General features: G+C 41.4%; 1 protein-coding gene and 1 long non-coding RNA gene across 2 annotated transcripts; one reads left to right on the top strand and one right to left on the bottom strand.

Moving 5' to 3' along the window:
- Positions 1–1,379: 1,379 nt before the first annotated feature.
- On the top strand, positions 1,380–55,424 carry LOC309385555 (oncostatin-M-specific receptor subunit beta-like). Its single transcript, XM_081940100.1, has 19 exons — positions 1,380–1,636; positions 15,167–15,286; positions 17,236–17,314; positions 21,060–21,229; positions 21,983–22,142; positions 24,107–24,364; positions 27,130–27,268; positions 27,702–27,853; positions 29,687–29,817; positions 33,239–33,407; positions 37,436–37,512; positions 38,707–38,932; positions 42,503–42,688; positions 44,200–44,301; positions 45,937–46,113; positions 48,171–48,338; positions 48,722–48,803; positions 51,242–51,299; positions 53,713–55,424. Exons 3-19 carry the CDS (start codon positions 17,245–17,247, stop codon positions 54,118–54,120), a joined length of 2,733 nt encoding a protein of 910 aa, XP_081796226.1. The 5' UTR covers positions 1,380–1,636; positions 15,167–15,286; positions 17,236–17,244; the 3' UTR covers positions 54,121–55,424.
- LOC309385556 lies at positions 2,084–4,188 on the bottom strand. Its single transcript, XR_014174247.1, has 3 exons — positions 4,109–4,188; positions 2,943–3,135; positions 2,084–2,870 (listed from the first exon to the last, which is right to left on the bottom strand). It is a non-coding gene; the product is annotated as an uncharacterized lncRNA (long non-coding RNA).
- Positions 55,425–71,037: the final 15,613 nt, after the last annotated feature.

Here is a 71,037-nt window from a genome sequence, read left to right on the forward strand (position 1 = left end):
ATGCTTCACTGTTCATTTGGCTCATCCAACCATCTGCCAGGAAACCATTTCAGGAGCTCCCTTAAAATTTTAGACCGGCAAAGACTCTTGAATTACACAATACACTTGAATCATTGGCTGTGACACCCATTTCTGGAGTTTGTGGTTCGGGCTTTGAAATTAGTCAGATGGTTCCAATGAGTTAAGTTGTTAGATAGCACAATCATTTAAGTTCAGAGTTTAGCTTTTCCCCCAGCAGCCGACTGGCAGTTCGGTGCACTATCGAGTTCAGGGACAGAGAAAACACCAGGAGAGGGAGGGAGAGAGAGAAATGGCATTGGGAAACCCAACCATTTATCTATTTATTCAATTTACGGAGCTGCCTAATCCTAAAGCCTATTTATTAGGATCCCGGATGGTTTTGTCGGAGGATTTAAGACAGGGGTGTCCAAACTTGGGAACTTTAAGACTTGTGGACTTCAACTCCCAGAATTCCCCAGCCAGCCATGCTGGCTGGGGAATTCTGGGAGTTGAAGTCCACAAGTCTTAAAGTTCCCAAGTTTGGACACCCCTGCATTAGCAGGATCCCACATTGCTCTCCTCTGCTGGAGAGAACAGGATTATTTTAACTAGAACCCCTTTGAATCTTAATCTTAAAATCTATCTTTGTGATTTTGCTAATTCTTTTCTGCAATACTGAAAGAATTCATGCCCTAAAATATTGGGGGACCAAAGACCATGGATAGCTGGCTGGGGAATTCTGGGAGTTGAAGTCCACAAGTCTTAAAGTTCCCAAGTTTGGACACCCCTGATTTAAGAGATCAGCCCCCACAAAATCAAATAAAATGGCTTGATTTCAAACATTTGGAAGAAACGGAGCAAAACCGAAAGGCTGAGACGCGCCTGAGAGAGAAAACCCGGGCTCTTCACTTAGAAGCGAGAAACAAATCGCTCCGTGGTGTAAAAAATAAAAATAAAAAAACCTGGCCGCCAAGAAGAGTCCTTTTCAAACCTGCGGGGCTTCCCAGGCCAGCCTTTCGGCAGGCTCCCGGGCGCCGCGGAAGCTTTTCCGGGGCCCGGGACGAACCTTCCAAGCCGGCCTCGGGGGCTTCCAGGAAAGGGCTGGAAGGCGAACTTCCGCAATTGCAGTTCCTCCGCGGTTTCTGCAGAAGTTGGGAGGGTTCAAACCCACAAGCTGTGACGGCGGGGGGAGAGACCTACGACCGCGAAGGCCCGCGTGACTCCTCCCCACAATATTCACAGGCAGCCGGGAGAACGAATTAGTAAAAGTTTTGTCCCCACCGGGTGGACTCCGCGCAAGCATCGCGCCTTCCTTCCTTTCCTTCCCACTCTTCCTCCTCCTCTTACCCCCCATTTGTTCTCGGAAATTTGTTCCCCATTAAGGGTGGGGAACCCGAGAGGTTGCCAGACGGAAGTTGGGATTCTCTGCGATTTGCCCGTTTTCCCCGGCGCGTGTTCAACTCGGGTAACGTAAGAACGGAGCCAAGCGGACCCGTGGCAAAAGTCTCCGACCTCTCCCCTTCTCCACGGGAGCATCTTTTTACGCCCCCCTCCTCCCGCCGACTGAAGATGTGATTATCTGAGATCCTCGCCTGAATCCGCCTCGTTTTCTTCCCGGATCTTTTCCTTTGGACAGGTGAGCCGGTTTCGGTGTTTTGACGGGGCTGCCCCGTGTCTTTAGCGGCGGGGTCGAACTGTAAAAACCCTCCGCTCTTTTGGTGCGAGAGATGCGGCTAAGGAGAGCTAGGAGCTTTGTCCGTCCGATCGAAGACTGCTGAGATTGGCTAAACGTCGCTAGGTTTTAATTTTAGGGGCAAGCTTATTTATGGGTCAGAATCTAAGCCCCAGCTCTTTTCCTAAGTTTGGTTTGGCTCTTTGAAATTGGGAGGGGGGGATCATGTCCTGCCTTGGTTTGGGAGAGAGGCTACTATAGACTTTTTTATTTGATTTTATTTAGTTTGTCAAACATGTACAAGATAACAGAAATAAGTATAAATATGGACAGGAACAAGGGAAATGAGTACAAATCAATGGGGACAGTAGGACAGGGATGGAAGGCAGACTGGTGTGCTTAGAGAATGGAGTGGAATGGAATGGAATTCTTTATTGGCCAAGGACACACAAGGAATTTGTCTTTGGTGCATAAGCTCTCAGCGTACATAAAAAGACAAGACACGTTCTTTAAGAATCATAAGGCACAATACTTAATGATAGTCATAGGGTACAAATAAGCAATCAGGAAACAATCAATATAAACCATAAGTTTTATATTCAGTTACAGTCAAGCAGTCATAAGTGAGTGATAGGAACAGTGAGAAGACTAATAGTAATAGTAATGCGGCTTTAGTGAATGGTTTGACAGTGCTAAGGGGATTATTTGTTTAGCAGAGTGATGGCGTTCGGGAAAATACTGTTCTTGTGTCCAGTTATCTTGGTGTGCAATGCTCTATGCACGCCCCCTCTTCGGACGAATTAAAAATGGGGTGAGGTCCACGGTGGACAGTTTAAGGTTGAAGCTGTGGGGGTTTGAGGATGTAACAACGGAGTTGGGTAGAGCATTCCAGGCGTTGACCACTCTGTTGCTGAAGTTGTATTTTCTGCAATCAAGTTTGGAGAGATTTACCTTGAGTTTGTATCTATTGTTTGCCCGAGTATTATTGAGGTTGAAGCTGAAGAAGCCGTCGACAGGTAGGACGTTGTAGAAGTCTAACTCTTTAAAACGGTTGGTGAAGTTCAGAAGCTCTGATCAAGGGGAGCCAAAGAATTGCTTTGGGGCTGCAATTCTGTAAAGCTGGTTTCCCCCAATTTGTTGATGCTTTGCACACCTATAGTGCTCTTCATCTTCCTCCAGCCTAACAGGAGCTTACAACCTTAAAAACAGAGAAATGAAGCTGTAAACACATTCAGTAGCGAAGTAATGGAAAAATAGAACAGGCACTTACTTGCCACAGGCGTCTTTACAAGATTGCACTCTTCACTTGCTAATGCTTCGAGACTTGAAAGCAGGAAATGCCCCTGTGTGTTTCTTCCCTGAATTGTTCATCCTCTCCAGATTGAGAGGGGAAGTCTGCCGTCCGCCCCCGGGGAAGACTTGGCTTTTGGAGATTTTGCTTACTTCCAGTTTTTATGTGTTTCCTGTATCCAAAGGAAAGAAATTGCTGCATCAAGTCCAGGGATTGTGGTTACAGGAGATTTTAGAAAAACATTTATTTATGTATTTGTTTTCAGATGTGAACAGATTTTTAACAACTGCCAAAAAAGCCAACATAGTTCTAGGCGGCATAAACAGAGGGTTAGAATCAAGATCACGTGAAGTGTTAATACCACTTTACAATGCCTTGGTAAAGCCACACTTCTACTACTACATCCAGTTTTGGTCGCTACGATGCAAAAAAAGATGTGGATACTCTAGAAAGAGTGCAGAGAATAGCAACAAAGATGATTAGGGAACTGGAGGCTAAAATATAAGAAGAACAGTTACTGGAACTGGGAATGTCTAGTTTAATGGAAAGAAGGACTATGGGTGACATGATAGCAGTGTTCCAATATCTCAGGGGCTGCCACAAAGAAGAGGAAGTCAAGCTATTCTTATCAAGGACAAAAAGCATTGGGTGGAAACTAATCAAGGAGAGAAGCAACCTAGAATTGAAGAGAAGTTTCTTGACAGTTAGAACAATTAATCAGTGGAACAACTTGCCACCAGAAGTTGTGAATGCTCCAACATTGGAAGTTTTTAAGAAGAGATTAGATAACCATTTGTCTGGAAGGTATAGAATTTCCTGCCTAAGCAGGGGGTTGGACTAGAAGACCTCCAAAGTCCCTTCCAACTCTGTTTTCTGTATTCTGTATTCTAATAGAAGTGTTAATAGTTTTTTTAATCAATTAGCAAAATGGAAAGTAAATCCAAATCAACTCAGTATTTGTTGTGATCATCCTCTGCCTTCAAAACAGCATCCACTCTTACCCTTGTACAAAGTCAGAGGTTTTGTAGGAATAGAGTCAGGTGTATGACTTTATTCCGGTTCCGGATCCTCTTGCATCCAGTACGGTTGCAATGGGGCCCGGCGTCCACCACATGAACGTGTGCAGCCCACGCATGCGTCCTTACCTCTTCCAACGCCTCCACAAGCCCCCGCGATGCCCCAGCTGCTCGGTGGAGCATCACGCAGGTGCCATGTTCTCCGTGTGCGGAAGCGTCGAAGAGCTCAAATACAGGTAAGAAACTCGGGTGGGCGGGTGGGCCCTCTGGAGCACTGTACCGGAACGGTACCCGGTGTTCCAGGCGGCACCGGTACGCCCGTACCGGGGCGTACCACCTGCAACCCACCACTGGTGTATGATTAACCAATTATATCAAGCAGGTGCTAATGATCGTCAATTTCATATGTACAGTAGGTCGAAAGACAATTATTAACTGAAACAGAAACAATTGTGTTGGAAGCTTAAAACTGGGTGAGGAACAGCCGAACTCTGCTAAGGTGAAGCTGTAGAAGACAGTTTCATGCTACAGTCATACACATGGTAAAACTGAGCACAGGAACAAGGCAAAAAGCTAGTTATAATCTTTATCTCTCCCAGGCAAAGATTTCAAAGCAGACTGGGGTTTCTAGATGTGTCGTTCAAGTACTTTTGTAGAAGCACAGGCAACGTTGAAGACTGTAGACAGAGTGGTCAGCTGAAGAAAAGTGCATCAGATGAAAGACACATCATGCTTACTTCCTTTTGACATCGGTGGTTGTCCAGCAGTGCCATCAGCACAGAACTGGCAAAACCCAGTGGGACTCGGGCATACCCATCTCTTGCCTGGAGAAGTCTGGCCAGAAGTGGTCTTCATGGAAGAATTGCAGTCAAAAAGCCATACCTCTAACATGGAAACAAGGCTAAGCAACTCAACTATGCATGAAAACGTGGGAACCTGGGTGCACAGAAAAAGAGCAGCAGGGGCTCTGGACTGATGAGTCAAAATATTTGTCTGTAGCAGGAGGCAATTTGTTCACTGAAGGGCTGGAGAGTGGTACAATAATGAGTGTCTGCAGGTAATAGTGAAGCGTGATAGACATTCTTTGCAAGTTTGGGGCTGCATTTCTACAAATGGCCTTGGAGATTTGATCAGGATCAATGGGTGTCCTCAATGCTGAGAAATATAGGCAGATATTTTATCCATCAGGCCATAACATAACAAGAAGGTGTGTGATTGGTCCCAAATTTATTCTGCAGCTATACAATGGCCACAAACATACAGCCAATGTCATTAAGAACTACTTTCAGTGTAAAGAAGAACAAGAGGTCCTGGAAATGATGGTTTGCCTCCCCCAGAGCCCTGATCTCAGCACCGTCCAATCTGCTTGGGATCACATGAAGACACAGAAGGATTTGAGGCAGCCTACATCTACAGAGGATCTGTGATTACTCCTCTAAGATGTCTGGAACAATCTTGAAGGAATCTTGCCAAGTTCTTTCAAAAACCTCTAGGTGCAATTGTACCTAGATGAATTGATGCTGTTTTGAAAGCAAAGGGTAGTCAAAATAAACGATTAGGAATTCTTTCAGAAATAGAAGTGTTAATGTACAGCACTTTTGCACAACTGCTTAAAATGTTTGCACAGTAATATATAGTTTTAGCCTCACTAGTGCAAAATTATAGCGGAAACGAAAAAAGAAAGAAAAAGAAAAAACTATCATCTATCTATCTATCTATCTATCTATCTATCTATCTATCTATCTATCTATCTATCTATCTATCTATTTATCTATCTATCTATACTGACAGAGAAGGGAAAATTATTAAATACAAACATATTAATTCATTAAAATTAAAGTAAAACTAAACCAAACTTTTTTTGCTCTGGTTTTATCTACATCTTAGTCCTGACTTCCTTTCCTTTGCAAATCTAGCAAGCCAGCTGAAGTCTATATGCAGCCCTCCCCAGCTTAAAAAGAATCTAGTTGTGTGTTCCATAAGCTACATTGTACAAGACCATGCTAAATTGCAGGGTTTGCATGATCCTTTTTTTTAGACTTAGATGCAATATGCTAATAATACTAGCATTATTTGTAATCCAAGCCTCAAAGGTTGGTTTTGGCAAGCCACAATAAAAATAATTTTGGCTTAGCACTATACTACATGAGCCAAGTCTGGGCATATCCATGAGTTCTGTGCCTCTGCTCTTTCTAAGATGAAAATCTATGATAATTTGGGCTTGCATTTTACTCCCAAAGAATTGATTCTTCCTGACTTCCTGGCAATTAGAACAATTAATCAGTGGAACAGCTTTGCCTCCAGAGGTTGTGAATGCCCCAACACTGGAAGTCTTTAAGAAGATGTTCGATAGCCATTTGTCTGAAACGGTATAAGGTTTCCTACCTAGGCAGTGGGTTGGACTAGAAGACCTCCAAGGTCCCTTCCAACTCTGCTATTATATTGTATTGATTTTGGGGGAGGGGGGTCCATTAGTAGCAAAACTACATTTGCACTGCTATTTTGCAACCCTTGTTTTATTATTGTACATTAGTACTTACAAAGTGTGTCTAGATGTCCATAAGGAAAGAGTACAAAAACTTGGGTTGATGCAAGTTTACATGGATGTAAAATAAAGCAGGAATGTCATTACATGATTGTGGTGACATTTTGATCCCTCTGTATCTATTTCCTGTTAGTATGAACTATGAGAAAGCAGTTTCTTAGATGCTTTTTCTCCGAATAGAGGGAAGTGTTACTTTACCACCTCTCAAATATGAGAACTGTAATTAGTACAGTCCCCTTTCCCTCCCTGTATTAATTTACGGTATTTTATGTCTTTACGCCTCTTGCCAACCCATTTGTTCAACTTCCTCTTTCCTGACTGCATACCTTTTTTCCCCCTCCTATGCGACCAACTTATGAGAAAGACAATCATGTACACAGAAACTTTAAGCTAGGTGGATTTACAAGTCCCAGAATTCCCCAGGCACCACGCATAGTCCAGAGGTGGGTTGCCAATTTTTTTACTACTGGTTTGGGCATGCGCACGAGGCGCTTCTGCTCATTTACAATACAATACAATACAATGCAATACAATAGCAGAGTTGAAAGGGACCTTGGAGGTCTTCTAGTCCAACCCCCTGCCTAGGCAGGAAACCCTATACCGTTTCAGACAAATAGCTATCCAACATCTTCTTAAAGACTTCCAATGTTGGGGCATTCACAACTTCTGGAGGCAAGCTGTTCCACTGATTAATTGTTCTCACTGTCAGGAAATTTCTCCTCAGTTCTAAGTTGCTTCTCTCCTTGATTAGTTTCCACCCATTGCTTCTTGTTCTACCCTCAGGTGCCTTGGAGAATAGTTTGCCTCCCTCTTCTTTGTGGCAACCTCTGAGATATTGGAACAATGCTATCATGTCTCCCCTAGTCCTTCTTTCTCTTAAGCTAAACATACCCAGTTCCTGCACTGGGTAGAAGCATCCGGGTGGGTGGGCGGAGCCTCCCGATGCCGCTACTACAGGTTTGACCAATCGGGCAGCAACCCACCTCTGGCATAGTCCACCTGCCTTAAAGTTGCTGAGGTGAAGGAACACTGAAATAGAGGGATATTTGCACAAACTTACTACACGCACAAATGACACGGAAATGCATGCTGCAATTTGATTTTTTTTTTCTTTGCAAATTTATTCGAGCTGCCATGTACTGTTTGAATTTTAAACTTCTGTTCTGTTGTATTTTTGGAGGAAAATGGGAAAAAATGGGGAAATGGGAAAAAATGGGTGTTAGCTGGGTTGCTGTTTACATTTTGAACGTTTTCCGGAACCCGTTTCTTCCCTTGGCAAGGGGGGTTTATAATTTTTCTAGCCTGCTGACCTTTCCCACAGCTGCTATTCAACCTTCTCAGGCTGGTAGAAACGTAGCTAAGCATTGCCAAAGAAGCCGGTGGCCTATTTGGAGAAGTGGGCTGAGAGGGACAGAAAATGCTAGGAAATCAATTCAAAGCAGGTAGTTGCAACAGCAACTGAGACACAGATTTCCATGGTTTACGCAAGGCAGTTGTTAAATGAATGGCACCCAATTTTACAGCCTTTTTTTTGCCACAGTTGTTAAGCAAATCACTGCAGTTGTTAAGTGAATCTTTCTTTCATTATGCAAGTACAGCTCTTGCCTATTGACTTTGCTTGCGGGATGCTAACTGGGAAGATTGCAAATGGTGATCACACGACCTCAGGATGCTGCATTTTTTTTTTAGCATCAACATTAGATCAGGGATGTCAAACTGGCAGCCTGCAGGCCGGATGCATCACACTCGGGCCACGCCCACCCCAGCTCCGCGAAGGGGGAAAACATTGTGATACGTCACGTGAGGCCGTGATTTTGACACCCATGCATTAGATCCTCTCATGCTTTGTACCTAGCAAGAGATCTCCAGCGTTTTCAATCTTGGACAAGTAGTTCAACATCTTTTCATGTGATGTTTAGCCTCTTAAAATCTTCCAGGAATGTCCTTTGTCATGTCATTTGGCATCAACGCCACTCCACTTGTAAAAAAATATTATAACTACCGTGTTTTCCTGACCCCTGAAATAAGCACTTGGCCTTATTTTCAGGGAGGTCTTGTTATTTTTGAGGTTCAGGAGGCGTCGAGCATGGTCACCTCATGGCTGGGGATACTGTATTGGTTGTTAGTGTGAAGACTCGCTCTAAATCAGGAGTGTCAAACTCCCGGCCTGTGGGGTGCTTTGATCTGGGTCACCCTAGTAATAGCGAAGGATCGGCCCGCTGTGCCTCTGTCAGCAAAAACGGAGCTCGTGAAGGCCACACGTGGCCCTCCTGAGCTCCGTTTTCACTGGCAGAGGATTGCAGGCCGTCGCAGCCGAAAACGGTGTTTGGGAGCCCGATTTCACTGGCAAAGTGCTTGGGCCACCACAGGCGCCCCTCAACACAAGTGATGGCCATGCCCATCCTGGCCACACGCCCCGCCCCCTGAGGTCAAACAAAACCCTGATGAAATCGATTTTGATACTCTGGCTCTAAATCATATATTTCAGCAGTGACCTGCGGTGAGATTTATGGCTGGTGAGGCACTGACGTCATCACAATCTTTTTTATTAAAATGCCTTTGTAATACAGGGGGTTTTAATAAAAGGATCCATGCCGTTTTGTCCCGTCCTTGTGCGTTTCGAAGGGGTGGCGGGCAAGAGCGTATCACCAAGGACCATATGCGGTGACCACCAGTGGCCAACAACAACAACAAAAGAGATTTGGGGGAGAGCAAGGAGCCCAGGAGTTCCTTGTGTTTTCCACAATGGAGGACAGTCCCTCTGACTGTGGGGGGAGGAGAGAGAGAGAGAGAGAGAGAGAGATGATGATGATGACAATTAAGTATCAAAAACCTTTTGAGTTTGACAATATAATACGTTATCCAAAATTATAAATAATCTTATTTTCAGATGCATTTTTTGCCATCTGTTATTTTCTTTTTTAAAAAATCAGACTTGCTTCCAATTTGTGCCTTCTGGTAAAGTGCAGTTTTCTTGGCAAGATATCTAGCTGGCCATTGCTTTCATCATAGGTCTGAGAAAGTTAGTTTCTTTCTTTTTTTCTTTTCTCTTCCTTTCTTTCCCCCTGATTTGTTTCCCTCTCTTTTCTCTCTCTCTCATTGCTCCCTTAATCTTTCTTTCATTTCTCTCTCCCTCTCCCCCTTCTCTCTCTCATTTGTTTCCCTGAGGGTCCCCTTCATGTTGGCACAGCAAGGAGGGGAATGGGACTGCGTCTCGCGCTGACCTGAGTCTAGCGCTGAGTAGTCTTCTGCACAGCATGGCTCTTCTCCACAGCGCAGCGGAATGAGTTGCTGTCCCCGCCACCGTGATCCTGGGGTAGTTTGCTTGCACGCGCAAGAAAGAGATGAAAGAGAAAAGGGGAGAAAGAGAGAGAGATAGAAAGAAATGAAAGAGAGCTGGAAGGAGAGAATGGGAGAGAGGGAAAAGAGAGGGAAACAAATTAGAGAGAAAAGGGGGAGAGAGAGAGAAAAATGAAAGGGAGCTGAAGGGAGAGAATGAGAGAGAGAGAGAAAAGAGAGAGAAACAAATCAGCGCTAAAAGCCACCCCCGTCCTCCCTCCCTTCCTCTCCACAACCTTCCCCCCCGAAAGCTTTTTCCCAAATAATACCAGCAGCCATTTCATCTCCACCAAAGTAGATACATACACACACGCGTGTGCGCCACACACACACGCACGCACACCAAACCACAAAATAAAATAAAATAAAAAATGGCAGAAATGGAGAAAGGAGTGAGACCTCCAGAAAATAAAAGAAGCAGAAAGCTGGCTCATCCTGTAAAAAGGGAAATCAATGAAGAGATGAAGGTACATCTCTGCGCTCCCCCTTTATTGTCACTGTATCGCAAGCGAGAAGGGAAGAAAAAGGGAAGAGTTGAATCACAGGAAGAACGAGCGCCCTCTTCTATGAGGCAGGAGAACTGCGTGCCTCACCTACCTCAGGATTTTTTAGGCTTTTAACCCTCGCTTAACTCTGCTTGAGCGATCATAAAATGCCTAAAAAGTCAGACTAAATGAGGCATGCAGTTCTCCTGCCTCATAGAAGAGGGCACTTTTTTAGAGGCTTTTTTAAACAGTTAGGCGGTTATTCACGGTGAGGCAGCAGCTAGCTAGCCTCACCTCAGCACTCGCCTTTTCTCTTTTCCCTTTTTTTTCTTTTCATGATGAGAGCGGTGAGGCTGTGCCTCCCCTGCCTCCCCTGACTGCACATCACTGTATTTCAGTGCTGCTGTCACTAAATGAACGGTTGTTAGTTGAGGACTTCCCTGTATTCATGAATAAAATGCATGAATAAAGTGCAGTTTATTCAACTTTAGTTTCTTAAGTTTCACTATAAGACAAAAAGATAGAAGAAACAAAAGATAGAAACACAAGAAAAAGAAAGAGAAAATAGCAACATGAGAATAATAAAGTAATGACTTCTATTTTTCTTTATAATGTAGATTATAAAATTAATACAACCTCGACCTTTTGCTTTACATTTCACATTTCAAGCAATTTCTATGATTCTAAGATCATTCTAATCATCAAAGGCTAAAATCAAGAGTTTCATTTTCTCAGTCCAGAAGCTGTTTCCAAATAGAAATAGAACTTAGATAAATTATTTTCTTTAATTAAATCAGTCAAGAAACTAATAAACTTGTAAAACTTTATATTTGTGTTATTTGAATTTATTTTCTTATATATAAAAAGTACAGTGTATATAAGGCAATTGAACCTTAAGCAATTTTAGTTTGGCAAAACCCTTGATTCATGTTTAGATTTTTTAGATAGAGATTAGAAAAGGGCATGCAGTAATACACTGGTGAATATGTGTGAGTGTGTTGCAGATCAGTGATGAAGAATCTTGCTTTAGTTAGCTTCTCTCTGTGGCATTTGGATGCATCCTTATATATTAGTGATGACCTTATTCGTGTTTGCTGATTCAATTTCACATGGTGCTTAAGTATGTAGACACTGACTGTTGTGTAGACATATGGACTATGGGTGTACTGACTCCTCAAATTTCTTAGCCTCATTTCTGGATCCCAGTTAGCTTAGAATGTGTCTAAATGATTGTGTGTTTGTCATAATAGACAGAAAATGTGTAATATTGGGAAATCACAATGTTTTTGACATTGGTAGAAATAAAAATTACCGGATGTGGGGGTTGATAGATAAATGCTTGTGCTAGGTTTATCTTTTCATCTGTCGCCTCCAAAGATTGAAATAATAAAATGAAAGAAAAATCTTACACGCACACACACACACACACCCCTATTTGGTAATTTTTCATCCCCCCCAAACCATGAAAAGTGAAGCTACTGAAGTTTGGCAGTGTCGTCTAGTGGTATTCCTAGGACTTTAATTATTATTGTTACTTAGATTTATATCTTGTCTTTCTTCAGGGCTCAGTGTGGTTTATGTGGAGATTCTCCTTTATTTCTTCCTTACAAGCTCTGCCTTGTGAGGTAAAGTTTGGACTAAGAGGGAGCGATTGCCTCAAATTACTCAACGCATTTCCACGGCTGGGATGTTCTGGGTCTCCCTCCTCCTTATTTACCAGGGCCAGCAAAGGCCAGTCTTATTTTGGAAGACTCTTCTTTTTTCCTTGCATTATTCCCACACTATGGCAGGGTCCACTCCTTATGTCAAAAGACTGAAGTGCTTTAAAAAGTCTTTTTCAGTTCAGTGTAAATTGACTAGCGTTCCTCTGTGCTCGCTACATGACTCTCATCAGATTATAATGATGATACAATATTATATAATTATAATAATAAGTTAAGAATGAAAAAGACTTTCATTCTTACTATTACTACTAACATGTGTTGGAAGAAATATCCATGTGGTTCAGTTCCAAGCCGGGAGAAAGGCACTGGAGACAAAATGGAGACTGGAGGTTGATTGGGAAGACGGTCCAATAATTGATGAACAGGACCACATTTTGTGGTCCTAGTGCAGCTGAGCACATGGAGTTGAGAGTGAGGGGTTTTTATACCTTCTCTTGGGTTTTGCACTTGAGCTTCCTGTTCCTGTGCAAGAACATGTATTCTATTGGCTGTTGTCAGACTTCCATGGGGCCATGTAGACGTTATGTAGGGATCATAGCTGTCTCTATGCAAAATACAAATCCTAGGAGTGTGTCTGAGTGTTGGAGTTTGCAGGGTGATGCAATAATTCCTATAATGGGTTAATGGCTTTGCCCTGTGTTGGCTCTTGGGTGAGGGCTAATCTGCCTTTTGTCAGATTTTGCTGCAGGGAATAATGGATTACCAAATCTGCGTGTGTCCCCCCCTCTCTCTCCCTCCCTCCCTCCCTCCCTCCCTAAACACACACACACACACACACACACACACACACACACACACACAGGAAATTATATATATATATATATATATATATTTTATATATATATATATATATATATATATATATATATATATATATATATATATATATATATATATATATATATATATATATATATATATATATAATATATTATATTATATTATATTATATATATATATATATATATATATATATATATATATATATATATATATATATATATATATATATATATATATATATATATATATATATATATATATATATTTTCCTAGTATAAAATTTCATATTTTATGGACAGTACATTTTAACCCACCTAAATAATAGTAATGCAAATAAATATATATACTTCTAATCTTCCAACTTCAACAATATTGATGTCTTTCCATAATCTTTTATCATTTTTCCAATAGTTCATTTAAACATAAATAACATTTCTTTTTTTGCCCTAAATTTATTATCTCCTACTAAGTAATATCATTTAATAGTTTTAAAAATTACTCATTATTCCACCATAACGTCAATGTCCCAATTGTGTAGGGTTGCTAATGATGCCAATTATTAACAATATTTAATCAATCCAGGGAATATATTTCAAACTCCACATAATTTCTATTTCTTACTATTATAAATTCACAATATACTTTAACACATTATTATATAGCATATTCAGTGGAAGTTAATTTAATTACACAGAATGGAAGTAACAACACCCGGAGGACGGCCTAACCTTGACTCTTTTAGGGGAAATATTTCATCCTGCCTTTTTAAAATATTCCTCAGAATATTTCATTCTTCTAGGAGGGATGGTGTTGGATTCTCACACCTGATGGGAATCCTGTAGTGTGCTCGGGAACATCAGTCAATTCACACCTCCCTTATTCCGCCTTCTAATCAAACTTTCCCTGAGCAGAAGTGCCCTGTGATATCGCAGCTCTCATAATTCTCAGGCAACTCAGACTGACTGGAACTCTTAGGCACTCTATTCCCAGACTTTTGTTTCTGATTCCTGGCAGGACAAGAATAAAGAGTGCAGGGAGACATCCAGATTAGGAAGTTCTGAAGTCTCCATTACATCAGCTTCCACCAAACTACACTATATTCAGCAGAGGACCCAAAAGTTGAACTTTAAGCAAAAACTTTAAATAACCAGATTCAAGAGTCCTTTTAATGTGAAACTCAAAGAGTGATGTGGTGAGGCACGTATGGTTTCTTGTATCTTCTTTTCTTTTCCTGGAAGGCTGACTTAAGTGAGCAGTGAAAATAAACTAAGTCCAAATGAAGTCAAGAAATGATGTTCATTCATAACCAGCAACAGCTCTCTTGGGACGCAGAACGGGACACTTCTTGAATGTTTGATCAGGCTATTCAGCACAGATTCTGCATCTGTCAGCCTGGAGACCTGCTTGAAAAAAGAAATAGGAGGGTGTGTGTGTGTGAGAGAGATTTAAATAATAAAACAACGCAGATTTAAGGGGTATGAAAGAAACCACTTTTTGTCCAAGATTTAAAGGAGGCCTTCCAATGTAGTGTTTTATGAAGTGCTCTGTGTGCACCACAGACTTTAGAAGTAAAATACTGAAAGTCGATAAGTAAGATTGAAAAAATATTTTTAAAGTAACCACTTTTTAAAAATTACAGTCCAAAATCTCCTAATCTCTTAGATGAGAAAGCAGAGATGTTGCAAAAAAACCACCATCTTGACTGCCATTTAACTTTTTAAATAACAGTATAATAAAAATTGGGGGCAGCAATAAACCATCTGCACAGAGGTGGTATTCAGCCGGTTCTGAACAGTTCTGGAGAACCGGTGGCAGAAATTTTGAGTAGTTCGGAGAACCGGTAAATGCTACCTTGGACTGGCCCCGCCCCCATCTATTCTCTGCCTCCTGAGTCCCAGCTGATGGGGAGGAAATGGGGATTTTGCAGTATCCTTCCCCTGCCATGCCTACCATGCCATGCCCACAGAACCAGTAGTAAAAAAAAATGAATCCCACCACTGTATCTGCAGCTATAAAGCACAGCAGGCCTCCCATTGTAATGAATTCAGTTTTCATTGTTAATCATCTTCTCAGATAAAGTTTTCAAACTGGTTCTTTGTGCGTGTGTGTGTGTGGGGAGGGGATGCATTTGTCTTTCTTTAACTTCTTATCTGCAGTTAACCTTGCTTTTACCTCCACATTCTTTCTCTGGTTTCCCTTCCCTGCATTCATGTTTTTTTAAATTTATTATCGATCTATGCAGGGCCACTGAACAGTGTCAGTACAGTGTCACTGGGTGCTTTTTTTTCTTATTTGTGCTTTTCTTTTCCAGTAAAAACTTTGGAATGTTTGAGGGTTCAAGAGCTACCTGAACCAGAATCACAAAAGGACAACCTGTCAACCCCATGCTGAGAATTTAATTATTTCAGATCACATAATATCTCTGGAACTGGTAAATATTTATTCTCCCTTGTCTTGTCTCCCTTCTCTGTTAGGTCAAGCGCATGTCTCTACATTTTAAGTTTACTCCTTTGCAGCCATGTCTCAACAATCCCCCGTTGTCTCAGGCTAGGTTCACACAATTAACAATGGCTTATTGAATAAACCATTGTGAGCTGGGCTTGCTGAATATGCTGTTGCAAAAGCAGGCCAACTCAGTTAAGATTATTCAGTGTGTGAGTCCAGATTTTTCTCATTTGTTTCGTATGTGTCTCTGAATGCATTCACTTTATTCAATATCCAGGTGATATTCTTTGGATTAAGGAGCCTTAATCTGTATTTAATAAGCACTGCTAAAAGCTGAGCTTCTTTCTGAATAAGTAATATGGGGATTGAATTTTCTTTTAGGCTAAAACTCTTGTGATGTAGCATCTACTGAATTTATTTTATTTATTTATTTAGTTTGTCAATCATATACAAAATAACAGGAATAAGAAACATGAATAGGAACACAGGAAATGAGTACAAATAAATGGGGACAGTAGGACAGGGACATTAGGCACGATGGTGCACTTACCCCTACAATTGAGGAGATTAACCACTGTGTTATTTTGTAAAAGTTGGAATAGAGTGGTGTGTCTACCAACCATCACACTTGCAAACGGAACCTATCCCTTTGATGAGATCATATCACCACTGAGGGTGGTCTCCTACTTTCCCCACTAGGTAGGGGATGAGGGGATGAGTCACTGGGAATCCCTAGCTTTAGCAGTCTAGTGTAGTCCTTCTCAACTTGAAGAGCTACGGACTTCCGCTCCCCACATTCCCTAGGCAGCATGCCGGATGTGGATTTCTGGGCATTGAAATCCACACATTTTCAAGTTGCTGAGGTTGAGAAACATTGATGTAGTGAAACCCAACAGATTGACTGATTTCTGATAGCATGGAAGAGTCTACGGATTACACGTTGGTGCCTCAAGGGCAAGATTTTGTGCAGCTCAAAATGAGAGAAGGGCTGCTTTATCATGTTTGAAATAAATGAAGCAATATAGATGGCCATTTTAAGAGGAGATCATGTATAATTAGGACCCTAGCCAATAATGGTCCACTTGCAACTTTGGGTGCTGTTCTCTTCATTAAGGAAGGAAGCTCATGGTTCCCTCTTGTAAATTGAATGTAGATATTTTATTTTGCATCAGATTATGCTTACGCAAAAGTTGTTGTGTTATCAACAACTTTTATATAAACCCTTATCATAACTGCTGCTAATGTGGCTTTCAATTTACTTGCTGTGTTTCCTGCCCTTCTGAGGTTAGTTATTTGCTATCTTTTCCTCTTACTCAATAGTATGTATGTGTTTTAGCACCAGATGATGTTTCATGAATCCAGTGAGTTGGACTATAATGCACCAAATCTGGAGTCTCAAGCAGCCACCTGGGGGCCTTTTCCATTTTCCATTAAATATAATGACTAAAAAAATCATGTTAGTTTGAACATATTAAAGGAATTTTTTTTTATTGTCCGGGGGTGAGGGGAAGCTATGCACTATCACTCCAACAAAAAAATATTTGCACAGTCCCATGGAGTTTGATGGAGTGTACCCCCAAAGCGTTCAAGAACCATGAATATGGTGGATGCTGGGGAATTCTGGCAGCCATAATCCACACATCTTAAAGTGGCAAATTAAAAAAATACTAGAGAAATCTTTCCCAACCTGATACCCTCCAGATAAGTTGGCTACATTTTCTGTACTTTTCAGTAATGCTGATCAGGATATAAAACATTGTATCCCAATACGTTAGGAAGCCGTATATGAGAACTGGCCCATCCTATTGAATAAATTTCACCAACTGTTTTCATGTATGTTTATTTCAAGTTGTATGAAAATTAGAGATTTCTGAAGAACTGGACGACATGATTCATCAAAAGGAATTCTATTTTGTTATTGCTTGTATCTTTCAGGGGTAACAGATGGACCATTGGACATTTTGCACGATACTTCTCTGCATACCATTATCTCTTGGTCTGGTTCATAATCAAGGTATAGATAACAGTGTTTTGAATGGAACGATTAAATTCCTGAATTGTAAAAGAGTTGAGTTTAAAGGAGAATATCAACTTAAGCAGCTTTGTAGCAAATGACAAAGCATTCCCAGTGCAAAACAATTTAGGGTAGTTGCTCACTTAAAGACGCCCTAATTGATGCTATGATTAACTCAGAGATTGATGATGTGTACATGATGATGGCTGAGTACATGTTAGATTCAGCTGAGGATGGGAGAAGAGAATCACACACACACACCTCTCACGTCTCGGATGGGTTAGAACCATAGCTGACACCCTGAGAGTAAATGATGAGATATCAAGATGCCACTGACCAGAGATGAGATTACAGCTACAGGGAGTAAAATAATCTTTGAAAAAATCATTTCACAATATCTTTGATTAACCCATAGAGATGGTTAGGAGCAGTGGTGGGTTTCAAAAATGTTTAGAACCTCTTCTGTAGGTGTGGCCTGCTTTGTGGGAGTGGCTTGCTGGCCATGTGACCGGGTGGGAGTGGCTTGCCGGCCATGTGACCGGGTGGGCATGGCCAACGTGTAAAATGTGGTGAAACTCACTTAACAATGCTCTTGCTTAGCAACCAAAATGTTGGCTCAGAAACTCTGGCATTTGAAGTACGCAAGTCTTAAAGCTGTCAAGTTACAAGACCCTGGCACCCCTAACCCTTTAGAAAAAACCCCCCAGAGGTGTTCAAACTTGACAGCTTTAAGACTTGTGGACTTCCACTCCCAGAATTCCTCCTCCACTCATGTTGGCTCAGGAACTCTGGCATTGAAGCACACAAGTCTTAAAGCTGTTAAGTTACAAGACCCTTGCACCCCTAACCCTTTAGAAAAAAAACCCCAGGGGTATTCAAACTTGACAGTTTTAAGACTTGTGGACTTCAACTCCCAGAATTCCTCCTCTCGCGCTTCATCTTGATGATGTGCGGATGGGCGGTGGGAGGGAGTTGGAACCGGTTCTAAACGGCACTGTAGATTTGTGGAACCTCTTCTATAGAAGACGTTAGAACTGGCAGGAACCCACCCCTGGTTAGGAGCATCACACTTCTGGGTGTGCAGCTAACCAGTAAGATGGCTTAGTCGCTCAACAGCGAGACACTGTTGAAGCAAGCACAGCGGCCCTGCATTTTCTACATCGCATGAGAAAAATATATCTTCCTTCCCCTGTCCTTACCACTTTGTCTAGAGGGACGATTGAGCGCATCCTGTCATATTGCATTACTGTCTGGTTTGGAAACATTACTTCTTCAGACAGGAAGGCGGTGCAAACGGGTTAGGAGAGCAGAAAATATTATTGGTAGTTCACTTCCTTCTATCCAGGACATAGCATATAAGTGATGCTTGAGCAGGATCCGCGGTATTGTCTGGGACATTACACATCCTCTTCATGACCTGTTTTCCTGGTTATCTTCCGGGAGGAAGCTTCGTGGTGTCCGAAGCAGAACAACCAGATTCACAGTTTTGTTGCATACAGTATCAACCTTGTGACTTTTCAAGCTTCCTCTTTCCACTATGTATTCAAGATGGACAGTGATTAATATTTATATGTAAGGATGTTGGTATATCCATATAATATACAGATATCTCAGGGGCTGCCACAAAGAAGAGGGAGTCAAGCTATTCTCCAAAGCACCTGAGGGCAGGACAAGAAGCAATGGGTGGAAACTAATCAAGGAGAGAAGCAACTTAGAACTAAGGAGAAATTTCCTGACAGTTAGAACAATTAATCAGTGGAACAACTTGCCTCCAGAAATTTTGAATGCCCCAACACTGGAAGTCTTTAAGAAGATGTTGGATAACAATTTGTCTGATGCGGTGTAGGGTTTCCTGCCTAAGCAGGGGGGTTGGACTAGAAGACCTCCAAGGTCCCTTCCAACTCTGTTATTCTATTCTATTCTGTCTGTATATGTGTTATCTATGTGTGCACTTTTGAGAGCAGGGAACAGATTTTCATTTTTAATGTGTGCCAGTGTGCCCACAATAAAAGATGACAATAAAGATTATCTTACCTTAATAGAGTATTCATCCAATAAACTATTGACCAGGCCACAGATCAAAACCAGTAAACTATTGCTTGGGTGGCCTATCCAAAGGAAAAGCAAGAGGCAAGGTGAAATTAAATCTAAAGTCTCAATAGAGCAGGGGTGTCCAAACTTGGGAACTTTAAGACTTGTGGACTTCAACTCACAGAATTCTGTGAGTTGAAGTCCACAAGTCTTAAAGTTCCCAAGTTTGGACACCCCTGCAATAGAGCAAAGCAAGGTATTCACAGGCATGGGATCAGTTTTAGAGAAGTTGTTTTCAACAATGGGAGTGAACATAATACATAAGCCATGTTGGGCCTTCACCCAGTGCACAGTTGAGACGCATCAAAGAGTAGCTACAAAGTTTGTTCTCCACGTGTTTTTCAGAACTGTGAAATTCAGTTCTCCCATACTGGATCTCCATTAAACACGTCTGCTATGATTCAGTGGCTGAACTTTTGAGTCTAGATAACTTTCAGGGTGCAGGATAAGTTCTCGTGAACTTGCTTGGTCTGTCAAAGCCAGAGTGGTTCCATGTGAACCTTACAAGGTACCAGACAAAGAAACAGACACCTTGGAGACCAGTTCCTTTATTAGAACTGAATTTTGCAATACGCTTCCTTTCCCCTCTTTTTTATCTTCATGAGAATTGGGGAAGGAGTGCTATCTGAGCCGTTCGTGCAAACCGATTTCTTGGCTTGGGCTCAAGTTTTGTTTATCTGATTGTTGCTTTGTTAGCATATTTTATCTTGTCCTTGAAGGCCATCCCCTATATTAACTACACTGTAATATTGCAGGAATCTTTAGTGACATAACTGTTGTCCCATGGTGCTTATGGTTCTACCTCTACCTCTGAAGAAACATATTCTAGAATCTTCTCCCATTCTAAGAAATAGTGTGGGAACCAGCTCTTATGTCTGAAGGAGATGACAGTGGAATCAAGTCAAATCCCTCCACCCTAAATATAAATGCCAAATGTCCAAAACTGTAAGAACATACTGCTTCTCTAGAAATTTCTGTGAATAAGTAAAAAAAAAAAAGTGGATTGGGGGGAAATTTATGGATTATCATTTTGTCAGCTTAATTTTCTTTTTCTACTATGACTGCACTTTGATTCTAATTGATTTTATGATTGTTTGCTATTCAGAATCAACAATTTGAGATGTGCAGCCATATAAAATGAATAAATGAATGAATGGATTTGGGAGATAATGATAAGTGTTGGTATTTTTCTGTGTTGGTCCCTTCCATCCTAATTCATACTGTTAAGTATTGCTTTTAATCTTTTCTCCCTGTTTTATCACTTTGACCCAGCGAGTAGGAAAAAAGACCAGAATCCAACCTGAATCAGATTCATGGAGCCTCCACCCCAAAATTTTTGGCTCTTAACTAAAGAGCATATTGATTAAAATTAACATGCATATTAAACCTTCACATTAAGGAAAATATTATAAAGAAACCGATTATTTCTGTATAAATGTTATAGGTAACTACTTCATAGATTCGCCTGTCTTGGATTAGAGTTTCTTAACCTTAAGCAAATTTAATATTTGTTGACTTTGTGCCTGGAATATCCCAGCCAGTCATGCTGGATAATTCTTGGAATTAAAATCCTTACATTTTTAAAGTTGCTGGGATTGAGAAATACTTACATCACTCATTTTTTTCCCATTTTTCCATTATTTTTTTCCATCAGGCAATCAGGTGTTTGAACCAAGAAACCTTAGGATTTCCTCAAATAATTCTCAGCAGCAACTGCTCCTGGAATGGGATGTTAGTGATGACTCTGAAGCATACAATTCCCAAATAGACATTATTGTTAACATCCAAGTTCGTTTAAAAGAAGAAAACAAAACTATTTTGAATGTAAGTATCATTCTAAAAACAGGGCTTGGGAATTTATATCATCTTCCTGTTGAATCCAATTCCAATTTGGTGAGAATAAATTTTAAAGTTCAAGCTAAATCAAACTAGATGCAAAGATATCAAAAGTGAGGGTTATTCATATAACTTGCTGCTTCTTATTTTGTAGTAAGTATCCTAACCCAAATGAATTTTTCTATATCTACTTATCCATGCATCCATCTATCTATTCCATCGTCCATTCATTCATTCATTCATTCATTCATTCATTCATTCATTCATTCATTTACCAGTTTTATCTGCCACTCTAGCCAAAGTCCATAAGCATTCCAGTACATAAAATTTTACACCAGGAATCCAAAATTGTGCTCGTAAAATTCATGGCATCTGGGAACCATCATTAAAAAAAAATGCATACCCTTATACCTCAAATGCCCAGTGAGAAAATCCCACCTTGACTGAATTCTGCAAACACAAAATGGAAAACATCTTGATCAGGGGTTACCTGTTCTTTAGCGCTGGAGCAGTTATACTGAGGTCTTATTTTGGATATAACCTTCTAATTTCTAGCAAGGTTCTCCAGTGTATCTTGGGTTCACATGTATAGGCTAAGCTGACTTTGCTTGGGGAAGATAACCTGGCAAGTAACTGGACTTTGTTCTTTTACAGAAAGAGTGAAATCAAAAGAGCCGAAGTTTATTGTCTCATTGGTTTGGGTTCCTTTTTTAATTAGCTTCTCTTATGGTGTACTTTTAGGTGAATTATACAACAGTTCCCAATAAGTCAAGACAACATCACCAGTGGAGGTTTACCTCTGAGGTACCCCTGCAGTGTGCAACTCATGAAGCCAGAATAAGGAGTATAGTGGCATCTTCTAAAATTTGGAGTAACTGGACTGGTTGGGTAGCAGCAAATGGTAAAGTCCAATTACCAGGAAAAAGCAATGTGTTCTGTATTGTGCAGCTTCTCCTCTCTAACCTCTCCTTTTTCGGACATGTTCAATTTCTGTTCCTGTTTTTTGTTGCTCTTCACAAATATATCTGTGGAGATTCTCAGTCATCCAGGTCATGGTTGTCCCAAAAATGCTTTTTTTAAGAGGCAAGTGGACTTTCTTGTTTTTCTTTGAAGACATTTCGCTTATCATCCAAGAAGGATTTATATTCCTTGCAGACAGTTGGTCATTTGCATTCTTTTTAGAGAGGAGTTGAGGCCATTTGGAGGTTTATCTATGTCCTCAGGGTCACCAACTAGCAAATGACCAGCTGTCTGCAAGGAATATAAATCCTTCCAGTCCCCACCATCCAGTCATAGCTGAAGAATCTTCTTAGATGAGAAGCTAAACAACTACAAAGAAGAACAAGAAAGTCTAGTTACTTCTTGAAAAAGTACCTTTGGGTATTTTGGTATTCAGCAAGTTCTGAGCAGTTTGGAGAACCGGTCAGCGGAAATTTTGAGTAATTTGGAGAACTGGTAAATACCACCTCTGACTGACCCTTCCCCCATCTATTCTCTGCCTTCGGAGTCCCAGCTGATCGGGAGGAAATGGGGATTTTGCAGTAACCTTCCCCTGGAGTGGGGAGGGAACGGAGATTTTACCTGCCATGCCTACCAAGCCACACCCACCAAGCCACGCCCACAGAACCAGTAGTAAGAAATTTTGAATCCCACCACTTGACTCTTCACAAATAATTACCTTATTATTAGGAAGGGACTTAGTATATGTAGGGCAGGGGTGTGAAACTGGCGGCCTGTGAGCCAGATGTGTCATACATAGGCCACGCCTACCCCAGCTCCCCAAAGGGAAAACCATCGCGATACATCATGTGATGGCAACATGATGTCGCAAGTTTGATACCCGTGATGTAAGGTGACATTGAGCAATTTGAGGCTCAAGACTGGTTATGCCCCACCCCAAACTGCTAAAACAACAGCTTTTGAAGGTTTGGAAATGCCCCTTGAGAACAACGAGCATTTTAATAAACTGCAACAGTCCTTTAAGTATTGCAATTTATTTGCCCATAGTCCATGCTTAAATGTAAGGTAGATGAGTAATTAGGCTGACTTAACGGATTTAATAAATCATCTATTCTGGGCATAGGAAAACCATCAGGTTTTTCCCTATAGCACTCAACTAGAATCCACCTAACGGTATTCTGGAATAATAGAGATCAAGTGTAGTTTATGTTCTGCTTGGAAAGGAATATGGGGCTGATCAGAATTCTCCACTCATGGAGAACTCCTGACTGTGTACATACTACTGTATCAGCTGGTCCTCATGCATGTTTCTACAATAACCTACACCGGGGGTCCCTAACCCCCATTTCATGGACTAGCATCGGTCTACTGCATGCCAGAAATTGGGCCGTACAAACAAGTGAAGCCCCATCCATGTGATGCAGGCATCAGACTAAACCACACTCACTCCGGTCCACGGAAAAACCTCTCTCCATATTCCTGATGCCCAAAAGGTTGGGGGTCACTGACCTAGACATAACAGCATTTGATCAAAGATAGTGCAAGAGTCCTCCTTCCTGGTTTGATAAGTAGCACAGCTTACTTACATCTGTATTTTCAATCTTATTTCTGCCATGTACATTCTCAGCCTAGAACAGTTCATCTACCTCTCAACTCAGTCTCCCAGTTTACCATATGGAGAATAAATAAAAGGACCTAACTCTATGGCCGTTTTCTCCAACCTGAGTGCCCTCCAGATGTTCTGGGACTGGCAACTGCAGGAATGCCAAGGAAAGATTAAAGCACTTTGCTCAAATGGAGATTTTTCTGATGAAAAATGTTCAAAATATTCAAAGAACCCTTTGAACAATAAAATAATTAAATGAAGAATATTCAATCTTCTTTTTCTGTGTAACTTTTCTGCAGGGCCGGATGCTCTCAGTAATGAAGAAGATCACATCTTTCCTGAAGGAAAAGTATTTGAGCGAGGTTCCAACATCACAGTTTGCTGCATTGCGAAGAAAAATGAACATGTAACTAGTTTTACATTTTACAAAGAAAACAAGACGACAAACCAGCCACGAATATTATTTACTAAAAACCCCGAATCTTCATACCCTAATCGCTTTCAACTCGCTTGTCGTTTTAACAGCAAGGCCAGTTACATTTATCTCTACCTCACCAGTAAGCAGAAAATTTTAAGTCTTATTGCTTGTCACTATGGACATTCTATGTTGTTGCAAAGGGCCTGGACTTCACTTAACAGTAATTCCAGCCAACATGCCCAGCGATCAGAGGTTGTGGGAGTTATGACCTAGTAACATTAGGAGGAACCCACATTGCTCTTCTCTGCTGGAGAGAACAGGATGATTTTAACTAAAACCATTTAAAATTTTAATCTTCAAATCAAAATCAAATCAAAAATGATTTTGCTGAATTTTCTGCAGTACTGAAAAATTTCATTCCCTAAAGCAGGGGTGTCAAACTCGATTTCATTGAGGGACGTATCAGGGTTGTGTTTGACCTTGGGGAGCCAGAGGGTTTGGCCAGGGTAGGCCTGACCAGCTCGACATCATTCATTGAGGCTCTGTTTTCGGCCGCAACGGCCTCCTGCAGCCCTCTGCCAGTGAAAGCACAGCCCAGCTCTGTTTTTTAGAGCTATCCATGGTCCAAGCACACTTTAGGGCAGAGGTGTCAAACTCAAGGCCCGAGGACCAGATCTGGCCCACAGGGTGCTTAAATGGAAACAGCGAAGGACTGGCCTACGGTGCCTCTTCCAGCCAAAACAGAGCTCAAGAGGGCCATGCGCAGCCCTCCTGAACTCCATTTTCACTAGCAGAGGGTTGCAGGAGGGTGTCACGACTGAAAACGGAGCCCGGGAGGCTTGCACATGGCCCTCCTGAGCTTTGTTTTCACTGGCAGAGGCACTGTGAGCCAGTCCTTCACTGTTTCTAGGCTGGCCCCACGGGTCAGATCTAAACACCCTGTTGGCTGGATTCGGGCCATGAGCCTTGAGTTTGACACCCCTGCCCTAAAGTGTGCTTGGCCCATGGATGGCTCTATAAAACAGGGGGGGGGGTTGTTTTGGAGGGGGTTTTTTATCTTGCCAAAAGGGAGTGATCATTAATTTCCTGGGGCTGCTTTTGGAAGCAAATGTAATGTAGTTGCTTCTAGCAGCTTGATGAACTAATGATCATCAGTTCCCTGCAGCCAATAGGTTGGAAGAAAGATACATACAATAATTGTGAATGCATAGAGATTTTCAAGTCTATCTGATTGGGTGATTGATTACTGATGTGTAGTCCAGCTACTTTTATGGTTCTTGGACTCAAAGGTTGCCTAAAGGTGTTCCAAAGCCCCTTTTCTTCCATTTCATTTGGCCCAGAAAGAGCTGAGAGAGCCCATTCTCCCCGGATAAATCAGCATTAGCCCAGGCAAAGAGACATTGCTTCTTCCCATTCCACAGAGAGAAACACTTAGGTCTGGCAACTGAATGGACTTCAATTGCTGGGATGTCATAGGAGGAAGGGCTGGGAGGATCACAATTTGTGTGCCCTTTCCTTCATCTCCTTCCTGCAGCATTTATCACAAGAAGTGATAGCCCTGGTTTGTCCAAAGGGCTGGTCTACCATTAAAGGGCAGGCTATAGTGGGGCATTTGCCTACCTTTAAATTTAGGAAATCAATACCAAGATACTGCAGCTGTGAACCTTTTACATAAAAAACCATGTATAGAATGAAGTGGCCATTCTGTTCTGTTTCTAGTTTCCTATCTTCTACCTTTTAGTTGGTCTCCTTCCTTGAGTTGGGCATGAACGCTTATGGTTATATTCATGCCCTTGCCTTAGCAACAATAGAGAAGTGGATTCTCACTGCTGCCTTCTGTTTTTTTCTACTTCTCAATCTACTCCAGTATCCTAGGATTTTCAGGTGTTCTCCCATCCATCACTAATAAGGGCCAAACCTATTCTGTTTTGCAGAAGTCAGCAATAATTAACCAGATGTTGCAGCTGCAAAGAACCTTTTTTTGTTGCTGTCCATAAATCAGTGATAATTCTCTCACTTTCCCAATGGGAAAAAGATCATAAAGACCAGGAAAGAATGGAAGATATAACCAAGTTTTCTTATACTGTGACCCCACTTGGATAATTGCAGATAATCATGCAGATAATCTTGGACATATGTAACATCAGTTAGGAGATGAGTATGTGACTTTCTTGAGTGGAAATAATATAATCAGAGCACGAAGAATCGAGTTCTAGCCTAATCTCAGAAGCTCAGGGGATCACTTTGTGTCAGTCTCTCAGACCAACCAGTTTCCCAAGTTCTTGCTGGGAAACTGCCTTCTAGGCTGGAAGGAGGGGTCAAGTAAGGACTCAGCTTGGAGTCATTGTGTAGCTGCAAGCGGCATAACCTGATAACTTTCCCCAAGTTCCATGAAACTTTAGCTGGTTATTCTCAGGGAAAGGTAAGCAGTCTGGTGAGATTCTTATAGCATAAGTGGTAGATAATATAGTTGCTGATGTTAGCTATTTGTAAGTGGCTCTGGTTGCTTGTGCCTGACATTCTGGATAAAAATAAGATGAGGAAGCACTATTATGCTGTTCTGAATTCCTGATGAAAAGACAGAATATAAATTTAATAAAAAATGAATGAAATACTTGGGTGAGCCAATTTCCCTTTCAGAATAAAGCAGGGGCAGGCAAACTACAGAGCTCTATACTCTTTATGGGCCAATGTCATTGGAAACATCCTTGAATAGAGGTGACAAAAATGCCAAAGATGGGGTGGGATTAAATGCCTGTTCCCAATGCTTGTACTCATCAATTTTCTGCTGGTGGTGAGGTGTGGGGAGAGGGAAACAAGATGAACAACTTGATTGCTTGGAAAGCAATTGTGTAGATGAAATATATAAGAAAGTAACATATGAATCTGAACTTGTTTTAATAGGGCAGCCTGATAAGCCACAAAAACTGAGCTGTGAAACTGAAGACATGATTAATATTAACTGTACTTGGGATCCTGGACATGTAGATCCACAATATTACATTAAGGAAGTCTGTCCCATGGAGTTTATTTGGTCTGATGTGTAAGTATTCTCAAATCAGTCAAAGTCAGTCCAAAGGATAATATGGAGGAGCTTAGACTACTTGTATCTGGATGTATGAGGTAACTTTGAAAGGAATATTTGGGGATGTTGAAGATCTTGATGCCAGGAGACAAAATCTGTGTTGTATGAAAGATACTGGTGACTATAGGGAAGTTAAAACAAATCAACTATTTGCATGTTTAACTTGGAGAAAACCCTTGGCATTTTGCTTAAGGTTATTGTATGCCTGTATTAAAATAGATCTATGTGATCTATTTTAAAATAGATGAAATGTATAGCAGCTTAGAGATAAATCTTGGTTCAGGATAAATCTTGAATTTGTAGGCTAAGGTGAAAATTTCTTTATTGCGTTATTTTTGTCTGCAAATGGAATAATACTGTCTTTTCTCCCTCCCGTGCTATTTTTTGAAAGCTCTTCTGCAAAAATATATTGCAGTACAAAGTTTCAAAACAACAACTGTTTATTCAAGAGGGACGACCAATTCCTATACAATGTAAAGTTAACCTCCAGAAATTGCCTTGGACAGAAACATGAGCAGCTTAGCTTTAATGTAATGCACATAGGTAAGGGTTGATTGTCTTTACTAAATTTTGTATTTCATCCTATTGTCATAGCCTAAGAGTATGAAATAGTTTTGCATGCTGCAACTGGGTGAAAATGTCAAGTAAAAATTAATGTTACGGATTGGTCCTTGCTAATAGAATTGGCTGTCCCACAAACAAAGATCTGGAGAAGTTGAAACTGCAGGAATATGCTATTTCTTCTCCCATTGTTTCCTTATGGATAAATAAAGATTGATCACCTCTCTGCTGTTGAGGAAAACAGAATAAATGAGAACCTGGCAAAGAAACATGACATTTAGCTCATTGATGCCTAGCCTGATGACCTACATGTTAAAGTTTTGCAGTTGTTTTTATAACACATCTGGAGAATACTATGTTGGAGAAGAATCAGAGAGTTCCACAAAAGGGGGGTGAGGTCAAAACAGACGTAATGTCATGAGGCCTCTTTTTTACACACAAGTACGAAAGGGAGAGGGCTTGTGTTGTGGTGTTGTGTGCAGGGTGTTACTTGCTGTCACCCTCACCCCCAAAGATGCCGTTGGGTGATTTAAGCAATTTAGTATTTCTATTTTGTTGGGCTGCTCTGGTTGCTTTTCTCCTCCTGATTTACTTTAAGCCCGTGATGGCGAACCTATGGCATGTGTGCCACAGGTGGCACGCAGAGCCCTCTCTGCGGGCACGTCAGCCATCACCCCAGCCCAGCTCTACCGCCCACATGCCTCCCGCCGGCCAGCTGGTTTTCAGGTCTCTGCCGCGCATGTGCAGGGGCGGGGCCTTCACCGATCTCCACAGGTTCTACACTCCGCAGGTGCCTCTCCATGGCAGGAATGGAGGATGTAGCCTGGGCGCACTGGTGAGAAACTGCAGAGATCGGGGAAAGCATGGGAGGCAGGAATGGAGGAGAAAGCCTGGAGGTGTTGGGGAGAAATCGCGGAGATTGTGCGACCCCCACTCCCGCCCCGTTTTGGACCTGAAATACCTCCTGCACCAACTTGGAAGCCAAAACGGGGGGCGGGGTGGGGCACATGCATCAGGAGGGGGAGCGCTCCCATTGCATTTTGGGGATTGGGGCACACGGCAGCAAAAAGGTTAACCATCACTGCTTTAAGCTGTTATTGATTCAGCTTTTGGGATCCCTTTAGTAGGATTTCTTCTTCTTGCTTTTCACCCTTCGTGATGATTCGTCAACCCAGAAGGCTCAAGTGGCAAGCATTCACAGCATGGAATGTAGATTGGATTTATTTGGCTAAGGTTTGACACATTCCATGGCGCCCCATCGTGCCCGGGAAATTATGATTACCTTCCTCATTTCTGCAGGAGGAAAAAGATACATTTTGGGGGGAGCGTCCTTCTTTTCCTGTCTTCAGGAATCACAACCACTGTGTTGGGAACTTGGGCACACTTCACTGATGGGAATGAAAGGGAAGAGAAAACAACTCTGGAGTAAAAGCAAAATAAACTGAAGTGAAGAAAGTAGAAAAAAAGATAATGCCTGGTAGATGGCTATAATTATTTTTATGCCTGAAGATCTTTTGGAGTTTCATATCAGAGAAGGGATGTTCAGGAATGATAAAGCATTTCTTTCTTTCTTTCCTTCCTTCCTTCCTTCCTTCCTTCCTTCCTTCCTTCCTTCCTTCCTTCCTTCCTTCCTTCCTTCCTTCCTTCTTTCTTTCTTTCTTTCTTTCTTTCTTTCTTTCTTTCTTTCTTTCTGTCTTTCTTTCTTTCTTTCTTTCTTTCTTTTGCTAACTATCTGGTTGATTTTATAGTCCAAAGTATTGATATATTTTTTTTTTCAGAATCCTCATATTCCTTCATTTTTCTCTTTTCAACCAGTTCGTCCTGCAATTATTGGTAAACCATCAGTGGATCATCAAAATGCTACTTTCATCCAGTTATCTTGGCAGACAAAACCAATAAATGCAAGCCTATCATTGCTATGCCAGATCAATGTTGGTAAGAATAAGGTGAGAAGCATCAATATCTATATAAAATAATAGCAACTCTCCCCACCCCGTTATAAATCCTGCATGAGAAGGGGTGATTGTTTACAGGTGTCTTATTTAATTCAAAAACCATTTAGTTTTCTATGTTACAATTGCAAAACAGCCAAAACTCTAACCTTTAGACAGACTCCAACCCAAATCTCAATCATGGCACAGTTCATTCTATCATAAACAGTAAATCCATTATCTGAGGACCCAGATTGTTGGGGCCAATATGCTGACTCTGTAAACCGCTTAGAGAGGGCCGTAAAGCACCGTGAAATGTTATTTAAGTCTAAGTGCTATTGCTAAGTGCCATTATTTAGGAAGCCACCAAATAGTGAGTTATATCCAGTGGTGTCCTATTAGTGCAGTGGTTCTCAACCTGTGGGTCGTGACCCCTTTGGGAATCGAACGACCCTTTTACAGGGGTTGCCTAAGACCATCCACCTCCACCAGTGTCTCCCATGCTCAGGAGTGCATCCTGAAGCGCAAGTGCATGAAGAGCACCGGGTGGCGAAGCAGCCTCCTCCCAGCTCCGGGTGCAACCTAGATGCCGCCCCGCCCGGTCTCCACACCAGGGAAAGGCCGAGGCGCTGAAGGGGGAGAGAGACAGGTTCTTCTAGGTGGAGGATCAGCCTCGGCTCCGCCGGATATCCAAAGCGAGCATGGTCGGCGGTGCCGCTTCACCCGAGCTGCCTGCACAGGGGCTCGAAGGCGCCTGGAGAGCAGGAGACCAGCGGGGCAGTCAGGCCACCCGCTTCAGCCGGCGGGATGGGCTCTTACCCAGGCAGGCGCATGCCGGGATTCAAGCCGCCTTGGGCCTGGATGCTGCCTTTGCCTCCCCCGCCACAGGTTCTATCCTGCGGGCTAAACTGAGCTCAGAGGCTTTTTGGCCCCCGGGAAGGACTGGCAGGAGAGGCTGGAGGGGAGGACAGGCCCCGTCCACCCATTCCTTCTGTCCTGAGGAATTTCATTCAGGACCAAAGCACAGTTCGATGTAGCTTAAGCCTCCATTTAAAATCCCATTTAAAGGGCAACTTCTTAATCTGTGTTAAGAAAGAGAAAGAAAAAAGAAAGAAAGAAAGAAAAAAAGAAAGAAAGAAAGAAAGAAGAAAGAAGAAAAGGAAGGGAGGAATGGAAAGAAAGAAAGAAGAAAAGGGAGGGGGAAATGGAAAGAAAGAAAGAAAAGGGAGGGAGGAATGGAAAGAAAGAAGAAAAGAGGGAGGAATGGACGAAAGAAAGAAAAAAACTGGGTGGGCGGGTGTGGGGAACAGAATGTAAAAAAAGTAAACTTAATAAAGTGAATCTCATGTAAACCACAAACTGCTGCTGGAGGCAGGCAGGGAGGTTGTTTTATCTTGGAAAATCCCAGCCTGGATGATTTTCTCCCAAACCAAGATTGGCAGATTACAATACAATACAATACAATACAATACAATACAATACAATACAATACAATACAATACAATACAATACAATACAATACAATACAATAGTAGAGTTGGAAGGGACCTTGGAGGTCTTCTAGTCCAACCCCCTGCCTAGGCAGGAAAGCCTATACCATTTCAGACAGATGGCTATCCAACATCTTCTTAAAGATTTCCAGTGTTGGGGCATTCACAACTTCTGGAGGCAAGCTGTCCCACTGATTAATTGTTCTAATTGTCAGGAAGTTTCTCCTCAGTTCTAAGTTGCTTCTCTCCTTGATTAGTTTCCACCCATTGCTTCTTGTTCTACCCTCAGGTGCTTTGGAGAATAGTTTGACTCCCTCTTCTTTGTGGCAACCTCTGAGATATTGGAACAATGCTATCATGTCTCCCCTAGTCCTTCTTTCTCTTAAGCTAAACATACCCAGTTCCTGCAACCGTTCTTCATATGTTTTAGTCTCCAGTCCCCTAATCATCTTTGTTGCTCTTCTCTGCACTCTTTCTAGAGTCTCCACATCTTTTCTACATCGTGGTGACCAAAGCTGAATGCAGTATTCCAAGTGTGGCCTTACCAAGGCATTATAAAGTGGTATTAACACTTCACGTGATCTTGATTCTATCCCTCTGTTGATGCAGCCTAGAACTGTGTTGGCTTTTTTGGCAGCTGCTGCACACTGCTGGCTCATATTTAAATGGTTGTCCACTAGGACTCCAAGATCCCTTTCACAGTTACTACTACTGAGCAAGGTATCACCTATACTGTACCTGTGCATTTTGTTTTTGTTGCCTAAATGTAGAACCTTACTCTTTTCACCATTGAATTTCATTTTATTAGATAGTGCCCAATGTTCAAGTTTGTCAAGATCCTTCTGTATCTTAAGCCTATCTTCTGGAGTGTTGGCTATTCCTGCCAGCTTGGTATCATCTGCAAATTTGATGAGTTCCCCATTTATTCCCTCATCCAAATCATTGATGAAGATGTTGAAGAGTACTGGGCCTAAAACAGAGCCTTGGGGTACTCCACTGCATACTTCCCTCCATGTAGATGCAGTTCCATTGAGGACTACACGTTGAGTGCGGTTGGTCAGCCAGTTACGAATCCATCTGGTGGTGATGCTGTCTAACCCACATTCTTCTACTTTATCTAGTAGTAGGTTTTGGTCTATCTTATCAAAAGCCTTACTGAAGTCCAAGTAAACCATATCAACGGCATTCCTCTGGTCCACTAATTTTTTTTCAAAAATTTCAAAAGCAATTCATTAATCACTATGCTTTAATTATGTTCAATTTGTAAGAATGAAAATACATCCTGCATATCAGATATTTACATTCTGATTTATAACAGTAGCAAAATTACAGTTATGAAGTAGCAATGAAAATAATTTTATGGTTGGGGGTCACCACAATATGAGGAACTGTATTAAAGGGTCGCAGCATTGTCTTAGTGGCCCGGAAATTGTTGGTGAATCTAATGTTTCCTTGTGTGCAGGTCCCCCAGATCTGTTCCAAAGAATGAGAGGAAGCCTTTGGACAAACATTCAATGTGTAAATTAAACTTTTTAGAATTTAAATTTTAGAATTTAAGTTGATTGGAACGGTGGATAGGAATTTTTTTAAAGGCAATTAAAATAATGAAAACAATTCCTTCAGATCCAATTCTAGTCTTGGTGGCTTCATAGATATTTCTCTGTAGGTTTCTTAGAGAAACATACAGTAGATGTGGCTTGCAATTGCTGCCTTTCATGATTTGTTGTTGTTTAGATTTTTCAGTGTAGCCTACAGTTCTGGATTTTCTGATGGACTCAAGTCCAAACCCAAAGCAGATCTGACCCTGCTTATCCTTTTTGGGGGGGATAAGTCAACATTTATTCGATGCTGCCTGCCATCTGTATTTACATTTCAGGGGGGGAAAAGTCACCCTACAGAAAAATAGTAGTTGACCTCTTAACAGATTTACTCTTTGTATTTTGCAGTACAATATCACAGCGCAGTCCAATTCGGATTCCCATTTCCACTTCCAACTGGGTGGACTGCAGCCTGCCACAAACTATATATTTAAAGTACGCTGTGCTGCAGATGTCACTCCCTTCTGGAAATGGAGTAACTGGACAGAGAGTATATCTACTGAGACCACTGAAGCTGGTGAGCATTCTGTTGTGGAAGAAAATTTTAAGGGACATGGAACCTGGAGTTTTGTCGTCTTCCCTGTGTGGTGTCCTCCAAGTATTTGGGCTACAAATTCCAATTATCTCCAGCTAGCACAGACAGGGTTGAAAGAGTGTAGGCAAATACATTGGACAGGTACTAAATATCAAGGCATGGATAAGCAGGAAAGAGTTTAGTCAAAATCATTGTTCTTCAGAAGACAAAGAAAGTATATCTTGATTCAATTGCCATACATATATCCACTTAGTTACATTCGGATATGTAATCTTGCCAAATATTAAAAATCTGATTGGTGTATACTTTTTTTGAGAATTAATATTTTTGTTGAAATTAACTTCAACTATTCCATGGCCAATTAACCTAGTAAGCAGGTTATGACAGTCATGTATTTGTTCCGGAGAACCTCAAGCTGGACTGCATAAATTCAGTAATTCTAGACATTGGCTATCCCATCTAGCCTATAGAGGAAGTCCTTGAATTAAGACCGCAATTGGGATGGAATTTCGGTTGCTAAGCAATGTGGTCATTAAGCAAATCATCACATGACTGGCCCCGATTTTAGGACCATTTTACCATAGTCATTAAGCAAATGACATGGTTGTTAAGTGAATCACATGGTCATTAAATGAATCCAGCTTCCACAGTTAACTTTGCTTCTTGGAAGCCAGCTGGGAAGGTCACAATTGTGATCGTGTGACTGCAAGAAGTGTTGTTAAATGTGAGCTGGTTGCCAAGCATTCAGATTGTGAATATGTGACCAGAGGGTTGGTGTGATGGTCATAACTTTGAGGATGCGTCATGAGTCTTCTTTTTTTTCTATGGCCATCATAGCTATCATTAAAGGACAGTTGTAAGCCGAGGACTATCTATATTAAAAAGTATCCTTCTGTATCTGTTGTGATCCGCCAGCGGCCAGCAGAGCTGACAGCAGATTCGGACAGTGAGGAGGTTGAGGAGGAACATGGGCCAGTCCTGGAGTCTGGGGAAGGCTCTGATGAAGGCTCTGGGTCAGAGGCAGAGATGGGGCCAGAGCTGTATGCCAGTTTTCAGCTGCCTTCAGAGTCAGACATCAGTGAGACAGACGAGCAGCTGGAGCCTGTTCCCAGTGTGCATGTGCAGAGTTGCCAGATGAAGGGAGCAGCTAAAGAACAGGGGTTGACTTGGGAGGCCACAGGTGGACGATGAATGGCCCCTCCCAGAGGAAATAAAAAAGGAGCGAAAGGGGAGTGGAGTTTGCAGGAGACAATTAGTTTGCTAATTGGTTAGTGACTCTCTGAGACTCCTTGCCAAGTTCTGCAGATACCGGCCTGTCATCTCTCCAAGCCAGATAAGATCTGTGACCGTAAATCCTCCTTTGAAAGACTTTGCTGGCTGTGAATGGGCAGAATTCACTGTAATTTTATAAAGAGGGTTTTTTGCCAGGACAAGGAGTTTATTTCATTCTCTTGGGAAGCCTCGTTCAGAACAGTTCTGTATCTATTTCTTCTTCAAGCATCCACTTATCAAATCTGCCTGTTAGAAACACAAATGCCTTGCACACTTAAAATTATTATTGACATAAACTTCCCTGATAAGCAATGATCAGATATTATGCAAGGTATTTCTGCAGCTCCTATACATAGATGAATAACTCAATATTTCTCAACCCTGGCAGCTTTGTCAAAAGAGATTTCTGGACTAGATGGACCAGAGATCTGATCTGTCAGAGGATTGCTTATATTATTATGTTCTTAGCCTAATTATCTCCAAAAAAGCCAGTATTTTTAGTATTACAGTTACCATAAGAGCAGCCCTATAATGTTTCTCAATTTTTTCCCCGGAAATTCAATCACATGTAAATTAGACTGGGAAGAATGAAGTTAGAGGGACTTTATTTTGTCCTGAAGAATCTTAAGAGCTTTTAGTAAATTAGTTATAGATATATCTAGTGACTTCCCACAAACTTCCAGATTCGATACCATATTTTTCAGAGTATAAGATGCACTCCCCTCCCCAAAAGAGACTGAAAATTTGGGGGTGTCTTATACTCTGAATGTAGCTTTTTTGAAGCTTTTTTCAGCCCTAATGAGGCGCTAATGAGTGAAGTGATCTTCCATGCTTTGCCTGCTTTTCTCATTGCTGCTCCCTCTAATGATCAGCTGTGCTTTAGAAACACTTTTTCAACCCTAAGAAGGCACTAACTTTCAACTGGGCAGAATTAGAGGAAGCAAATCAGAGTTGGAATTCCACAGATGTGCTAAGATGTCTGACTTATTAAATTGGAACTTTAAGGAAGGTTTTGCCTTGGCCAAGCGATCTTCTGTGCTTTGCCTGCTTTTCTCATTGCTGCTCCCTCCAATGATCAGCTGTGCTTTAGAAGCTGTTTTTCAGCCCTATGAGGCGCTAATGAGTAGTGAAGCGATCTTCTGTGCTTTGCCTGCTTTTCTCATTGCTGCTCCCTCCGTTGATCAGCTGTGCTTTAGAAGTTGTTTTTTATCCCCAACCAGGGGATAAAAAGCGCGCGTGTGGGAACTCAAAACCTGCAAACTTGGGTGCTGAAGCTGACCAGACTAAGGACGCTAGCCAGATGAATTCCTGATAGGCAGATTTTTTTTCCTATTTTCCTCCCCAAAAACTAAGGTGCGTCTTATACTCCGAAAAATATGGTACTTAAATAATATCTCAGAGTTGTCTCATTGAAGAACCTTCTGGTTGCTAAATTTCATGCTCTGCCTTCTATGTTAATGGAAGAGATATAATAACACTCCAGTGCAAGAATATATAAGTCACTCTCTGGTGGGAAAATTGAGGTTACTGTGTGATCTACTTTACCCAGCCTGGTGCCTGACCTCATTATGCCTTTTTACTCACGTATTTATCTCCTGGAATCTCCAGAAGAAAGTCAGTTTGGTTTAGTGCTTAAGGCATCAGGCTAGAAACCAGGAGACTGTGAGTTCTAATCCTGCCTTAGGCACTAAGCCAACTGGGTGACTTGGGCCAGTCACTCACTTTCAGCTCTAGGACAGAGGCAATGGCAAACCGCTTCTGAAAATCCTTGCCAAGAAAACTGCACGGACTTTTAGAGCCAAAAATGGGACACAATTGAATGAAGGGAAAAATAAATCTCTAGAAGGGTAACACATTTTGCTCAGCGGTTATTGTTATTCAGTTTTCAAAAAAAAAAATTAATATAAACCTTTTTATGGTTAATCCTCCTTTTTTGGGGAATAGGTGAAGGATGACTCGTTTAATTTATTGTTTGAGAATGTGATATGTTTTTCTCTTTGTGAATAGTTAACTGATCCTAGAATGTAACTAAAAGAATTTTCTACTCACAAATGAGAGGTTCTGTTCTTACCTGCATTCAATCGGATATTTACAGTATTAATACTGTATTGTGAATTTATATCCTCTATTCTTATTTCTAAGGGCTCAGACGCTGTACTGTATATCTCAGCTAAGACGCTGAGCTTGTCGATCAGAAAGGTCGGCAGTTCAGCAGTTCGAATCTCTAGCACCGCATAACGGAGTGAGCTCCCGTTACTTGTCTCAGCTTCTGCCAACCTAGCAGTTCAAAAGTACGTAAAAATGGAAGTAGAAAAATAGGGACCACCTTTGGTGGGAAGGTAACAGTGTTGGGTTCGCCTTCGGCATTTAGTCATGCCGGTCACATGACCACAGAGACGCCTTTCGACAGCGCTGGCTCTTCGGTTTTGAAACGGAGGTGAGCACCGCCCCCTAGAGTCAGGAATGACTAGCACATAATGTGCAAGGGTAACCTTTACCTTTATTCTTATTTCAAGAATAACCATCAGCTCTTTTGCAAAGACAATTAAAGTAAGAAAGAGATGGTTATCAGGATGAAATTTTTGTAAGCGCTATCAAAGAATGCAGGTGTCCATCTTAAGGTGTTTGTGACTTGTGAAAGTGTAGAAGAACCTATTAATATAACAGTGTGTTTATATACTCTTTCCATTTGATCATCAAGACTGCTTCCATCCTGTTTTATGTGCTTTGATTTTCAGCTCCATCAGGATTGCTCGATGTCTGGAGACATATTAACTCAGGCTTGGAGCAACGTAATGTAACTGTATTCTGGAGGGTAAGTCTGGCCATACATATAAAACTGATAGGACGTATAGAAATGTATATAAATGGATATAAATGGATACTCGTCACATTGTTCCTATGCTAAGTACAGAAGGATAACAAGAATTGTAAGAAACAAGCAATCAATAAGATAATAGACTAAAAAAGGACAACAGGCGGTCCATAAATATTGACTTCATCCATCTTGGATTTGGTCATTTATAGCTTTTATACAATGCTTTTTAGAAAGACAAAGAATGGTATCAGCCTTGATTACAGGCAACATTCCGTCATAATGATAAAGGCCTAGTGGTCATAGAAAAAAGTACATACAGGATGGCAAATTATAAGAAAATATTCTGCTTTTCAGAAAAATAAATATGAGAGACAGCAGTAATATTTGTAAAGTAGAATTATATGGGATATTGTACAACAACCTATGCACACTATTGAATGATATTTCTTGGGTTGTGAGATTTTTTCCCCCCGACAGTAAATTCATTGTGTGATAGATTATGCAAAATGAAAGAGCAACATTTTCATCGATCCCTCACCATTAAGGACAGCTACTGAGGGTGTTAAATCTGCTCTATTAAAAGAATATAAGAGAATGATAAGACAGTTTCCTCTGTCATGAAAGCGTCCAACAAAATCATGTATAGTTTACCTACTTGCTTGACATACCCAGAGGTGGGCATCACATCATGTAACAACCGGTTCGCCCAGAATCGAAAATTTGAGTGTGCGCCTTCCGCGTATGTGTGTGTGTCTTCAAACACACAGTGATTATATAGGATGGGATAGCGCCAAGGTAGGCGGGCAGGCCCAGCCACTGGTGGGAACTACCGGTTTGCCCAAACTGGTATGAACTGGCAGCATCACACCTCTGGACGTACCACATAGCTTACCCTGTTATCCACACACAATAAATACAGTAAGTAAATCAGGACCCGTTCAAGGTGCATGAAAGAATAGCATCAAATTCTGCTGTCTTCGTAAACCCAAATCTTGAATACAAGGATGTCTATAAGCCATTGTAGGAGAGATGTAGCTTTATGTTGTATTGTACTGTATGTTGTTGCTCACAAAGTGAGAAAACTGATAACGTCTGTAACGAAAAACAGTTTGAAACTATTCTAGAAAGGTGCATGGATGAGAAATGGTGGGGTGTGTTTTTTTTAAGAGAATTTTTGTTTCCTGCCCATAGGAATCCTCAGATTTTCGTCCTAATGGAAAGATAAAAAAATATCACCTATCCTGGGAAAATTTAGAGGACCCTACAATGCAGCGTCACAGTGACTCAGTTTCTGCCTCACAGAACCACAGAACTTTTTCTCTTGGCAAAAGTTCGTACAAAATCCTTGTGTGGGCACAGAACAGAGCATCTACATCATCTCCCTCTGTGATCATCATCCCAGCAACTGATCAAAAGGGTATGTTCTTTTAAACATGTTACTCCAATGAATCCTCCTTCCCTGAACCAGAAAGCAATGTGAAATATCACAACCCCAGAAGTTTTTTTGTTAATTTCCATGATTACATAGTAAGGTTCTACTCCTATTGTATTAATTACTCATTTATTATTTTTATAAACAACTCAAGGTGACAAATATATCTAATGTGTTAAAATATTGATGACTGGGAGCAGTGACGTGCGGTGACGTTTATGACTGGTGAGGCTGGTGACGTCATCAAACCACGTGGTTGCTCCGATCGCAGGGGCGCAGCCCAAACGGAGAAATTTCTTCAGCTCCAGCCTCAATCAGCGCAGCCGCGGTCCCCTTCATCTTGCCTCAGGAAGGAGGGGAATGGGACCACGTGTGCAGGGGAAGGGGATTGCGGCTCTGCTAATCTGAGGCTGTGCGCTGAGGAGCCGCCTGCACACGTGGTCCCATTCCCCTTGCAAGGATCCCGGGCTCGCCCAATGCAAAAAATGCCTGGGTACCGTGTTTCCCCGAAAATACAACCTGTCCTGCGCTCACTGACCTAGTGTTATCCCGAAAGCGCCAAGTTACAGGAGCCGGGGATGGGGGGAGCGCTCACGTTGCTTGCCGCCTTCGGTATACCGCTAGGTTGGGGAGTGGCGTTCTGTCCGGCCAGAGGGGAGAGTTGCCGGGAAACTCTCCAGCCGGGAAAAGCGCCATTCACTGACCTCAGCAGCCGCCCCGCAAATCCCCTCTCCAGCCGGGAAAAGCGCCATTCACTGACCTGAGCAGCCGCCCCGCAAATCCCCTCTCCAGCCGGGAAAAGCGCCATTCACTGACCTCAGCAGCCGCCCCGCAAATCCCCTCTCCAGCCGGGAAAAGCGCCATTCACTGACCTGAGCAGCCGCCCCGCAAATCCCCTCTCCAGCCGGGAAAAGCGCCATTCACTGACCTCAGCAGCCGCCCCGCAAATCCCCTCTCCAGCCGGGAAAAGCGCCATTCACCAAGCCCTTGCGCAGCTCTCCCAGGCGACCGCTGCTGGCTGCTGCTGCCCGCCGCCGCCCCGCTCCGCTCCGCTCCGTGCATAACTTCCAAACTCCAAAACTTCCAGCATCGGCCGCTCTAGGAGTGCTCTCTATGGTGGGCCGGCTGCTGGACAGAGAGTTTTCCGGACAGTCTTCCAGCAGCCGGCCCACCATAGAGAGCACTCCTAGAGCGGGCGATGCTGGAAGTTTTGGAGTTTGGAAGTTATGCACGGAGCGGAGCAGTGGAGCAGCGGGGCGGCGGGCGGCGGCGGGCAGCAGCAGCCAGCGGCGGTCGCCTGGGAGAGCTGCGCAAGTGCTTGGTGAATGGCGCTTTTCCCGGCTGGAGAGGGGATTTGCCGGGCGGCTGCTCAGGTCAGTGAATGGCGCTTTTCCCGGCTAGAGAGGGGATTTTCCGGGCGGCTGCTCGTGAGCATAGTTACCTCATGGCTGCTTCGCCCCTGAGGCTGTGCCCAGCTCTTCGGGAGCCAGTTCACAAGAGAGCAGCCGCCCGGCAACTCTCCCCTCTGGCCGGACAGAACGCCACTCCCCAACCTAGCGGTATATTGAAGGCGGCAAGCAACGTGAGCGCTCCCCCCACCCCTGGCTCCTGTAACTTGGTGCTTTCGGGATAACGCTAGGTCAGTGAGCACAGGACAGGTTGTATTTTCGGGGAAACATGGTACCTAGGCATTTTTTGCATTGGGCGAGCCTGTGATCCTTGCAAGGGAAATGGGACCACGTGTGCAGGAGGCTCCTCAGCACACAGCCTCAGATTAGCAGAGCCGCGATCCCCTTCCCCTGCACACGTGGTCCCATTCCCCTCCTTCCTGAGGCAAGATGAAGGGGACCGCGGCTGCGCTGATTGAGGCTGGAGCTGAGGAGCCTCCTGCACACGTCCCATTCCCCTTGCAAGGATCCTGGGCTCGCCCGATATAAAAAATGGCGAGATCGCCACACTTGGGGCTGCTGCTGAGATGTCCAGGGAGGCTAAACCAAGCCGCGCGCCTCTCCCAGCCACTTTCACGGCTTCCTGGAGTAATTCTTTTTTATTTTCATGACGAGAGTGGTGAGGCTCCGCCTCCCCTGCCTCCCCTGACTGCACGTCACTGACTGGAAGAGACATGGGAACAAGATCAGCCAATGAATAGACATAGCAACTAAATCAGCCAATGGGAGCTGAAACAGATCTGAGTCTGTGCAGAGAATTGAAATAGAAGCTTAAGCTGTGTACTGCTCTGAAAAGTAAACTAGCAGTCTGTCTGGGCTTGTTTGCTGATATGAAACTAACTGCTTGTGTTTGCTTGTAACTCTCCTGCCTTGTGTTTACTTGGAAGAACCACCTGTTGGTGTTGTACATTTATTCATCTATTCTTGTGTATATAAAAAAGTTAATGAATCCTGCAGTTATCTGTGTGTGCTTCTGGATTTGAATTTATGCAACCAACTCTGACATAATGTTCCTTCTTCCTCTTATTTTCCACATAACAACAACCCTCTGAGGTGGAGAGACTGAAGAGAAAGTGGCTGACCCAAGGTCACTCAGTTGGCTTTCATGGCAAAAACTGGACTTGAACGCAAAGTCTTCTGTTTTCTAGCTTGATACCTTAGCCATTAGACCAAACTGGCTTTCTTATCAAACTCACTGCATTGCAGTGTAAAATGTTTGCGTGGTGCAGTGGCCTAGAGGTGGAGCTCTCGCCTCACAATCAAGAGGCTGTGAGTTCAATTCTGGGTAGAGGCAGATATTTCTCTCTCTGGGCGTACTGAGAATATATCTGCTGAACAAAACTCCACATTGGCGACAGGAAGGGCATCTGGCCATTAAAATACTCTGCTAGTTCCTTTCAGTTGCCCAGACTCCACCCTGCAAGGTGGGGTTGTTAAATGGTGATGATGATGATTGCAGTGTAAAATATTTAGCAAGTTGTTCACGGGTTATATCATGCATTTAAAACATTTGTACACATAGGTTTTCTTTTAAACTATGTATTGTGCATTTCATTTTCCACAAACCCAGAGAAGTTCCAGGGTCTGTGCTACAGAGCTGACAGTATAATCTTATCAAAAAAAAAAAAAACCCAATTAATTTCATAGGATATACTTTCATGTGAGTAGGGATGGGTTTTTCACTGAGATTGAAAAAACACTGAGAGTTACAACATGATTTGTTTAATTGAATTCTTAAAACACACAGGCAAGTAGCACATCGGGAAATGTAAGTGTCTTTTCTCTGCCAGCAGAAAACAAAACAACCGATTTTACTGTTTTATTTATTACATGTGTATCTAGGGCTTGTTTTTGGTCACACTTAATTACAGTTCAAATATTCCCGGCAAACATTTTTTTTCCTGGAATGTCCCCATAACAATGCCTGGATTTCATAGAAAATGAAAATGCACATTCCCAAAGGTTGACAAATATTGTTGGAAGATCAACAGGACATTTTCATTCTTGTATACTCCTCTCCAAAAAGCGGTGTGAAAAAAAGATAAATATTATGAATGACATTTAAAGATTTTGATGCTGATGCCTCATCATTGTTGCATTTTTTAAGATGAAGTGCATTATAGCGAAGAGACCACGGACAAAAATGAAGAACATAAAATTTATATTTCTTGGAATCATCAAAGCAAGTTCAGTCAATACGTTGTTGACTGGTGCAACCAGCCCACAGGTCCCAGGTGTGATTTTCAGTGGAAGAAGTATGGGCAAATCAAGTCCAGTGATCTCATTACATCTGGTGAGAAAAATTACAAGTTTGTTAGTGAATAATTTCAGAGGAGATCATTGTTGTCTGGTTATTAAAGCTACTGTAATGAATTCTTTTTTCAGTCAGGTTGGGGTGATTTTTATGGGCAAATCTGTATAGCTTCCTTGGCTGCAATATAGAAACAGTTAGCCCTTGTTTTCCTCTTGGATATTGTTACTTCTCAGTTACAGTGAGGTTTTCCTACCCAAGAACAAGCCAGGACCAGGGGTGGGATCCAATTCGCCTGAACTGGTAGCTCCGATGATCAGCTGGGAGCGAACCGATTCGTTCCCACGATCAAGTGGGCCCGCCTGCCCGCCCCTACGCTTTATTCACCTATATCTTCTCAGCTCAGTCGCGCAGCAGAGTGGATTGCCATGCCTCAGCTGTTTTCCTCCCCAGCACTAATGCGGAAGGCAAATTGTCTCAAAACTGCACACATGCACAGTGAAGCTGCGAAACGCGCGATCACCGAACCGGTTGTTAAACCGGTAGGATCCCACCACTGGCCAGGACTGACCCATTTCATGAAACCAGTGTAATATTTGCAAGGATACAGATCAATACATCCAATCTTTATTATGGCCGCAGACCAGCATAAGAAGATGCAACACAAAATTAATTTTAATAAAAAGTATAAAACGGGCAAAGTTTAACCAAAAAAAAACTTAATTGTGAAATGTGCAAGGCTATTGTTACTTCCTGCAGCTTGGATCTTCTGATACACAAGTCCACAAATTAGTGTCTCAAATAAGAAAGAGAGAGAGAAGGTGTCCTTTGGAAACTGGATGGCGGGACAACGGTCCAGCCTATCATGTTCATTTCCTTAGGAAGGGCTGTTGCCAAAAAGATCCTTAGTGGAAGATAGACTATTCCCTCAGGACTACATTATGGGCATAAAGCAGGGTTGAAATCCAGCAGGTTCTAACAGGTTCTGGAGAACCGGTAGCAGAAATTTTGAGTAGTTCAGAGAACCGGTAGCGGAAATTTTGAGTAGTTTGGAGAATCAGCAAATGCCACCTCTGGCTGGCCCCAGAGTGGGAAGGGAATGGGGATTTTGCAGTATCCTCCCCCTGCCATGCCCACCAAGCCACACCACACCCACCAAGCTATGGCCACAGAACCAGTAGTAAAAACATTTGAATTTCACCACTGGCATAAAGGTTCTTCTTCCCCACAAGCATTTAAATGGAGACCCCCAGAAGGTTAACAGAAGTACTGTTTTACTTTTTCAGTCTGAATTTACTTTCTATCACTCCAGCTTTTGTAATTAACCACCCCGGCAGCCATTTTGTTCTAGTTTTTCAACTACATGACAACTACATTTGTGGTAAAGCCCATGACACTTGAAAAGGACAATTAAATCAAAGGCTCCATATAGTTCTTACAAGTCAATATTTTCCGACTTTCCCAAACATTCTCACTAGTTTCCACTTGTAATCGTATATTTTATATTCCTAACTCTTTGTTCTTTGCGGTATATTTCTTGAAATGTATTTTAGATGCCTTCAAACCTGGGATAAGATACACTTTTAATGTGTACGGAATACAAGATGATAGAAGTTTTTTATTGGAAAAAAAGGCTAAATATCTCAAAGAAATGGGTAAGTTGTGCTAAAATTGTATATGTTAAATTGGACTATGACTGCAATTTGCTATGAACATGAATAGCCTCTCTGTCAGTGCAGAATTCGCTGTAGTTTTGTTGTACTGTGATCTGCGTTCAGCAGAGATTCGATTTATTCTGTAACTTGTCTCATTGCAAAAATGGAACACTGAAGAGTTGTGGGTAATGTGTTTCCCCTGTGAGAATTCTTGTTTGCTTCCCAGTTCCAGAGCTTCAGCAAACACAGGATTTATTTACAGATTGAACCGTTCTTTAGCTCTTTATTCTCAGTATCAGCCCAGGTTATTATTATTATTATTATTTTGCATAAGGAAAGACAGATGTGCACCATTCTTAAAAATACATTTCAGGGTTCATCTTGACTGTCTATTGTAAATGTTTACAGTGGTTCTATCTGCCCATCTAGACCAGATGGTAGGAATAAGATGAATGTGGATAAAAGTCTTGTTGTTCCTCTTCTTCTTACCAATGGAGTAGCTGGCTGTAAAATGTCAAGGTGCTGATTGGATTTTTTTTTAAAAGGAGTCGTATCATGGATGGCGATGAGGTGCTAACTATGCCTTTTCAGGGGTGGGCTTCAACGATTTTAGCAAGGGGCTCTTTGCCCAGTTGCTGGGTGGGCATGGGCGTAGTGGGCAGAACGTGTTGTAAATCATTATGGGACAGTATTGATTTAGGGCAGTGTTTTTCAAACCTTAACATCTTTGTTGGCTGGGTAATCACATATCTTAAAGCTGCCAAATTTGAAAAACACTGATTGGGTTATTTCCTGCCTGTTTTCTACCTGCTGGGTTGACAGATATCAAAATTCCCCCTGACTCCAAAAGGAAACTCATAATAGGTCTAAATCCCTCTTAGAAGGAAAACATTGAGGTCTCCCAGCCCTTAATATACTTTTGATACAAAGTCGTGAATTCATATTGGAATGCCTTTCTGCTTGTACTGGCAATGCTTCCTTCATTAATGCTGTTTGTAATCTAACAGATCTCTTTGGAGTAATGTTGTCCTTTGCATGATCGTTAGTCCTTAATCAGCTAGGTTCAGAGGTGGGTTAGTGGGGGTTTGCAGGGGTTTGGGAGAACCTCTAGCTAGGAGGCTGTGCAGTTCGGAGAACCCCCAAATCCCACTCCTGGCTGACCCAGCCCACCCCTACTAGGAGTCCCACACGGCCCATTTTGGATGCAAGTAAGTGCAGGGCGTGCATGAAGGCTCGGGGGGCAAAAAACAGGCCTACCGGAAGTTCTGGAAGGCCAGAAATGGGCCAGCCTCCAGAGGGACTCCTGAGTATGGGGAGGCTGTTTTTGCCCTCCCAGAGGCTCGAGGAAAGCCTCCAGAGCCTGGGGAGGGCAAAAACACCCCCCCCCTGTGGTGCAGAAAGCCAACTAACAACGCCTACCCATCAACCGGGCAGAGAACCCCTTTCTAAAAATTTTGAAGCCCACCCTTGGCTAGGTTAACTTAGTTCCATTTTTATTTTCAAGATTTGTGATGGGCAGTTCTCAGAATGGAGTTTTGCATTGAACACAAATGGAAATTTAATCATAATGTAAAGATATAAGGATTAAAACTATAGCAAATACATAGTAAAAGTTGTCCATTTTCTGTTTTCCAGAACCCCCACCCCACAACTTGTCTAATATAGATGCAATCACTGCAAATTCATTAAGAGTCACTTGGGAACAATGTGGTCAAAAGTTCAAGGGTGGTTTTATTAGAGGTTACGTGCTTTACATGAAAATAGATAATCAAAGCTGTTCAGTACAAGGATCCAAACCATTAATACATACAGGTAAGTGGTCCTCTTTCTGCAGAATAATATATCTTTAAGTGAAATGTGAGCTTTATTTAGGAATTGGTAGAGGACAGTCCTTCTAAGCACAAAAGAAAATGATACATAGTTCACAAATCAAGTTTTTTTTCATAAATAAATGAAGGTAAATCCAAGAGAAAAAACAAAGTTGAAAATTCCTAATAGTAGCTCAAGGTCTAAATCAATATTTCTCAACCTCAGGACTTTAAGTTGTGTGGACTTCCGGCTAGAGGATTCTGGGAATTGAAATCCATACCTCTTAAAGTTGCAAAGGTTGAGAAATACTACTTTAGAGAGTTGCAATGGAGGAAAAACTCCAAGCGTATTTTAATTTTGAAATACCCTGCTCTTGGTTTTTTTCTGAATGTCTCCATCTTATTTTATTTATTTATTTATTTATTTATTTATTTATTTCTTAGATTTTTAGACCGCCCCTCTCCCAGAAAGGGACTCGGGGCGGTGTACAGTCAATACTAATAAAATCGGTCATAATAATAAAATACATTTAAGATACATTTGGAAGGGGAGATAGGCTGTACTAAGAAATAAATATATTCTAATCCTAAAAACATCACAATTAAAACCCCAAACCCAATTAAAATAAAATAAATCCCCGGGAGGTAAAACTAAGAAAGTGCCAGACCAGCTGATTGAAATAGGTGATTATGAAGGTTTTTCTCTTCAAGAGAATTGGCTGAATGATACAGACTTTTCTTTATTTTCAACATTACATTTCTTTTTAAAATTAAAATTGTTATTATGCTTTTAATCAGTTGCATTGTTTAACTTCTACTATTAATGCTGCAAGGCTAGACTACAGTGGGAGGTTGGCCATGTGCCAGTTCACATATTGTGCTAAGCCAGTTTTAAAAGTTGGTTCACACATTGTGCTAAAACAGTTTTAAAAGCAATTGAAGAAGTGAATGGCTGGTCCATACTATTAGATTGAAAATGAAGACGTTATTTTTACCAGTTTACAATTTTTTGTATTTTATCAGAATATAAATTATAAAAAGGAGAATAAAAATAATGGGAAACTAGTGGGAGGAACAGAGGAAGAAGAGACAGTGTAGGGTAGGAAGGTAAAAAGAAAAAAAAGGCATTGACTTGCGACTCTTTTTAGCACAGGAGAATAACATTACAGCCTCAACTTTTTACTTTTGCACAGTAACATATACTGTTCCATTTCTATAACAACAAACCTATCTAATCTGAAAAAACAAAATAAATGTTTCATTTTTCCCCAACACAAGCATTAAATAGAGAAGCGATTTCCAAACGAAAATAAAATTAAATATATTCTCTTCTTTGGATAAAACAATTGATTTAACCATCTCTGGTTTTATTTAAATATTTTTCAAGCTGTTCTTGCAAAACTACAAAATCCACCTGTCTCCATCTTAGCTCCCTCTTGTGGTTCAAGTGTAAGGTTCTGTTTTTTTTTAATAAGTCAGTGAATGCTTCCTGGCCATTGAGAATTCACAAAGTCAAACACAACCTTGATGAAATCGTGTTTTACACCCCTGGGTTAGAGCTAAAAAAAATGATGCACAAAATGTAGCCTCTAGCTTTAGCATTTTGGAAAAGGGGTAATTCCGAAAGGAGTTTCAATGCTTGTTTATCTGTACTGCTGGAAAACGGAACCAAAAAGCAGGAATTGAGAGGTGTATATTTACAGTCTGGTTCATTCGTGGTTAAACCAGAATCCTTAATACTTCCTGCTTTTCTATGACCCGCACACCTTGCATTATTGATCAGGTCGTACTCATAATGTTGACTGTTGGGCCACATTTGAGCCTTCCGCCATCAAATAATGAAATGTTGTGAACCTACATAAAAGAGAACAACATTGAAAAATACTTGATGATGCTTGATTATGAAAAGCAGGAGTTAGGTTTTTAAGAGTGATTGTGAAGTAGCAGTGAAGGTGATGCTAGGATGTTCTTAAGAGCCTTTCATCTTACAATGAAATCAATATTTGCAGAGAGCAAGTGAGATGTTTTTGGTTGTGGTCTAAACTTTCTTCTTGAATGCAGGTAATCTGATGATATGCAGTTACAAAATTGAAGACCCAAACCAAACTGAATTCATAGTGAGACATTTGAAACCCAATACAAAGTACTTATTGGCACTTCAAGCGTATGCTGTCAATCCTAATTATACTGACAATCTTAGTTTTCAGGCAGTGCTTACTGCAAATGATGGTAAGTCCTGCTCATTTGTATTTATTTACTATGGGTACAAACATGCAACTTCTTTTGAATTTTGGCAGCTTGTGTGTTTGGACCAATGTCGTTTATTTATTTTGAATATACTATTTTGCATTTCACTAGCCAAAAAAGTTAATACAATCCTGGGTTGTATAAACAGAGGCATAGAATCAAGATCACATGAAGTATTAGTGCTGCTTTACAAAAACCTAGTAAAACCACACCTGGAATAATGCAACTATTTTCTATTTTCCTGAAAATTAATTGAAAATTTTTTTTTTTACCCTTTAAGCTTAGCCTCACAAATCTGTCTTATTGTGTTGAAAAATTACAATTAAACATTTAAATAGAAATGTACCTGATTTTCTTTCCAACAGAAAAATGGCTTTTCAATCTACTTTACCTACTACTGATTATCCCATTAATACTGATGTGTATGTGTTCCAGGAAAAATAATCGGTAAGTGCACAGCAACCAAAATATCACTGTAATAGATTAACAGACAGCGGACACTTGAACTTGAACATTGGGCACTATCTAATAAAATGAAATTCAATGGTGAAAAGAGTAAGGTTCTACATTTAGGCAAGAAAAACGAAATGCACAGGTACAGTATAGGTGGTACTCTGCTCAACAGTAGTAACTGTGAAAGGGATCTTGGAGTCCTAGTGGGCAACCATTTAAATATGAGCCAGCAGTGTGCAGCAGCTACCAAAAAAGCCAACACAGTTCTAGGCTGCAGAAACAGAGATCATGTGAAGTGTTAATACCACTTTATAATGCTTTGGCAAGGCCACACTTGGAATACTGCATTGAGTTTGGGCCCCATTATGTAAAAAAGATGTGGAGACTCTAGAAAGAGTGCAGAGAAGAGCAACAAAGATGATTAGGGGACTGGAGACTAAAACATATGAAGAACGGTAGCAGGAACTAGGTGTGTCTAGTTTAATGAAAAGAAGGACTAGGGGTGACATGATTCAGCAGTGTTCCAATATCTCAGGGGTTGCCACAAAGAAGAGGGAGTCAAACTATTTTCCAAGACACTTGAGGGTAGAACAAGAAGAAATGGGTGGAAACTAATCAAGGAGAGAAGCAACTTAGAACTTAAGAGAAATTTCCTGACAGTTAGAACCATTAATCAGTGGAACAGCTTGCCTCCAGAAGTTGTGAATGCCCCAACACTGGAAGTCTTTAAGAAGATGTTGGATAGCCATTTGTCTGAAACGGTATAGGGTTTCCTGCCTAGGCAGGGGGTTGGACTAGAAGACCTCCAAGGTCCCTTCCAACTCTGCTACTGTATTGTATCTCAGACATAAACTTAACAAGCAGTAGAGAGAAGGCAGAGCTGCTTAATTCATTTTTTGCATCAGTCTTCATGCAAAAAGAAACTATAGCCCAACCTCTCAAAAATCTAACCGTAAAAGACAGATTAGATATAAAATTAAAATAAGCAAGAAAATGGTAAGAGAAAAAAAAGGATTTGTGAACATCTAGAAACAAATAAAGTTTTAACTAGAAGGCAGCGTAGATTTGTTAAAAGAGATCTTGCCAAACCAATCTTAATTCATTATTTGACAAAGTGACTAAATTAGTAAACGATAGCAAAATGCTGTGGACATATTTAGATTTCAGTAAGGCTTTTGACAAAATAGATTACCAACTACTTCTTGGCAAGCTAGAAAAATGTTGGATAGACAGCATCACCACCAAATGGCTTTGTAGCGGGCTGACAAACATATTCAACAATTAGTCCTTAATGGTACAGCATCTATAAAGAGGGAAGTAAGCTGTGGTTTATCACAAAGTTCCGTCTTAGGCCAACTACTCTTCAATATCTTAATAAATGACTTAGATAAGGGGATAGGAGGGGAAATCATCAAATTTGCAGATGACACTAAGCTGGCAGGAATAGCCAATGTCCCAGAAGACAAGCTCAGGATCCAAAAACATATTGACAGACTTGAACAATGGGCCCTATCAGCATGAAATTTAATGTGGAAAAAAAACAAGTTTTATACTTAGGCAGGAAAAATCAAAGACACAAGTACAAGATTAGGCTAAACCTGGCTCAAAATCAGGAACTATGAGAGGGGCCTAGTGAACAATTATTTAAATATGAGCCAGCAGTGTGCGACAGCAGCCAAAAAAGCTAATGCAATCCTTGGTTGTTTAAACAGAGGCATAGAATCAAAATCACGTGAAGTATTAGTACCGCTTTATAAATCCTTAGTAAGACCACACCTGGAATACACCAGTTTTGGTCACCATGTTATAAAAAAAGATGAGACTTACAAAAAGTGCAGAGAAAAGCCACTGAGATAATTAAAGGCCTGGAGACTAAAACATGAAGAACAGTGGTAGGATTTGGGTATGGCTAGTTTACAGAAAAGAAGGACTAGGGATGACCTGACAGTATTCCAGTATTTGAGGGGCTGCCACAAAGAAGAGGGGATCAATTTATTTTCCAAAGCACCTGAGGGCAGGACAAGAAACAATGGACGGAAACTTATCAAGGAGAGAAGCAACCTGAAATTAAGGAGAAACATCTTAACAATAAAAACAATCGAACAGTGGAACAGCTTGCCTTCAGAGGTTGCGAGTGCTTCATCACTGGAAATGTTTAACTGAACAGCCACTTGTTTGAAATGGTATAGGGTTGAGAAGGGGGATGGACTAGAAGATCTCCAAGGTCTCTTCCAGCTCTATTCTGACAAGCATCTTTGTCAAATTAGGCGATTGTGCAGACAGTTTTAAGTATTCAGTTGTCCTTGACATTTTTAAATGTGGGAACTGAGTCTTAAGTACCTATGTTTAAATTGAGTTTTGTTTATAAAAATGGGTTTCCCCTCTTTACGAAGAAAAAAGGTAATAACCCCATCTCTCTTTCCGCCCCCCAGCGTAAAGAATTGTTTGTATCCTGTAATACCCCAACCTAAAGTGACTCCATTTTTGAAGGTAAGGTTATATCATTAAGAAATTCCATTTAATCCCCTTTCTCAATCTGGTGCCCTCAAGATGTGCTGATAATGCAACTTCTGGAGTTCATATCGAGGATGCGGGAGTTGAGATTCATGGACGTTACACTCATCTAATAGGTATTGACAGCCAAGGGAGGGCAAAAACAGCATCACACTCTTGCAATACGAAGTACATCTCTTCTGCATTTAGTTGTGATGTTGCATAGATGCACGTAAAGGGCAGAGCTTGTACCCTGATGGTGCAATGCTACGTTCCTCATTTTTACAACAGTAGTAGACACCTTGGAACATTAGGATAAAAAGCAACCTATTTTGTATAGCTTTTGGAAAAACAAATCTCTGTACTGCCCTAAACATTTTGGAGATAGCGTATGAGAACAGATTAAAAGAATTGGGGGGGGGGGGAAAGAGCCCACATTTCAGGCCCGCATTGAGGAGCATCTACTATACATTCAGAGTTTTTAATTTACTTGGACTTCAGTAAGGCTTTTGATAAGGTAGACCATAACCTACTACTAGATAAAGTAGAAGAATGTGGGTTAGACAGCATCACCACCAGATGGATTCGTAACTGGCTGACCAACCGCGCTCAACGTGTAGTCCTCAATGGAACTGCATCTACATGGAGGGAGGTATATAGTAGAGTACCCCAAGGCTCTGTTTTGGGCCCAGTACTCTTCAACATCTTCATCAATGATTTGGATGAGGGAATAAATGGGGAACTCATCAAACTTGCAGATGACACCAAGCTGGCAGGAATAGCCAACACTCCAGAAGATAGGCTTAAGATACAGAAGGCTCTTGACAAACTTGAACATTGGGCACTATCTAATAAAATGAAATTCAATGGTGAAAAGAGTAAGGTTCTACATTTAGGCAACAAAAACAGAATGCACAGGGACAGTATAGATGATACCTTGCTCAGTAGTAGTAACTGTGAAAGGGATCTTGGAGTCCTAGTGGACAACCATTTAAATAGGAGCCAGCCGTGTGCAGCAGCTGCCAAAAAAGCCAACACAGTTCTAGGCTGCATAAATAGAGGGATAAAATCAAGATCACGTGAAGTGTTAATACCACTTTACAATGCCTTGGTAAGGCCACACTTGGAATACTGCATTCAGTTCTGGTCGCCACGATGTAAAAAAGATGTGGAGACTCTAGAAAGAGTGCAGAGAAGAGCAACAGAGATGATTAGGGGACTGGAGACTAAAACATATGAAGAACGGTTGCAGGAACTGGGCATGTTTAGCTTAAGAGAAAGAAGGACTAGGGGAGACATGATAGCAGTGTTCCAATATCTCAGGGGTTGCCACAAAGAAGAGGGAGTCAAACTATTCTCCAAGGCACCTGAGGGTAGAACAAGAAGCAATGGGTGGAAACTAATCAAGGAGTGAAGCAACTTAGAACTGAAGAGAAATTTCCTGACAGTTAGAACCATTAATCAGTGGAACAGCTTGCCTCCAGAAGTTGTGAATGCCCCAACACTGGAAGTCTTTAAGAAGATGTTGGATAGCCATCTGTCTGAAATCGTGTAGGGTTTTCTGCCTAGGCAGGGGGTTGGACTAGAAGACCTCCAAGGTCCCTTCCAACTCTGCTATTGTATTGTATTGTATTTATATTTTGTTGGGGGAGTCAGTGTTTCACTTCTGAGTGCATTCTTTAGATAAATAGATATTTTTGCCAAAAAAAAATCCCCCACGTTATTAGCTATGATAAATGAATGGCTAATTGATATACACAGATTTAAAAGTAATGCTTGATAGTTACCTCAATAGCCATGTCAGGAAAAGTGATTTGGAATTGGCGGTAAAATGTTCCTACACAGTATTCTCTATAAATATGTAGGATTCATACTGTAAATTTGTAGTAGTTCACTACAAAAATGATGATGATGGTGGTTATGTATTGGGATAATAAGTGCCGGGAAAGAATTAACCAATCTGAGTTAGAAAAAAAAAGCCCTGTGGGCTTCATCTATATTTTCAGTTCAGTTCAATGTGCTAACATGTCCTCTTTCTTCCTGATTCCAATCTTGATAAACAAACAAACAAACAAAAACCCCAAGAGATTCTATCTCCTTCTAAATAAGATTCTATTATTACGCTATGAATGGACCAGACTTCTGTCCTTGAATGGAGGGTGGGAGTATATTCTGATATTTGAATATCTCTTTTTCACTCTGCATTCTGTCTACTCTTTATGTCAGGGGTGTCCAAAGTTGGCAACTTTAAGACTTGTGGACTTCAACTCCCAGAATTCCCCAGCCAGCAGAGCTGGCTGGGGAATTCTGGGAGTTGAAGTCCACAAGTCTTAAAGTTGCCAACTTTGGACACCCCTGCTTTATGTGCATTTTTAATTCAGTTTTTAATTCAGTTGTTTTTCACACGCAGATGAGCCTTGGAATAACAGAAGTAAATGATATGATTCCAAACCAATTAGACATGCTGGAGAAGCCAAAGGAATTCAGTCCCAAACAATCTACTTTGGGAGTACTATTAGAAAATATGACATACTCTCAATCCACCTATTACCCAGAAATACAGATAGACGAGAGAACAAACCAGAAATTCAACTCAGCTGTCACATCCTACAAACCTCTCCAAGACTTTGGTTTTCCAAGCAGCCCCAACCCCTGCACCCCAGAATCCCCCCTCTATTCAAAAAACAATTGGAATTACCTCTACAACACGGAAGTGCCTCCCTCTATGATCCAAGGAACTGATTCTTCTTGTTCTGTATATTGGCTGGATTACAGACCTCAGAGCAGCACAACTTCAGGAAGAAATTCAGACTATTAGATTAATAGCCATATCAGTTATTACCGGTATATTCATTTCAGTTCACTAGGTAAAGGTAAAGGTTCCCCTTGCACATATGTGCTAGTCGTTACCGACTCTAGGGGGAGGTGCTCATCTCCGTTTCAAAGCCAAAGAGCCATGGCTGTCCGAAGATGTCACTGTGGTCATGTGGCCGGCATGACTAAACGCCAAAGGCACACAGAACGCTGTTACCTTCCCACCAAAGGTGGTCCCTATTTTTCTACTTGCATTTTTACATGCTTTCGAACTGCCAGGTTGGCAGAAGCTGGGACAAGTAACGGGAGCTCACTCCACTATGTGGCACTAGGGATTCGAACTGCCAAATTGCCGACCTTTCTACCGACGTCTCTTAGCTACTGAGCCACCGCATCCCTCTAAGTACACTGTGAGCAGCTTCTAAATAAACAGGATACGTGTTTGCTGGGCATTATAATAGCTGAACGTCGGAAAATTCCGGAGAGGAAAAGATGGGACTGTCTTTGGTATTCACTGAAGGATCAAGCTATTCTAGACTTGGACATGACATGCAGTAATTAGGGGACTGCGTAGTTGAAGAAACCTCTCTCTCTCATGAATGTGAAGCAAGATGTATAGGATTGCATCATTTCCTGATGAACCACTTGACTTTAAATGATTTCTTGTCTGCAGTGTTTTATTAAATAGCCATTCTGTTTCTCTACCGCTTAATGGAAGTGGTTTGCTGTTGTTTTCTTCTGGAAATTTTTAAACTTGTCTGTCTGCTCTGTACCCCTGGTATGTTCTTTTCACCTCCCACTGAGCTACTGTTTTACTCGTCGGAGGAGAAACCAGGAACAGCCAAGTAGATGGTGCAAAAAATGTGTTTCTTATTTTTCTTTTTAAAATGTGTTCCTTTGGAGCCCATGGAAGGGCAAATGACAAAAAATGTGTGATCGCCCCCAAGGCTACTTCCATCCGATGTTGGGACCAAGTATAAAACTGCAGCAATTGTGTAATGGAGTCATTATGTGTTGTTATTTTGGTGTAATGGTTTTCTGGGGATACCAAGCAATCCATTACATTTTTCCTTATTTCCCCATTTTGGGGAAATGCACACCTAATTTAATAATTGTGTAGTTATAGAACTGATTTGTAAGAAGTATATGTAAACATCGGAGGTTGTAATTGTATTTGTATTTTATTGTGTTGGAAAAAGTTGGAAGTCAACTTTTTTCTTTGTGTGTTTTTTTTTAGCCTGCACTCCCTTCCCTCTTTTTAATCTTTATTTTTGTTGTATTTTATGCTATAATAAACCTTAATAAAACTTTGAAGAAAAACAGAAGTGTGAATATCTAGGGTAGCAGTATCAGCAGTTAGTGGCTGCCCAGAGATACATCTGGCATCTGCAAAGCAGGATGTGCTGGAGGGTAGGGGGCAGAGGTGGTATTCTACCAGTTTGGACTGGTTCACCCAGAACGGTAGCGGAAATCACGGGTGGCCCCACCTACCCTGCTCTATGGCATCCCATCTGGGCCCTTTTTTAGCCAAAAGTGCATGCGTGGAAGGCTGTATGCATGCTTGCACTCACATTTGGAAACCAGTAGGGAAGGTAAGTGAATACAGCCCCTGGTAGGGGACAAGGAAGACCGGGGAGTGGAAATAGACTGACAATGGAACTGAGCAACTGAGTTCTATGGCTGCCATGAGGTCAACCGTACCTGACAATGGCCTTCCTGCCTAAGACTCACTGGAATTGTCTGCCAGTTTCTGGAGGGCACTTATTGCCTGATGCATCTTTACTGGCAGAGGACTTAGGCTCCAATTGCAGTGGGAGGGGATGAATTGGCATGCTATGTCAGGATTGCAGACAACCAAGGTGGGTGGAATGCCTGAGTCCCTTCTAGGTGAGAATCACCCAGATTCCTCTCTGCCCTCCCATGACTGGAGATTAGGTGCCTGATCATTTGCCCCTGGAGTGTTGTGGAGGAAAACATGTAATATCACTGCTCAGTTCTCGTGTCCTGGTGAGCTTCTGCTTACAAGCAAGAGGGTTCGCAGGGGTTCGGGAGAACCTCTAGCTAAGATTTTGTGCATTTCCCAGGATCCCCAAATCCCACTCTAGGCTGGCCCCGCATACCCGACCTTCCCAGGTGGCCTATAAGTGCAGGGCACACGAAAAATGAACCTATTGAACCAGTTTCTGGCCTCCAGAGAACCTCTGGAACCTGAGGAGGCTGTTTTTGCCCTCCCAGAGGCTCGAGGAAAGCCTCCGGAGCCCAGGGAGGACAAAAATGTCCCTCCCACCATAGTGCAGGCAATCAACTAGGCCACGGCCACCATGGCCCACGCAGCAACCAGGCAGAGAACCCCTTGTTAAAAATTTTGAAGCCCATCCCTGGTTATAAGGCAAGATGCTGATGGCCACATCTAAAATCTTACATGGCGCAGGGCCAGGTTATTGATGAGAGTATTTCTGCTAGTCCCATCAGAGCCTGTTCAAGGTCCCTTCTATTAAAGGATGCCATCTTGCATGAACCAGGAGAGATGCATATTCTGTGTTAGTGCCTGCCCTGTGGAAGAACATTTTCCCCAAAACTGTTTGCCTTCTATAAGATGTCAAAGACCTCAATTTTAAACTTGGTGGTTAACTGCTTGTAATATATTTGTGTGTAAAGTGGAGGAGATGTATTTGTGTCTTTGATGCACGCTGTCCTGATGATACTGCGATTGCTTTCAATTATTCCGGACTGCTTTTTTTTTTTTTTAAATTGTTGTTACCTGCTCAGAATCACAGTAGCAGGATGGACACAGATAAGTTGTTAAAATAAACCATCATTTACCTACCTTCCTCAATTTTCTTGAAGAAAGTAAAGCCTAAAGGAAGGCATCTCTCCCCTCCAAAACAGACTATATGGCTAAAGTAGTTTCATAGTCAATAACAACCAAGAGCAATTCTACGTACTGATTATCACACATAAAGCCCCTCATGGTACAAATCCACATGATTGTGGGATCATGTATCTCCCAATTATTTCTCCTTATCTTACTGGATTTGACAGAGGAGATATGATTTTGGGTTTCCTTATGAAGCAGCTGTCAACTCTGAAGAGAACCTGGCTTAAGCCATCTTTTGCTGCCTCATAGTTGCCACTAACCCTGAGAGGGGGAAGGGAGGGGGAGAAGTAGATAGACTGGCTAACAGTCAAAACAAAACATTTTCTCGTGGGAACCAAGGTCATCTCAAAAGGTGGCAGTTGAAGGAGGAGAGAAGTGACCAAGCAGCCTGCCAGCTACTTCCATTGGACAATGTGACTGGTGGCATCTGGAAGGCGGAACATTTGCTCTTTTAATTAGGGGAAAACTGTGGGAACTTTTAGAGTTGGTTTTCACAGGCTGAGCCAATATGATGTATCCAACAAATATGTTCTTTAAGGAATCGACTTGCCTCGGAGTTCTGCTTTTGGCAGACGTGTTGCTCGGAATGCTGACAGCAGCAACATCTAATGGGAATTCAGAGACATTTGGCTCTGTGCGCACATGCTTCGTGGAAAATTCCCCCAAAAGTCTACAATGTTGAACTGGTAGATTTACTACTTCTGCAATTTAAGATATTCTCTTTCTAGAAAGAATTGTTCTTTCCTAATTTCCCTGGAGTTGTGTTTTCAACCAACTACTAATGCTGATGGAGGCAATTTCAAGTGGAGACTATTGACAAGCCTCACTCAGACTCATCTTTTCTAGGAAACCTTCAGGATACCATCTTGTAGAATATCTATGGAGATTCTCAGTCATCCAGGTCATGATTTCCTCAAAAGTGTTTTTCCCCCCTCACATGGCAACTGTCCTTCCTTGATTTTTCTTGAATATTTTTCTTGAAGACTTCTCTTCCAAGAAGCTTCTTCAAGTTCTGAAGAAGTTCTAATTTGAATTTCTTGGATGAGGAGTGAAACATTTTCAAGAAAAATCAAGGAAGTCCAGTTGCTGTTTGAAAACTGTCATTTTGGACATCTTCTAGGATAGCAAACTGTAACCGATGGATACATGATGTGCCATCAAGTTGTGGTCAGTTCCTACCAATCGTATTAATAGATTTTCTCCACATATAATATAGTATATAGCCGTGATGGCGAACCTATGGCACGTGGAGCCATTTGTCAGGGCACGCAAGGTGCTCCCCTGTGAGCTGGCCAGCGCACATGTGCGTGCTGGCCAGCTGAGTTCAGCTTTTTAAAAGCCATTTTTCGCCCTCCCCAGGCTCCAGAGGCTTTATAGGAGCCTGGGGAGGGCGAAAAGAGCCTCCCCCGCCCCCCTGTAGGCCCTCCGGAGGCTTCAGGGACTGTCCGGAGGCTTCAGGGACCGTCCGGAGGCTTCCCTGATGCCTTCGGAGCGCTTAAAACCACCCTCCGAGCAAACCGGAAGTGACTTCCAGGTTGCTCGGAAGGTGGTTTTCAGCGTTCCGAAGGCTTCAGGGAAGCCTCCGGACAGTCCCTGGAGCCTCCGGAGGGCCTCTGCGGGGGGGAGGCTCTTTTCGCCCTCCCCAGGCTCCTATAAAGCCTCTGGAGCCTGGGGAGGGTGAAAAAAGCATGTAAGAATGGGGGGGAGCGTTGTGCGCGCATGCGCACTGGGGGGGGTCGCACATTGCATTTTGGGTGCAGCACGCCCGCACACAACCCCCCTGCGTTCCCCCCACTTGTGGCACGCGAGCCAAAAAAGGTTCGCCATCGCTGGTATATAGTATAGCCTTTATTGTCATTGTACAAAATAAATACAATGAAATTGGTTTTTTTTTTTGGTCCAATTCATGGCAACAAATACAAACAACATAAATAGTGTAAAGAATAATCCCAATTTAAATAATTAGGGGAAAAGAAAAAAAAGAATAAGAAAGAACAAGAAAAACTAGACATATGTGTGTGTGGAGTGATTGTGGTTGTGTTTAAGAGTCTGACAGCCCAAAGATAGAAACCATTTTTAAACCTATTTGTTCCTTTGGCTATGCTTTGATGTCTTCTGCCCGATGGTAGAAGTGCGAAGAGACACTGACCAGGGTGTGATTAATAGATTTAATATTAATAGATTTTCTCCACATAGATCAGTCCCTAACCTGGTTGTTCATCTCGTCCAACAGTGCATCCCATTTACAAGAAACAATATAACAACCTACCTGAAGGAAATTAGCATATAAAGAATCAGCAAAGCATTGAGGATTGCTGTGTGAGTGTAACACAAAACAGAACTCCTAGCTGCATTCCTCAATGGTCCTGATTGCTGGCTTAATTTCTGGATTTGCTTGCAACAGGGTCTTCCTCTGCCTTTTGTATCCATGAAGCTGACCAAGAGCTTTGATGTATATCATCTTAATTCCCATGTATCATTTTGATTGGCACTAGTTAAGCCAGTACTACCCAATTGTTTGGTTGCAAGTAAGACTCCACCAAGGAAAGGGTGAGAGCTGATGGGCTTATTCTCTCGTCTACTAGCTGAAGTTTGAACATGTGGCATAAGCTATTTTTCACATCCCATCTGTGATATTGCTCTTATCGCTTGCCAAGCCCACGGTTAAAGTTGTCTTTAGTTGTTCCAGCTTTCGTCTCCCCCGCCCCCCCCCCCCCCGGTGGCCTAGTGTTTGCAGCAGGCATGATCTAAAATGCTTCCTTGGTCATCTGGATTTGGACGTGATCTTGAGTCCTTGATCTTGGGTCCTTGGTGCTCTCTGGGCTTATTTGTTTTCTTGCAGACGTTTCATTAAACTAGTTAACATCATCAGTGCTAGTATGGAGTGCTGTTTGCTGTCACTTCATATTCTGATGACTTGTCTGTCTGTGTGGTTGGGAGCAGTTTTAGAGATTCTTTGGTAAACAACCCCTTTGGTTGGGCTGTTTACTGATGGCACTTTGACAGTTTCTTGATTGGGATAGCAATAGCAGTAGCACTTAGACTTATATCCTGCTTTACAGTGTTTTACCATCCTCTCTAAGCCGGTTTACAGAGTCAGCATATTACCCCCAACAATCTGGGTTCTCATTTTACCCACCTCGGAAGGATGGGAGGCATTTCACCCATCCCAGAAGGTGCTAAGGAAGTCATGGCTGAAGATTTTAGGCTGGCATCCTTCACAGCTGATCAAAGACTCCCGAACTGCACAATATTGACTCACTGGCAGTTCCTAGTGGAAAATTTCTCTGGGGTTCAGGATTTCAAATGAACCAGATGGCTCCAATGAAAGCAGCTCATTGGGCAGCGCAACAATTAAGTCAATATTGTCACTTTTCACCAGCAGGGACAATTCCAGTTGGGTGCAACATTGAGTTCAATGGACAGAAAGCAAGAGGAGAGAAAAAATGGCATTGGGAACCAACACTTATTGAGTTGCCTAATCCAACGCCTATTTATTAGGGTCCCTGGCCATAGATACCATTTAGTTGGAGGATGAAACAGTTCAGGGGAAAAAGAAAGGTTATTTCAAACATTCGGAGAAACGGAGAAAAGGGAAATGCTAAACTGCGCGGGAGAGAGAGAGAAACGCCAAGATCTTCACTTAGAAGCGAGAACCTGCAGCATAAAGGCTTTTTCTCGGGGCTTCCAGGAAAACGGTGGCGGACAAGCTGATTTGGAATTGGTGATGGATTTTGCAACTTTTACAACACAGTATTTTGCGTAAATATGAGGGATTTATGCCCACTACTTCCTTACATACATCTGTAGTGGTTAATAACAGAAATTATGATGATGTATTGGAATAATACATTTTAGGAAAGAATTAACCAATTTGAGTATAGGTATTCCTATACGGATGGTCTTTTAACGATTGTTCAAAGGTACAACAGCTACTTATTTCAAAGTTACGTATTCTGCAGAAACCACCTGGTTATTCACCCTTAGGACCACAGAGATGCTGCAGTATGCCCACATATCTCCCTCCCCCATCCTGCCCTGCTGGGCCCCAGAGCATTGAGCCTCCTTTGCCCCCCACTGGATTCTACACAATTCTCACCCCTCCGACACAATCACTCACTTACCTTGGAACTCCAAAGTTCAGGAGGTAGGGACGGGAAGGAGAATAGGCTGCTCAGTTGCTGAACCATGTGGCAGAATGCCACAAGTGGCATCTTTTTTGACCCATCTACTTGTGCAGCCTAGTAAAGCAATGAAGCAGCTGAACTGCATGATCATCTTGCCTTGAAAAAGACCTGCATTTTCCAAAAGCTTAATTCACTAACAGAAAAAGTACTGTGTTTTTCTGAGTATAAGACACCCCCCCCCCAAAAAAGATGATGGAGGTTTGGGTGCATCTTATACACCAAATGTAGCCCCACCCACCTGCCCCTACCCTTTGGCCTCTGCCTCCCAAAAATGTGCCTCCTTGCAGCAAACAGCCTGTTTCAGTTTCAACTTCAGCACAGCCTGATTAGCACAAGCAGTTGATTGTCGGTTGGATCAGTCTCCCGACCATCAGCTGTTTCATCAGGTATGTCTTATACTTCGGACCATCTTATACTCTGAAAAATACGGTAATGTCCCTTTTCTGACAGCCTAACTCTGCAAAAGGCCATCTCTCCTCCCTGCCAGCATACCACTATGTTTTGAAATCTGAGCTAGCTCTGCTGACAACCTGTTTCATCTCCCAATGCCAGCGGAGTTAGATCAGGAGGGGAAGAGTATAATTTTATATTTGAATACCTGGGTTTTTTTTACTCTGTATTGTTTGCTCTTCTATGTTCTATGTTTGAAGTCAGTTTTTAATTTGGTTATTATTCACATGCAGATGAGTCCTGGAATAATAGAAGTGAATGATACCATTCCTGACCAATTAGTCATGCTGGAGGAGCCTCGGGAATTCAGTTATAAACAATCTACTTTGGGAATACTATTAGAAAATATGACATACTCTCAATCCTTCTATTTCCCGGAAGTGCAACTAGAAGAGAGAACAAACCAGAAATTCAGCATAGGTCTAACATCCTACAAACCTTTCCAAGATTTTGGTTTTACAAGCAGCCCCAATCCCTGCACATCAAAGCCCCCCTCCATCCAAAAGACAATTTGAATTTGTTAGGTACTAGTGCGATTAAGCACTAGCAATGAACCCCAGGTCGAGGTTATAACAGAGCAACCCTGTAAAGTATACGCAACGTGCGATAGATAAAGCAACCACACTGAATAATGGATAGTAAAGTAACAAAATAAACTTTACTTTTTGAAGAATATAGCAAAATCCATAAACACAGCCAAAAAGTCATACACAGAAAAAAACAGTCCAATACTACCAAGATAACTTGGATACAAGTAGCAAATAACTTACACACAGTAAGTAGTAGCAACAGTAGTAACAGTTAGACAGCAGTTATCATACATCAATCAAGAGAGAGAGAGAGAGAGCAACAACATCAGCTGCAATTTAAATGCTGTAATCTACTAATTAGCAGAGCTCCTCTCTTAAAGATACATAACATGCCTTGTGCAATATATTGTCTACCCAACTTGTTGGTTACACCCTAACATTCTCCCCTTTGGGTAGATCAATATATTCACTCACAATGTAAGATGATAACCTTCACATGATGAGGTATGTTTCACTGAACTTTGTGCCTTAGTGAAGTTGTCTGCTAAATTGTCTTCAGTTGAACAATATTCCAACTTTATAAGGCCATCCTTAATGCTTTGTCGAACATTAAGATACCTCAAATCAGTATACTTCGATCTCGTCTTAATAGCTAAACTAGTCGCCATTTTTATTGCTGCCTGATTATCCTCATAAACAGTAAAAGGTTCATTGATACTTAATCCCATATCTATAAGCAACTGCTTATAATATATCAGCTCAGTACATGTCAACGACAAACATGAAAACTCAGCTTCCATTGTGGATAAGCTTATGTGTTTCTGTTGTATCGACCTCCATCCAATCAGTACACCACCTAGCATAAAGGCTATGCCGGAAGTTGACTTCCTATTATCTATAGCAGCTGCAAAATTCGCATCAGTATAAACAGTCAAAACTAAATCCCTATTCGGTTCTAAATAAAATGCATAGTGGATAGTTTTCTTCAAATAACGCAGCACACGCTTTGCTGCTTGCCAATGCCTCTCTGAAGGACTATCATTGAATCTAGCCAGTTGGTTCACACTAAATGATATATCTGGTCTAGACCAATTACTTAGGTACATTAGGCTACCTATCAAAGATTGATAGATTCCCTTATCAAAACCAGTACCCTCAGTAACCTCAGGTTTAAACTCCAATGCCATTGGTGTCTTTGCAGTCTTACATAGCTCCATGCTATATTTCTTAAGTAAATGATTAATTTTACCAGCCTGCGACAGCTTAAAACCTTTACTGGTTCTAACCACGTCTAAGCCCAGATAATGCTTAATTTCACCCAAATTCCGGATTTTAAATTTACTCTCTAATTGTGAAACAATGTCAATAGCTTCCTGCTCAGACTTAGTAATAATAGCTATATCGTCCGTGAACAAAAGCAACAACGAGATCAAACCATTTTTCACCCGTCTAAATAAACAAGGATCAGCCAAACCTGGAATAAATCCCATAGCTTTTAGTTCATTTACTATACATCTGTTCCACTCAAAACCGGACTGTTTTAAACCATAAAGGCTCTTTTTAAGTCTCCAACAACCAGTCTGGCCATTAGAATCCACACCTGGTGGCATCTTCATATAAATGGTATGCTGCAATGGAGCATGTAGATACGCTGTTTCAACATCAATATGGGTAACATTACACCGATACTTAGCAGCCCACACCAATGCTGCCCTCAACGTAGAGGCTTTCAAGCTCGGAGCAAAAACCTCATCGTAATCCCTCTCAGTTTGGGAAAACCCTTGAGCAACTAAACGAGCCTTATAAATAGCATTGCCAGCAGCATCGTTTTTAATTTTAAACACCCATCTACAGCCAATTGCACTCTCCCCTGAAGGGAGCCTAGCTTCTTCATAAACCTTCAATTCCTGTAAGGATTTCAACTCCTTCTCCATAGCTGTTTTCCACAATTTCTTTTCCTTTTCAGGATACAGCCTTAACTCTGCAAAACTAGAAGGTTCTATGCTAACTTGCAATACTACACTGGCTTGGTATCTGTCGGGTGGATGCCTGTCCCTAGTAGACCTCCTAGGCAATACAGGACTTGCAGAATCATCCTGTTCCACCTCACGAGTAGATTCTACATCTACATCTTCCTCCTTTTTCAGAGTAATAGATGGACTATCCTGATTCTCTAACTGCTCATTTGGTGTATCATGATTAACCAAACGATCAACATCTATATCATCACAAACCTTGTGAAACTCTTGTTCTAACTTCTCCCAACCAACATGTTCTGAAAATTTAGCACTAGCACTGTGCATAATTCTCCGAGTTCCAGGTTCCCAGAACCTAAACGATCTATGATTGGAATTATACCCAACAAAAACCATCTTCCTAGCTCTGCTTTGATCCTTCCGTCTAGTCTGTGAGGGAATATGCACCCAAGCAGGGACACCAAATGTGTGTAAATAACTCAAATCAAGCTTCCTACCATGCCAAAGAGTATAAGGAATCTTACCAGTAGTTGAGTTAACTACTATGTTCAGAATATGGTTTGCACACATTATAGCCTCACCCCAAAGCTTTTCTGACAAACCAGAATCAACCAGCATAGTTCTGGTCATAGCCTGCAATGATTGACCACGTCTTTCAATAAATGAATTATGTTCTGGCCTATAGGGGGCAGAACGCCTATGTTCTATACCAGCATTCTCCAACATTGATGTAAACCTATGATTAGTGAATTCAGACCCATTATCAGTGACTAGGCAAAGTACTTTTTTATCCATCTTACGTTCAACAAACTTTAACCATTTAGTAAAATGTTGGAAAGTTTCTGCCTTTGATTTCATTACATAACAGAAACCATACCTAGAATAATGGTCCATAATGCTGAGTATATAGCAGGCACCTCCTAAGCTAGGTTTCTTAGGGCCAATTAGGTCTGCAAACACTACATCCAGTGGTTTAGATGTCTTGAATCCTTGAAACCGGTTTGCAGGGGTAACCTTACTTTTAGCCTGGTTACAGGCATTACAGTTAAGATATTTTGAACAAGGTTTCAAATTGATTCCATTAGATAGAATAACAGTTTGACGTACCATTTTAAAATTTACATGGCCTAAACGTCTATGAAGTAGATGTATACAGTTATCATGGGGCTGTTTATTCTTATAACCAGGTTCAGAACTCGCAATATTTAAAGAGTTCTCATGTAGAATAAATAAATTATTCTCCAAATTGGCAATAACACTATTACCTTCCTTTTCAATAATGCATCTATCATTCTTAAATGTTACTGTAAACCCACATTTCACAAGGTCTTTTACAGATAATAGGTTAAATTTCATTTTAGGTACATATAACATTTCCAATTTTTCATTAATACATGGACAATAAGCTGTACCTTCACCTGAAGCCTTAATTTTCCAACCATTTGCTAAGGAAATGTGTTGTTTGCTAGCCTTCATAGTAACAAACCTTTCTTTAACCTTAGTTATAGAATGGGATGCGCCACTGTCAACCACCCAGAAACTATGGTTTACAGCCTTATCTACCTTAGCTACAGTTACAGTAACATTGTTGCTTTTTCTTTTACTATTAGCAACACTCCTTTTCTTGCTATTTTTACAGTTCTTAGCAATATGCCCCTTACCACCAGAAGAATAACATTTCTTAACAAAATTTACAGTTGAAAACTGTGTTTCTTCTTGTGATTGATTGTCTCTGAACTGAACTCTATCCTCTCTTCGTCTGGACTCTTCAAGCAATCTCCCGGTAACCTCAGATAATGTCAGTTCAACTCGTGAAAGAACTTCCAATGAGGAAACAAAAGAGTCGTAGCTTTCATCAAGCGATGATAGAATAATATACACTTGTTGAAGCTCAGAAAAAAATCAACTCTTTTTCTTGCAAATCCTGCAAAGTTTTCTTCATGAAGTCTAAATGAGCCAACATATCACCACCTTTTTGCAAACGGGCTCTAAACAGTTTCCGTGTGAGATGAATATGAGCACCCACACTGTCCCGAACATAAATTCTCCGCAATGTGTTCCAACACCTAGCAGCAGACTCTTCGCCACGAATATGGACCAGTTGCTGGTCATTCAGTGTTAGTCCAATAATGCAGAGAGCTCTCTCATTGTCCCTGTTAAACTGCGCAATCTTCTTCGCATCCTCATTATCAGCAGGATCCCAATCTGTAACATCTGGTGGGTTCTGAACCACAAACCACAGTCCTTCTCTACGCAGAAGTAGGGAACACTTCAAGGACCAGGAAACATAGTTGGTTCCATCAAACCGGGTAATCATGGAGAGTGCAGCAGACTGTTCTTGTGCCATATTCACAAAAATAAACTATCCAAAAAGTGGTGCTTAAAAAAAAAAAAACTATGGTTAAGGCAGGGCGTCTGGGCCCATAACCAATGTTAGGTACTAGTGCGATTAAGCACTAGCAATGAACCCCAGGTCGAGGTTATAACAGAGCAACCCTGTAAAGTATACGCAACGTGCGATAGATAAAGCAACCACACTGAATAATGGATAGTAAAGTAACAAAATAAACTTTACTTTTTGAAGAATATAGCAAAATCCATAAACACAGCCAAAAAGTCATACACAGAAAAAAACAGTCCAATACTACCAAGATAACTTGGATACAAGTAGCAAATAACTTACACACAGTAAGTAGTAGCAACAGTAGTAACAGTTAGACAGCAGTTATCATACATCAATCAAGAGAGAGAGAGAGAGAGCAACAACATCAGCTGCAATTTAAATGCTGTAATCTACTAATTAGCAGAGCTCCTCTCTTAAAGATACATAACATGCCTTGTGCAATATATTGTCTACCCAACTTGTTGGTTACACCCTAACAGAATTACCTCTACAACACGGAAGTGCCTCCCTCTATGATCCAGGGAACCGATTCTGCTGGTGCTGTACATTGGCTAGATTACAGACCTCAGCGCAGCACAAATTCCAGAAGAAATACAGACTATTAAATTAATATCCAAGTTATTTATTACGGTATATTCATTCTAGTTCACTGTGGGCAGCTTCTAAATAAACAGAATATATGTTTGCTGGGCATTATAATGTCTGAACATAAATGAATGAAGGTGGTAAAATTCTGAAGAGGAAAAGATGGGACAGTCTTTTGTATTGATTGAACAATCGGAGCATCAGAAGAATCAGAAAAGGGAGTCAAACTATTCTCCAAGGCACCTGAGTGTTGAACAAGAAGCAATGGGTGGAAACCAATGAAGGAGAGAAGCAACTTAGAACTGAGCAGAAATTTCCTGACAGTTAGAAGAATCAGTGGAACAGCTTGCCTCCAGAAGTTGTGAATGCCCCAACACTGGAAGTCTTTAAGAAGATGTTGGATAGCCATCTGTCTGAAACGGTATAGGGTTTCCTGCCTGGTTGGACTAGAAGACCTCCAAGGTCCCTTCCAACTCTGCTATTGTATTACAGCATTCCAAACAGAAGGTGGACATGACACACAATAAGGGAACGGCATTCTTGAAAAAGGACAAGAACCTCTCTCCTATGTCTTCAATCAGAATAGAGCCAGAAGGGGCCTTGGTGGTCTTCTATGCCAAAGTAATCCTCAGGGTTGGGGCCATAATGAATGAAGCCCAGAATTTATTAAAAACAGCCTACAGTATTTCAAAATTAAATTACCTAGGAATAACCATTTCTAATGGTAGAAACTAAGTTGTTGTTGTTGTTGTTCTTCTTCTTACTATTATTACTACTACTCAACATTCAATGTGAAAGGACTTTGGGAAACAAAGCTAACATTTGACAAACAACAAGACACGTTTGCAAGGTGTTTAAAGTTCATTTTATTAACAATGTATCCCTTTGATAGGAAGATAATGCTTTGAGAGGCCTGTAATATCTATAGACATGAACTGTACACACTATACAAAACAAAACAAATTTCCAAACCAATGAAAACAAACAAAAAAGAATCAAGGTGAGCTGAACCTTTTTGGGACAAAGCCTTTTTAAAATTATACACAGCTCAGGAAATTGTCATACAGAAAATATATAAATACTTTTTTTTTCTTTCTATGTTACAGGTATATAATATAAATCAGATTTCAAAATTCATTCAATGACCTACAAACAACAGAACCTCCAAATATGTAGCAGCTTGTTAACATATGGAAAATTGACCATACGGGATAGGGAAAATGAGTCTTTTCATAATCTCTCCCCCACCCACTCCAAATGACTAATTTACATAATTTCTAACCCAGGCATCTTTTGGGTTGTTGGCATCTATTATCCCCATTTTTCACAATAATTATATTTACAAATTGTGTCCCCACCCCTCCCCCTCCTTGCATTCTGTGCTACTCTAACCTACGCAGTCGCAAAATGGCAGCAAGATACCTTTTTCTTTTTGGCATAAATTATATTTTCCCCCAAATTAAATAGTGTCTATTTTACAAGCAAGTCAGGCAAAAAAAGTGCACTTTCTGCATGCTGTAGCATTGCTATCCAGCTATTTTACAAAAATAGTCCTAAGGAAAACCACATTCTTTACTTTTTACCGAAAGCAAAAAGTGTAGCAAAAACAAAAATGTGTAGCAAATCTGGCGTTTTAAGAATATACAGTAATCCTCACTAAAGTTCTAAAAAAAAATCAAAATAAGGCTATCATTGCTAGATAATTTTTAACAGGGATATGTATCAGAAACAGATGATTATTATACCTCCAAAATGTGAAGCTTCCAAGGTATATTAAAGGGGGGAACCTTGTCCATTTACAGTGTCACATAACCCTATTCAAAATGGCAAAGCACGCACGCACACACACACACAAAATCAAAGGATAATTATGATTATTGCAAAAGAGATTATTCAAGGGACATTTTATTTTCCCGTGATTATACAGAAAGGATTAACATAGTCAAGGCAAGATTCAATTTAAGCATGCCTAACCTTAGAAATGCTGTCGTTGGTTGGATTATGCCTCGTCTATCTGAAATTAATGTTTGTGTTATAAACTGGTTATTAACTTTGCAAAGGATTTGTTTTGTCATCATGTATAATCTTTCCATGATACAAACCGTAACCCATTGCTTTCAACTATTGCACGTGAGGGGAGGGGATGAGGAATGCTGTCCACTATTACTGAGGGTGAAAGCATTCAGGAAGCCTACTGAGCTGTGGGGCTGATTCTAATTAGGTTATATCAGAAGAGCATTTTTTGTTGATTCACAATAGTTACTAGAACCTATTTAGTAAAGTAAGATCCTAATGGTACTATTCAGGTAACAACTTAAATGCAGTTGGTCCCAAAATGTATGAGGACAGATCAAATGACTCCTTGGGTGCTTTCAGATAGCTTTTACTTGGCAAATGTTGGAGGCCAACGTATGCATTTTATGTCCCCACAGATGAATTATCTAAATCTATCTTTGATTAATGTGACGTCTTTAGGTTCTTGACTCTGCTGTGGTTATAAAATGGGGCCTAGGATCATTTTGAGAGTGGAATATTATAAATGGAGCTTTTGTGACTCCTCCAAAATCTGTGATCCGAAGGACTCTTGGGAATTATATGAAAGGTTACAGTGGGAGGAGTTAGTAGAAATTGGGTGCTTTGACATGAACAACGATAAGATTCAATTGTATGCTACTTGAAAAATACAAAATAAGGAAAAGTTGTTTCATAAACTTATATTAAAGTGAAGATACTTTGGGACCTGCATCACTGGAGATGGAGATGCTAAATGCGAAGGATCAATTGCAAGTTTGGTTACTCACACATCATAAGAAAGATAGAAAATAACAATTATGCTTTGTCATTCTTGTTATAGCTTGTTATCTCTTTCATTCTCCTTCTACCACCATACATAAATACTCCAAGAAGGTATCTTTAACTACCCCATGTACAAATAATTGCCAGTGTTTGTGGCTGAGGGAAGTGGGTGGAGTGAGGTTTCCAAAACATAGGAACTTGCTATGAGGATCCATTCCAAAGCAGTCGCAAGCATTAAACATCTTTGCAAATTATTTCATCCTTTCAGTAAGGAGAAGGAGCATTTAGATAAGATTTTTTTTTCCTAGAGCATTTCTGGATTATGCCATCCGAGCCTTTCAAAATGACAAGGCTATCAGGGCTGTGCATCATTTGAAAATTAATTCCAAAGAAGTGTTGTGAATCCCATACAGCAGGGGTGTCAAACTGGCGGCCCGCGGGCCAGATGAGTCAGATGCAGGACACGCTCCAGCTCCGCAAAGGCAAAAAAAACACCAAAAAACCTATTGTAATACGTCACATGATGTCATGTGACACCCCGGTGCCATTCAGATTTAAGCACAGCACTTCCCGGTTCTTAGTTAAAACTTCTCTGAGAGAATTAAAAAAAAAAAAAAACAGCTGCTGCTTTAATGTGTCTTTAACTCTTAAAGCAGAAGTTTGAAAGAAGATATGGCTGCTACCCTTGCGTGAGGTTACAAATGCTTCTGCCAAAATGCTTTACAGCATGTACCACCCTGATACCATTCCCATCATACTTATAATCTATAATGCAAGCGTAGATTTCTTCCATAGTCTACTGTATTTACTCCAAATTTTGGGTTTAGTGATCAAGAGAAATTGCTTCAGAGAAGTACCTAAGCCAGGGGTGTCCAAAGTTGGCAACTTTAAGACTTGTGGACTTCAACTCCCAGAATTCCCCAGCCAGCTCTGCTGGCTGGGGAATTCTGAGAGTTGAAGTCCACAAGTCTTAAAGTTGCCAAGTTTGGACACCCCTGACCTAAGCTGAAAGCAACCCATCACCCAAGGGCTAACAAATGGGGCTCCATAAACCTTTTTGTTCTACTTGTCAAGTGCACAAGCTGTTGATGCACAAGCTTTATGGGTACAAATAG

This window comes from Natrix helvetica, assembly GCF_964273705.1.
Source record: "Natrix helvetica genome assembly, chromosome: 2".
Taxonomy (NCBI): Eukaryota; Metazoa; Chordata; class Lepidosauria; order Squamata; family Natricidae; genus Natrix; species Natrix helvetica.

Bases quoted from the DNA above. Each gene is read 5' to 3' on its own strand.
- LOC309385555 (XM_081940100.1), top strand. From the start codon at position 17,245: ATGGACCATTGGACATTTTGCACGATACTTCTCTGCATACCATTATCT. The intron at 21,230-21,982 runs GTAAGTATCATT...GTGTACTTTTAG, and splicing joins AAAACAAAACTATTTTGAAT to GTGAATTATACAACAGTTCC. The intron at 46,114-48,170 runs GTAAGTGGTCCT...TCTTGAATGCAG, and splicing joins CAAACCATTAATACATACAG to GTAATCTGATGATATGCAGT.